This window comes from Quercus lobata, chromosome 10, assembly GCF_001633185.2.
Source record: "Quercus lobata isolate SW786 chromosome 10, ValleyOak3.0 Primary Assembly, whole genome shotgun sequence".
Classification (NCBI taxonomy): domain Eukaryota; kingdom Viridiplantae; phylum Streptophyta; class Magnoliopsida; order Fagales; family Fagaceae; genus Quercus; species Quercus lobata.
This window is the reverse complement of record NC_044913.1, coordinates 43,877,973-43,950,061: the sequence shown is the minus strand read 5'-3', so window position 1 is coordinate 43,950,061 and position 72,089 is coordinate 43,877,973. Positions and strand designations below refer to the sequence as shown.

Genomic DNA, 72,089 nt, shown 5'->3' with positions numbered 1-72,089 from the left:
TTGATACTGACACATATCAGCCTTCCTATTCACAAAGAATACTTCGCTAGTATGCAAATTAGATCCCTACCTTAATACTTGTATGAGTTCCCCATTTTCAACTGGCACTTGAGAATAGACAGAAATTCTTTTTTCAATTGCCTGATCATGCAAAAAAGAATATTACAGCACAAAATCAGTTACTACCAGCCAACAAAAAGTTAAGGCCTGCCTCAATTAATACAGAATGGAAATAGTAGTGTACATATCAACTGCATACTGAAGCTTGTCTATGTGTGACGCACTTTGCAGAAAGTTGGAAATTGGGGTCTTAATCTTAACCATACTTTGACATTCATTATCCTTAAATCCCTTCTAACTGCCACTAGGAGGAGGCAACACTCCTTGATGGGTTAAGTCCCAAATATAAAATGCAAAGGTGCAACTTTAAAAAGGTATTACTCCACTTCTTGCTGTATGATTATGCAAAATAGCTGTGACAAAAGATTTAGGTTTTGATGCTAATAAGTAATACTTCATCCCCCATCCTATTCTTACAGGAGGAGGAGGTGCTAGTTAAACTAGATCACATCAGGTGATGATCCAAAACTTGTGGATGAGATCCCCTCAGAAACAACTTGAGATGTCTTTTCAAAATGTTAGAAATAACACTCCTCAGTTGTTGCTTGCATATATATAATATAAGTTCCTTGAGAAGACATCTCAAGTTGGCAGTATATTCCTGCAGAGGTGGCAAATCTTCATAAAACATTCTTCCAAAAGGGCTTATTGTCCATGGCCAACAAGTTGTAAGTTGGTCCATCTTGAACAAGTTTTCAAAAGCGAACAGAAAATTTTAATAGAAAAGAAAAATGTTTTTCCATAAAATAAATAACCATTAGTACATGCTCCAAAACCCCATTTGTTCAAGCATGTGCCTTCTCCAATAAAGTTTGCAAATCACCCATACACCATTCCTCAATCTAGAGTCAAAACGGTCCGAACTTATTAAGAAAAAATATATATCTATAGTCCAATTGTTTGTTAGAAATGAGCACAGACAAACAATGAAAACAACAATGGACAGTAAATAAATAAGCTCTACATCAACAGGACCACAACCACGGCCACTAATAACAAGCATAGCACCTCAGAGGAAATAAACAAGCTTTCAGTATCTTCTAGAGAAGCTAAAAAGTGATTAGAATTGATATTATAGTAAAAAAAGTTGAAGACTAACTCTGACAGCAAACCAACCTGTATCATTGGATACTTCTTTTCTTCACGATTTAAGAACATTCCTGAGCTAGTCCTTACACTACTTTTAATTCCCTGAAAATAGGACAACATACTTCAGCCATTACAAGTTAAGAAAATAAAAACTAAATAGAGTTTTGAAAGGAAAGCAAATGTGTAATGTTTTATAAAGAGAGTATAATTTATGCAAATAAAGAGAAAAATCAAGAGCTCTTTGTTTGATTGTAAATGGATGATGACAGGGAATTTGGTTGTCATGGAGATAACTGAACCAAAGTGCTAATTTTGGGAAATGGTGGAACCAACAACAACCATGGATCCTAAGCAACCAAACCAAAACTGATGCTAGTTATTGGTTAGAAATGGTTTGGTTACCTCTGCTTCAAACTTCTATAATTTTTCCAACCCTTTATCTAACACCAAACAAAGGCCTAAATAAGCGGAAAGAAAGATGAGAAACAAAGCATAGGCAGCACAAAAAACAATGTGATGCCAAAAACTAAAGCCCTACAAGAGGGACCTCCCTCTCTTGCTCCACTGCCTGAATATGATCATGACCAATGATTGCCATTCAGAACATGAAAACTGCAAAAATCACCACAAACTAAAACATCAAATTTTCTTTCAGCCATAGTGAGCCTTTGTAATCAGAGGGGCTATGGAGATTCATCACAAAGCAGTGTGCCATCTAAGCAGATCTTGGCTAGATACCGGTGATTGCTATAGATATCTCAAAGGGTCAGTGAGGCTTGAGCTGGGAGTCTGAAATGCTAAAGTTCACCTTACCTCATTAAACCCTAACTCTAGCTCTTCCTAAACCCTACCATAACTTACTGCCATGGTTAAATCCTGCAACATTTTATCCTATTTTCCAGCAACAAAAATCCATCAAGTTTCCATCTTATCCAACCCAATCAATCTTTCTGCCTTTAGCCTCACTTCTTTCCCAACTTTTGGTCACCTATATCTCTCAAGAAACCATTTATGGCACTCTTGTAAGGGGGATTGGGTTGAATAAGATGTGATGGATACCAGATAGGAGTAATAGGTTTATGGTTACTGTTTATTACCGTCTTTTAGTTGGCCCTAGTGATCAATTTTTCCCTTGGAAGAGCATATGGAAGCAAAAGATTCCTTCTAGAGTGGCTTTCTTTGTTTGGACCACTGCCTTGGGAAAAAGTCTGACGATTGACAATTTAAGGAAAAAAAAGTTTGTATTATGGATTGGTGTTACATGTGCAAGTTTAATGGTGAATCTGTTGACCATCTCTTCCTTTATTGTCCGGTTGCTACAAATCTGTGGGCTATGGTTTTGGGTTATTTGGAGTAAGTTGGGTGATGCCAAAGTCTGTTGTTGAGCTTCTTGCTTGCTGACAAGGTCAGTTTAGTCACCATCATAATGGACATATATGGATAGCTGCTCTCCATTGTTTGATGTGGTGTATCTAGAGGCAAAAAAATAGTAGTTGCTATGAAGATAATGAGAGTTCTCTGCCTGATCTCAGGTTATTCTTTTTTAGAACCTTATTGGACTGGTAGTCAGTATGGAGAAACCAATCCTTATCTTCAACTCTTGATTTACTTGATTTATGTAATTTATTTATTTGATTTGTATACCCCATGTATACTCCTGTGTACTTGGCTGTCTCTTTTCTGATATCAATAAATCTTAATTACTTATCAAATATATATATATATATATATCTCAAGAAACTAGCCAAAAATTCCCTTGTTTCTGTCATATGTCAGATTTAGTATCAGATTCTTTTGCCCTACATTCACATCAAAACTGGAAGGTTTAACAAAGTCCTTAAAAAGAAGAATCTAAATAAAATTAATATTAGAAAAAAGCATGAGAAAAAAATTATAATAAGATGAATTCATGCAACAGACAATCTACTACATTTTTGACAAAGAGATAAGAGTATTACTTAATGTAAAGAACAAGAAAAATTATAGAGGGAAAAGAAAAGCCATTTTGCCTACCTTCCCAGTTGCTGTATCCACTACAGTTGAAATTTCAAGTCGGGGGAGGGCCATTGCTCTAAGGTAGTCGCATTCCTGTAAAAACCAACAACTTCACTTGAAACACTATTTTGTAGCTTCATCTGCAAAAGACTATTTTTTAACTCTGCAAGAATTAAGCAGATAAGCTTCAACTTCCACCAAATTTTGAAATTCAACCTTTTGGCAAAAATGACATTGGTGCACTCAGCCCTTGCTGGGTTGAGAGGAATCATCCTGTATGGGGAAGATTCTACCACAACTTATGCTGATAAACATTTATTTTTCAAGTTTTAAAAAACAAATTTTGCATAAGCCTAGACCGGAAGGTACCAAGGAGTAACATGTAATCAAGTATTACATAACATGGAACTTAGATTGTAACAATGCTGGCTACAACATTTAAAAGCATATGAAATAGAAGAAGTCTTTACATGATCTACATTTTACACTAATTTCTTTTTTTAGTTTGAATTTATTTTTAACAAAAATTAAATCCTAGTTGTAGTTCTTGCAGCTATATATAATATAAGATACTGGTTACAGACACCAGGGAAGTAGAATCTGTTATTTTTATTATTATTACTATTATTATGATTGGTAAGTCACACATGCACGAAATGGACATTGAACCAATAACCTCACCCTCCATCTTACTCTTACACAAGGAAGGCGTGCCATTTGAGCTCTGCTCATTGGTGGAAGTATTATCAACTCAGTAATAAAAAATGCCATGCCATGAGCGTGAGGATAATATCATAAACTACGGAGTTTACAAACTTTGGCATTTGTACCTATCATATTTTTTAAATTCTTGGATTATGGAAGATACATATAGTCTTCAGCTCTACAGATTCAATAAATAAAAATTCAGCGCTAGATTTTATGTTTCTCAAAACCACCTGAGCTTCCCCAAACCCGAGCCTTCATTGAATATATAATGAGCCAGGGTTATCATGCCAACATGAGAAGGTATTATAAAATAGCACACACACTTACCTCCATGCTCAGAAAATTATGAAGTACAATGATTCGAGGTGACCAGCTGATTATTTCAGGTTTGACCTAGATTTAAGAGAGACAGAGAGAGAGAGTGAGAGCCTTGAGCATAAAAATTGACCCAAAAAAACTTCATAAGGAAATATAACAATTGTTTCTAGAAGAAAAAAAATTCAAGTATATGTAGAAAAAAGATTTCACATTAAAACCAAATATATTCCAGTTAAACAAAAAATGAGAGAAAGGCTATTTAACATTTATATCCATGAGAGAGAGAGTACACCTGTTATGCACTACTCATTGCCTATGCATCACAGTAATTTAAGAGAAATTCAAAGTTTTGGACAACATCCAATAAACCACCAATACCCTTTATAATTTTCCCGACCCCACTGCACAGCGTGTTCTAAATAACACAACCAAAAAATAAATAAAGAAACAAAGAACAAATGAAAAAAATAAAAGTAAATAACCAAACATAAACACAAAGTCATAAAATGAATAACCACAATACTAGTAAATAACACATATATTACTTGTCCTAATCAGAAGATACAAAATTACCCCACTACAAGCACAGGTAAGTAGATTTTGACCAAATTCACCTATACAAGTCCAAACCATTTTAAGTATAAGCGTGTGTGTGTGTGTGTGTGTGTGTGTGTGTGTGTGTGTGTACTAAATGTAATATTTCTCTAGAATGGAGTGTGACCATGATATATAGGCAGGGTTTCCATCTTGATCCATTAAATACTGTTATGAATATGTATTAGTGTGAGGGGCAAAATTTTAATATTGTAGCTACCCACCTATAAATAATATGTATGTGTGTTAGGTAATTAATTAACCCCAAACATACTCCCCTATACTTAACATGGTATCAAAACATGTGATCTTGAGTTCAAACCCTATTGTTACCTCCAATTTAAAATTAAAAACTTGACATGTTGGGCCATGCTTATTGAAGAAGAATTCAAGGCCACACGTGGGGGAAGTGTTAGAAAATAATGGCAAGTGATCAAATTCACCATTTCCTATCCACTTAAACTTTTAGGACAAGTGGTAATTTATCATAGCTCAAAGCATAAGTTACAACATATGTTGGAGGTTACTCAAGCATTGCTATTCCATATGAGTGTCCCCAAACCATATTGGAGTGATGCAATACTAATAGCCTGCTACCTCATCAATCGTATGCCTTCCACTGTTCTTGAGGATCAGATTCCTGATAAAGTATTGCCCCCTGAAAAACCGTTGTTTCATTTACTGCCTTAAAATTTTAGGTGTATTTAAATGTCTATTTGTGTCCAACTTATTTGGCTAGCATTTAGCTTTTATGTACAGCTTTTAAAACCTCATATTTTCTCATTTTTTTCAAAGTATACTTTAGCACACTTTGAACAAAAAGCTAAATAAGTTGATGTCAAATGCACGCTTACTATGTTCACATCTAGGTCTGGGGATGATAAAACTTGATCCCAAATCAATCAAATGTGTAGTCCTAGGGTATTCTTGTACTCAAAAGGGGTATAAGAGTTATTAAACTACCATTCACCATCACTTTGTGACCTTCCTTAAGTCTACCCCTTATTTTTCTTCCTCTTCATAAAGTGTGGATAGTCCTTTTTTTTCCCCACATACCTTCTTTTTCTCCTCCAGTAACTTCTATTGAGAGACCACTACAGGTTTATCCATGTCGGTGTCTGCCTCCCACTAAGACTCCTCCCCAGTTTTCGAGATTCACTTCTTGATCCTGAATCTCTTCCTATTGTTTTGCACAAACGTAAGCACACACTTGTACTTCTCATCCAATTTTTCAATTTGTATCATATGCACATTTATCTCCATTTTTATGTGCCTTTACCTCTTTTGAGTCTTCTACCATCATTTCTAAGACAATTTGGGAAATGTCTATTCAAGATTTAAGGTTAGTTATGGAAGAAGAGCTGTCAGCATTGTGAAAATGATATTTGCAATGTCAATGGGTATATACTATGTTGTAGACTATTTAGAGATATTCTCTCCAATTGCTAAGTTTCTTCTGTGCACCTTTTGATAAATTGGTACTAATCTTGGTTGGTTATTAGTTAAGCTATATGTCAAAACTGTATTTCTCTATGGTATTTATGAGAGGAGATCTTATATGGAGCAACCATCAAAGTCTTTGGCTAAAGGGAAGTATGGAAAGGTGTGTAGACTAAGGAAAACTATATAGGAGTATTCATCCACCGTCACCACAGCACCCATATATCTCTTCCTCCATCTCAAATCTGTACAAACTCAGTCAAAGTCAGCCCAGATCTCTCTTCATTCAAATCTCTCAACCTAGATTTCTCTTCCTCAATGTTTGGGTTTGAAATCTCAGATCGAAGGTGAGAACTCCCAAATCTGAAATCTCCATCCTTGAAGGTGAGAGCTCCCAGATCTGAAATCTCAGATAGCAAATCTTCTCTCTCTCTCTCTCTTTGATTTGGTGTTGGTGTTGCTAGTCATATTTTAGGGTTTGATCTATGTAGATTGTTTAGTTTGAAACTTTGAATGGTTGCTCCAGATCTGGATTGTGGTGGATTTGACGGTGCTCAATGGCAACCGACCACCACACTGATGAAAAGCTGCTCCGACATACCGGAAAGCCGATCCCAATGGTGCTGGTGGCAGTTCACTTATCTCAGATTCCAACAAGGCCGGTGCTGCTCAAAAAGCTCTGAAAACCAGCCGTACCAACCAATGAACAGCGAACACCCATTATCACCTTCTCGAGGAATGTGACTATATTTTGCGACAATCAATCAGCAATTCACATTACGCCTAATCCTGTGTTTCATGAGTAGACAAAGCATACATTGGTGGATTGTCATCTTTTTTGAGAAAGAAGAGAAAGTGATGTAATTGTTAATCCATATATCTCTAGAGAAGCTCAAGTCATTGATATGTTTACTAAACCCTTTTGCAAGAATTGTTTGTGTTTGTTATTTAACAAATGGGGACTATATGATATATAAGTTATATGTACCAACTTGTGGAGGAGTATTATGAATGCATATTAGTGTGAGGAGCAAAATTATAATATTGTATTACCACTTATAAATAATATATGAATATGTATGCGAATTAACCCAAAACACAATTCCCAATCATCAAGTATTCATCAAAATTGGGAGAATTTCCTTATGGGGTATGTCTTTGGAGAAGGGTTATTGACACTGAGTATGGAAGTATATGAGAGGTTGGTGTTCCAACAGTGAGAAAAAGTATGCATCAAAATTTTCAAAATGTAAATCATTAAGAATAAAATGTGTTTGTTCACCTTTACCCTGCCACCCTCAGGTGGGCAGGTGAGACAGAGGGTTGAGATATAGTGACCTTAAATTAAACATAATATTAGATAACAAAATCGTGAACATACATATCCAAGACGTAAAATTCTTGCGTCTTTGTCATTATTCCAATCGGGAATACCTGAAAATTGATAAATGGTAAAAATAATAGATCAGAGAGAAAGTACTCCTAAACTCCACTAATTCTATGGCAGCAAAAATTTTAAAAAGTAAAAAAAAAAGATCACTATTTCACAAAATGATGCTATATCAAGCTTCTTGTTAAAAACAGTTAAATATGTAATCGCAAAAATATAATTACTAATTTAAGGGGGACCTTAAAAAAAACCCATGTTGACCATAATACTGATAAATCATTGCAACAGCGTTTCAAAGTTCAGTGAATGATTCAAACTCTGAATACATAAACATGGGTCCATGCTTTGAAAGTTAAAAACAAGTAACTTGTAGCATGGGTCCACTTTATGGTTGGCAGAATACAGTGGAATAGAGTTTTCTTATGCAAAATCAACTTTGGGAGAAAACATAATAATAGTTAGGAAGAAAACTGACCTCTGGGAAGCTGAAGATAGCCATCATTCTCGTTTCCCTGCAATCTTCTAGATGATGGAAACTCTGCACCCATAAAGAATGGTGCTTTTAAATTTCATTCGTTAAATTAATGATAAAACAAAATATAACTTAGCAAGCATATATATGAGCACCAAAACATTTTTTAAAGTATGAACAATGTCAATCCACAATATAAATCTTGTAGATAGAAGAATATCATAATGCTGACACTAAGTTCCTTAACAAATGTTTTCTAAATTTGACTGACATGCTCTAATGAGTTTATTGATGAAACAACACTTGTTAAATTTCATTTGTTACTACCGTATTATTGACATCAATCAATTTCAAAACCACAAACTTCTACCATAAAATGGTTCCTCACTTCCCTGAAGTAAAGAGATCAGAAAAATAATTAGTCTGCAGATATCATCAAATCTTCTGCAAATTTCAGCAACTCTGACTCTTCCTTCCACTAAAGTTTCTAAGTTCTTCTCTTCCAATCACCCGTCCTGCCTGAATGAAGTTAATTGACCCTCCTACTCCTAAAATTTTCAGAAGATACCATCTTCCAAAATATGCCCCAAACGTGTTCATTCACTTCATGAAAAGGTCATTAAAGTAATTCAAAAGTTAAAATTTCACCACAAACCCTAATACCTGGTAACTGCCAGCAAAACTAAAGTATATGTTTCAAGCACAGCACCAACGTACATTGGGTGTCAACTCTTCATTTTAGTATATAATTTTAGAATAAAAACCAAATGTTACACAGCAACTTAAGAGTCAAAAGATACAGAAGGAAATGAAAACAAATACAGCAGACAAGAATAAGATATTCAATTCCCATATATATAATATCTAAACACTTAATATAAGCAAGACATGCAAGAAAAGGCAAAGCAATATAAGAGCTCTCAATATTCAGTCAGAATTTAAAGCAGTTGAGATGAAAAGTCCAAGAAATGTACCATAGGAGGCTTCCAACCTTCGTATAAATGCTAATTGAAACAAAGCACCTGCGATTCCCAAACAACAATGCAGCATTAGTGTTATACTAAAAACTAGCTTTCTATATTAAGCATTGGATGCACTTCAATGTACAACATTGTGATTTTAGTGATGTAATCACGTTTTGAATCCAAGGAAAGCAAGAAAGAAAGAAAGTACAAAATACTTGATCTCTTTAGGAAAAGTAAGAAACAAACAATAATATAATAATATAATCTACTCTCAGTATGAAATTTTCCACTAGACCTGAAACCCATGAAACTCATGAAAATCCCTAATTTAAAAAGTTACTGCACGAAACCCTAAGTTCTCCTAAGTATCCCTCATCAACCATCATTTACATTTGGTATCAAAGCACCAATTCGACATTATGTGATCTTGAAATTAACATCTTCTTTCTAGAACAAGTAAGCGGTAAAATAATTAAATCAACCAGGTAAGCATGCATCCACAATTGCACGAATCAAGTTATTTTTTCTTTGATAGTTACAATGGGGGGAGGAATTTGAACCCTGGACATGTCTATTGGAAACACTAGAAGGTGTCAGTTGAGTTTCAAGGCTCTTGGCTCAAATCAAGAGTTTTTTTAAACAACATCACCAAAGGAACCCATCTACCATATGATTTGTATCTACCACAAACTGTCCACCTACACATGTACAACCCTAAAATTTGTGTGCTTGTTTGGTACATCTCATTTTTCAGCTTTTTAAAAATGGGATTGTTTGAAAAGGCTGTACCAAAAAAATGTGAAATATGAAAAAGCTGTCAACGCATTACCAAACAGGCACTTAACACTTTAAATTCTCAAGGTAAAATTATTATTAAATACTCAAGGAAAAGATCTGGAAACCAACACAAAGAGAACAAAGACTGAATTTTTATTGATACAAGACTTTCAATTTTCATTTTACAACTTTGGGACCAATCTTAAAAGGCTTCAAAGAACTTAATTTCAAAGCAAAAACACTCTTATACACATCTAAATAACATCCTATCACATAAAGACTATGTTTTGACTAAAATATACTTCGAATCAATAAAAAAATCATGTTCAAAAAAAAAAAAAAAAATCCCACCAATGAACATAATACAAAAGGCAAACCCTGTATCTCTCAAATGATTAATGGACCCCCCCAAAAACCCAGATGTGGGACTTTTTTTTTTTTTTTTTTTTGCAAGAAATATAAGCCACGTTTGGTTCCAACTCAGCCAAGCAAAAACATGTAATATAATTGAAGCTAAAAAACAAATATAAAATAAAATAAAATAACAAACAAACAAAAGAAAAATTAGATGAAAATTAGATCCAAAATAGTACTCACTCACTGAATTACTTAAAAAAAATAATAATAATAAAGTGGCAGATGGGTATATTGGATAAAGATGGAAAATGAATGAACCAGAAGATTTGAAGTAGTACAGTGAAGAAGAGAAAATGAAACATAGCATGAAAATTATAGAGTAGTATTAGAATCATTTTATGTATATATAAGTAGATAGTGAAGAATAATAAAAGAAAAGAATTGAAATTTAGTACCTATAATCATTCCAACAGTAACGAGTGTTAACAGCCCAAAAACGATCTTCATCGCACCCCCACCCATGTCTTTCTTTCTTTTGCTATCTTTCTTTGGTCTTCTGTTCTTTTTTTTTTGTAGGTGGAAGAGACAAATATATTGTTTGGACTTTGGACTTCAAAGAGAGAGAGAGAGAGTGAAACGGCTACGGTGGGGAACCGAGAATTTACGTTTGGAGAAACAGAAGGAAAGCACTTTGAACGCCCACTGTTTTTTGTTGCATGTTTTTCCATTTTTTTTTTTTAATTTTATATTTATTTACTTACTTATTTTTTGGGATAAGTATTTTAATTTACTTACCTTTCTTTGTTTTTTGAGCGGTGGTTGGATAATTTTACAACAATTTCACCACAAAATTTAAGTGATAAGTTGCATAGTAATTTTCCTTTTTTTTTTTTCTTGAAGAAGTTGTATAGTGGTTTTCATCTAAAACCATTGAGAGTGTGACACAACTTTTTAATATAAAAATATTGTGTCTAAAGTTCTATTTTTGTTATTTTTCCTTTTATGTTTTGATTTTATTTCTTTAGATAGAAAAAATGCACTTTGAATGGTAGGCCTATTTGGTAAGGTAACTCAAATAATAGTTTTTAGTGTTTAAACACTAAAAATTGTGGGCCAAAAAAAAAATATTGCGTTTGGTAAGAAATTTTTTTTAGAAGTGTTTGAATTACGTTTCTCATTTTAAGGTGTTTAAACACTGAATTTAGAAAATTCTTCTTACCAGTTTTTAATTTTCAAATAATATTGTTCAATAACATCTTTGTAAATAAGTAAAAAACAATAAGTCCCACAGATTAGACTACATGACATTACTATTAAAAAAAAACACACACACACACATACCAAACACACAATTATGTTTTTTCACTTTTAAAAAGATATTATTAGAAATATAGTACCAAACACATTTTTTACGTTATAAGTACTTTAAATACTGCTTTTACAATACTTTTTAAACCATAATTTTCACTTCATTTTAAATAACAATAATATATTATAAGTACTTTAAATACGTTTTCTCTATAAAAAAAAAGTACTTTAAAGACGTGTTTTTCACGTTTTTAATTTATTTTTATTTACTTACTTATTTATTGGATAAGTATTTTATTTACGTACTTAGCTTTCTTTGTCATTTGATTCTTTAAAAAAAAAAAAAAAAAATCTCTCTTTGTTATTTGAGCAATGATATAATAGTTTTATAATAATTATTTAAATAAATTTTAAGTAATAAATTGTTGGTGATTCTTATTTGAATCTACCATACTATTTTTTTTTTTACCTATAATTAACAGTTTGTAACTTAAGTTTTATTGTAAAAATATTTTGATTTTTTTTAAGACAGAAAGAAACTTTTTTTAAACGCCCAATGTTTTTGTTGCACGTTTTTTACTTTTCTATCTTTTTTAATTTATATTTATATTTATATAGACTAATTACTTACCGTTCTTTATTTTTTCTCCTTTAAAAAAAAAAAAAACAAACTTTCTTTGTTTTTTTTTTTTTTTCTTTTATATTTTGACTCGGAAATTTCTCAAACTAGTAGGCCCGGTTGACTACGCCGTCTACGCGTGAATGTGTGCGAAGTGTGAACACGCTGACGGCTATTTAGGTTTTTCACTTCTACCTGGGTCTTTGTCTTTTTTAACAATTAAAAATATATAAAATAAAAAGAAGTCAGAGCTTTGGAAAAATTATATTTTAAGATAAATTAAAATTTATTTCTTCAAAAATAATAAATTAAATTATGAGATTTTAAAAAGTTTTTTTAAGGGTTAAGAAGTCATAAATTAAATTTTATAGTTTTAAAAGGAGCAAATTAATAATTTGAGGTGCATGTATACTGTATTTAGAGTAGAGGAGAATGTATGTTGTATTTAGAGTAGAATTAATACGAGTTGTGGTTTAGTGTTTAACTAGTATATAAACATGTGCATATGTACCAATATAATTAAATTAAATTATAATTATATGGTTCAAATTATATATATATATATATATATTTTTTTTTTAGAATAGATTCAAATTATACATAGTATTAGATTATACATTTTTTAAATCATACATTTTTAAAATATATAATGGTTTCTTATTATTTCATATATATATATAATTTAGAATTAATTGGATTTAGACTCTTCGGTTTTTGCATCCAATAATTAACTTGCCACAAAAATTAAAAATTAGATGGACACTTAGCGCAAAATTGGACTCTAATTGAAATCCAGTTTAGAATTTAATTAGATTTGAATTCATTGTTCTTTACCCTCAATAATTCACTTTGCACAAAATTAGATGGGACACGTAACCCTAAATTGAGAATCCAATTGAAATCTAATTGGATTTTCTCTGATCTTTGGTTTTAAATATATATATATATATATGAGTAATGTTATATGTCTGATTCACAATATTTCCACAACAAATTTTATATGGTAGGTTGTTACAATTTTAATTTGAGTTTATCCTTGAAATTACTTTTTTGTCAATCAATAACAACTAGTAACAATTTGTCCCTTAAGATTTCTTGTGAAAATGTTACTGAGTAATGCTATAGCCAAAACTATTTTACAATACTTTTACAAACTGTTGATGTGGCTAATTTTTTATTGGTTTTCATCTACACCTACCATTAATATTACTTTTTCATTATCAATAATCACTCATCACATCAACAGTTTGTAAAAAAATTTATATCTGTAACTTCCTCAATGTTATTTCTCTTAACTTATTACTTTTTTAAATCTCATGTCATGTTTAATTTAATACCTTTAACGGTAACGTTTAATTTTTTTTACTTTTTTTTTTTTTTTTGAAATTTAGTTACAATAGAAGCGGAGGTATCTAAAACGGTCACGTTTAATTATTCTAAGGCACTTTTGTCAATTTACAAAATGCTGAGAAGAGTCAGTATTCTATTTTTCAATAAGAAACCCTGATCATTGCATTCATTACACACTTTTGAGAATTGAGATATACTTTTTCATGTTCATGTGTTTTTTCCCTGAATGAAAGAATTTCTTAAAAAAAACAAAACAAAAAACACACAACCTATAAAGCAAAGATACCACTGCATATACAAGGATTAGCCAAAATGAGACTCTTCGCATTTCCTTCAAAAGATAACACGGGACAAGGACATATTGCAAGCTAGCTTCAGAAATTGCTAGAAGTAAAGCTTCTATTTCGGACCATAACCCAGATAAATAAATTTAGTAAATAAACGAATTTAATGAATAAAATTGCTTGATATAAATTTAGTGACACATGATTTTATAAAATTTGGAGATTTTGCTCAAGCAAACCCACTTAGATTTTTTTTTTTTTTTGGTAAAAACCCACTTAGATATTATGGATTTGAAATAATATCTTAAACTTTTTTATATAGAAAAAAAAAAATTTACACCTAGTTAATTATTTCAAATCCACATATATTCCTTCAAAAAAAAAATCCATATATATTATTATATTATAAAATTGAATTCCAAACCAAAGATGCATAGAAGGATGGCATGTGTCTTTTTATTAATACAATAATGATATATATCAAAACTCCTCAATTCCTTGATCCTAGCCAAAAGGCCAAAAAAAGTATTTTTTTTTAAAAATCTGCCATTCCTTTTCATTGCCATTTGAGTTATTACCTATTAGGTTTGTAAGGACACGATTCCTGCGCGGCCCAGTGACATTTTCGGGTTCACGCGGGAGAGATCCCTCACAATACGATTTGTAGAGAGTGGGCTTGAAAAGCTTGGGCTTGGTCACGGGGGGATGGTCCGGTCTGGATTTCAGAAAGATCCCTGTGGAAAATGGACTGGGCCTAAACGTTTATAGCCCCGCCATACTGCCACCTCTGAGAATGGGATCCTCGGACTTGATCCGAGGACCCTTGTGGTCCTTTCCGGCTGTCCAACGGAGGACTTTCTCTATTCTGTGCATGGATCGTTCCGGCGATCTTCCTCATGAAGTCTCCTTTTTTCCTCCTCCTTGCTAGATTCACTTACTTCTCCTTTTATACTAGTGTGCGTTCGATGTCCTTCGTCCACGTGTAGGGTCAGTCTTTACAAATACTGACATTGGTCCCATCAGTCTAATCCCGGAATTGTTGGGGATGACTTGATAAAGCTGTAGAGTACGGTTCTGCCAGGCATTGGGCCTTATCCAGAAGGGTATTTAGGGTAATCGCCCCAAGGTATTTTGGATTTCCTTACGAATTTATCCCTTTATTCTGGGCGGATTATGGGCCTGCCGAGGACTAGACTGTCCTCGGCTGCCTCCCAAAAATTGGTCCGTGCTCGGCGTCATGGAGCTTGGGCCACAGTTCTCCTCGGATTGGGCCCTCGGACTTTCTAAGGGCAAATGGGCCTGGTCCACGAATTGCTGGGCCCCACAATAGCCCCTCAAAACCCTTCTATCCGAATTCCGGATTGGAAAGGAGGGTTTTGGCAAACCCGGGCCCTTAATATGGCCCATTTAGCTTGATCCCGCATTTATGTGAGCGGTTTCTCAGGAAGTCAGGCGGTTTTTGAGGGATTCCTTTTAATCCGCTCGGAATCTGCTCCTTCCGCTTGGATGTCCCAGACGCGCCCTTAATGAATTCCCCTTAATGAGGCTCATTTATATCCAGCGGCTCATTTGATAAGGTGGAGAAGTGGAACGGACGCCTCTTTTTTCTTCAGATTCTTTGGGAAGGTTGAATGCATTTAATGCCATCCGTTCTGCTCTTCCTATAAGAAGGCAAGCAGGAGGCCATCACTTTCGTACTAACTCCCTTCTATTCTTCTGAGATCGCACCAAATGATGAAGAAATCATGCCCCTCCTCTAGACACCATATTCTGATAAAGCTTGAAATGGCTCGATCAGGGCAAGGGTGGCGCAGACTTAAGATCTGTCTCGCCTCTCTTTCAGCCAAAATCCGAAGCAGGGACTCGTCGTGTCGAACTCCCGGCGCGACTGAGTCGAGAACAACCAAGACCAGCACCACCCGGCTCCTCATGAGCATACCTAATATGGCACCAACGTGTTAGGAGTCAGGGCTGAGGCAGGGGCTAAGTGCTTCTGCTTCTCCCTCTTTTGCTCCTTGGTGCCCTCCTCCGCTTTCCTCTTATAGTCTTCCCAGCACCAGTTCCGTCATGGTGCCTTCCCTTTTCCCTCTTTTGCTCCTTTTCTTTCTTTTCGTCCCTTCTCTCTTCTTCTCCTCCTTCTTTACTCATGTCCTCCATCTTCCTCCTTCATCTCCTCCATCTTCTTCATTGATTTCTTCCTTACTATTTCCTTCTCCTTCAATTCTTCTTCCTTCTCCTTCATCCTTTTCCGAAGAAGGTTCTTGTCATGATATGAGCAATGTTGAGGCAGAGACTGAAGAGACCTTGAAGATGAGTTTTAGAAGAAGCCTGACTATTTACTTCTCTGTACTGCGAGTCGTTGCTTCAGCAGTTCTCCTTTTGTATAGGCTTGTTTGAGCCCTTTTTCGTACATTGTAATAATCTCTTATATTAATAAAAGTGTTTATTATTTCATTTTGCATATTCCGTTTATGTTTTTGTATATTGGTAAATGCTGCTCGGCTCAATGAGAAAGTATCTAAACCGATGACAACTAAGACCAAAATACTTGATAATAAAATGATGTTGCCCTAACTCTAATATAAGTGTTTGGCCCAATAAGGCCGACCAGTGAAAAGTAATGATTACCCATGCTGGCCGAGGAGAGAACTGGAGGCTTGATGCCGTGTTTGGGTCCGAGGACCATACAAGGCCTTGATTCTATACAAAACTCGTAATAATAATAATTTTTATACTCGGTTTCCCCATAGGCTTGAGTCCGAGGACCATGCAAGGCCTTGGTTCAGTCCATGACTTGTAATAATAATAATTTTTATACTTGGTTTCCCCATAGGCTTGAGTCCGAGGACCATGCAAGGCCTTGGTTCAGTCCATGACTTGTAATAATAATAATTTTTATACTTGGTTTCCCCATAGGCTTGAGTCCGAGGACCATGCAAGGCCTTGGTTCAGTCCATGACTTGTAATAATAATAATTTTTATACTTGGTTTCCCCATAGGCTTGAGTCCGAGGACCATGCAAGGCCTTGGTTCAGTCCATGACTTGTAATAATAATAATTTTTATACTTGGTTTCCCCATAGGCTTGAGTCCGAGGACCATGCAAGGCCTTGGTTCAGTCCATAACTTGTAATAATAATAATTTTTATACTTGGTTTCCCCATAGGCTTGAGTCCGAGGACCATGCAAGGCCTTGGTTCAGTCCATGACTTGTAATAATAATAATTTTTATACTTGGTTTCCCCATAGGCTTGAGTCCGAGGACCATGCAAGGCCTTGGTTCAGTCCATAACTTGTAATAATAATAATTTTTATACTTGGTTTCCCCATAGGCTTGAGTCCGAGGACCATGCAAAGCCTTGGTTTCTGTTTTATTCCCTCTCCTTAGGTATCCCGTACGCGGCCGGGCAGGAGGTTGTCCTCGGCATTAGTTATTACCCGGCGTGGGCCGTAGTCCGTGGGTCATCATGTAGCAAGGGCATGGGCCGCGAATTTACTAGGCCCACGGATCATGAGACATTTCCATAATCTTTGGCCACGCGGTACTTCTGGGTGTCCCGATGTTCGAGGTGCACCTCGACGAGGCTCCTTTAGTCTTGTCGTTGCAGAGGTTTGTTGGAAGTCGAGCTGGAGACGTTTTGTCTGTAGCGTTCCTCGGGAAGCTGCGCTAATTAAATGCCACCACCCTATCTCCTCAAATAAATAAGAGAGCAAGTTTCTTTGCCTAGGCACCAGCTCCTTAGTCTCCTCCTTCAGCTTCCTCCCGCAGCAAGTCATGTTTGAGACGAGGGTCGGGGAAGAAAAACTCTCTCCGCCGCAAAGGCGCCACGTTCTCCTCAAGCTCAGAAGAGTGATATACGGGCAACGAAGGCATAGATTCAAAGAAATATTCCCTTATGACAGAGGGGAGAGGGTGTTTCCCACGCTTTTAGTCAAAATCCGAAGCAGGTGCTGGTCATGCCAGATTTTTGGTATGTCCGAAGAAGGAATTTCCACCATCAGCACTGTCTACCTTGCAGCCGGCAAATTTCTGCGGGGGCTTCCCAACTTTCGGCTCCCTGCATCTTCTTTGTAGATGGTGTTAGCCTGAGGTCAGGTTCTTTTGCTGCCTGAGTTTCGGGCACGTGAAAGCGTTGAGGATGAAACGAGGTCTTGAGGCAGTAGCCAACCTCTCCTCTGTGCTACCTGCATCCTCCCCACTGTGGCGTGAGGCTCAAGTTGGGCTCCTTTGCTGCCGGAGCTATGGGCATGCGAAAGCATGGGGGAAGGGACAAGGCCTCGAAGCAGTAGCCTACGTCTCGTCTGTGCTACCTCCTCGGCCTTCTCTTGCTTCCTTGTGACTTTCCTTTCTATCATGTAGCAAGTTTTATCACAAGTTGATTTCAGCTTTTTGTTGTATGCTGTACTGTTTCTTTGTTTTAATAAGAAAGGAAATTTTGCCTACTTATTTTGAATACTACTCTTTTTGCAACATTATTTTGTGGAAGGGTGTGCTCCCTGTGTCTGTTTCTTCAATGATACTTAGAGCAGGAAGTTTTGAAACATAATCCAATCAGTTCTAATGTACCAACACTACCAAACCTTACGGCGATAACTCATAGCAGGTTTAACTCAGGAAACTAGCAAAAATAACAATTGAATATTCTGTGATAAGTATGAGAGTACCGTCCAAGGAGTTGACGGAGGGTAAAGAACTCAAATTGTTTCTCAGGTGACGTATTGCCCTATGTCGCATCGATTCCCTTGGTGCTGCAGATCTAAGAGCAGACTTGCGAATCCCCGCAGTTTGGGAACTGACCCAATGGCGAGTGGGGAGCTTTCCTCAGATGAATCCAAATCCTATGTAATGTAGTTTTTCCTTACGAGTAGTTGGTTTTATCATAGGTTTGAGTTCGAGGACCATACAAGACCTTGGTTCCGTCCGAAACTTGTGATGTTTATCTCTTGTACTTGGTTTCCCCATAGGTTTGAGTCCGAGGACCATGCAAGACCTTGGTTCTGTCCAAAACTTACGAGATTTATTATTTTTTTTTTTGTGTTTGGTTTCCCCACAGGCTTGAGTCCGTGGACCATGCAAGGCCTTGGTTCTGTCCAAAACTTTTGGTTTTCATCTCTTGTACTTGGGTTTCCCCATAGGTTTGAGTCCGAGGACCATGCAAGACCTTGGTTCTGTCCAAAACTTACGAGATTTATTTTTTTTGTGTTTGGTTTCCCCACAGGCTTGAGTCCGTGGACCATGCAAGGCCTTGGTTCTGTCCAAAACTTTTGATTTTCATCTCTTGTACTTGGTTTCCCCATAGGTTTGAGTCCGAGGACCATGCAAGACCTTGGTTCTGTCCAAAACTTACGAGATTTATTTTTTTTTTGTTTTTTTTTTTTTTTTTTTTTTTTTTTTTTTTTTTTTTTTTTTTTTTTTTTTTTTTTTTTTTTTTTTTTTTTTTTTTTTTTGGTTTGTTTCCCCACAGGCTTGGGCCGTGGGACCATGCAAGGCCTGCTGGTTCTGTCCAAAACTTTTGGTTTTCATCTTTACTTGGTTTTCCCCATAGGTTTGATGTCCGGGACCATATGCAAGACCTTGGTTTCTGTCCAAAACTTACGAGATTATTTTTTTTTGTGTTTGGTTTCCCCACAGGCTTGAGTCCGTGGACCATGCAAGGCCTTGGTTCTATCCAAAACTTTTGATTTTCATCTCTTGTACTTGGTTTCCCCATAGGTTTGAGTCCGAGGACCATGCAAGACCTTGGTTCTGTCCAAAACTTACGAGATTTATTTTTTTTGTGTTTGGTTTCCCCACAGGCTTGAGTCCGTGGACCATGCAAGGCCTTGGTTCTGTCCAAAACTTTTGATTTTCATCTCTTGTACTTGGTTTCCCCATAGGTTTGAGTCCGAGGACCATGCAAGACCTTGGTTCTGTCCAAAACTTTCGAGATTTATTTTTTGTGTTTGGTTTCCCCACAGGCTGAGTCGCTGGACCACAAGGCCTTGTTCGTCCAAACTTTTGATTTTATTCTCTTGAGCTTGGTTCCCCATGGTGAGTCCGAGGACCATGCAAGACCTTGGTTCTGTCCAAAACTTTCGAGATTTATTTTTTTTGTGTTTTGGTTTCCCCACAAGGCTTGAGTCCGTGACCAATGCAAGGCCTTGGTTTCTGTAAAACTTTTTGATTTTCACTCTTGTACTTGGTTTCCCATAGGTTGAAGTCGAGGACCATGCAAGACCTGGTTCTGTCCAAACTTTTGTTTTCATCTCTTGTGAACTTTGTTCCCCATAGGTTTGGTCCGAGGACCATGCAGACCTTGGTTTCTGTCCAAAACTTTACGAATTATATTATTTTTTGTGTTTGGTTTCCCCACAGGCTTGAGTCCGTGGACCATGCAAGGCCTTGGTTCTGTCCAAAACTTTTGATTTTCATCTCTTGTACTTGGTTTCCCCATAGGTTTGAGTCCGAGGACCATGCAAGACCTTGGTTCTGTCCAAAACTTACGAGATTTATTTTTTTTGTGTTTGGTTTCCCCACAGGCTTGAGTCCGTGGACCATGCAAGGCCTTGGTTCTGTCCAAAACTTTTGATTTTCATCTCTTGTACTTGGTTTCCCCATAGGTTTGAGTCCGAGGACCATGCAAGACCTTGGTTCTGTCCAAAACTTACGAGATATATATATTTTTTTTTGTGTTTGGTTTGTTTTTCGGATGTAAGCCCCTAGATCAGGGCGGGGAGAGCCGGCTTGAGGCCAAGAGCCCCTAGGGCTGCCTACGCCATGGGCGCTGCAAGGAGTAGCCCCTAGCAGAAGTTTATGTCGGAACAACAGCTGCACGTCAAAGGAGACGGAGGAAGCTCCGTGGATTTTTGCTTAGTAGAGAGTTGACTCCACCGCCACCTGCGCCAAGCGCGCATGCTTTCCCACAGACGGCGCCAATTGTAAGGACACGATTCCTGCGCGGCCCAGTGACATTTTCGGGTTCACGCGGGAGAGATCCCTCACAATACGATTTGTAGAGAGTGGGCTTGAAAAGCTTGGGCTTGGTCACGGGGGGATGGTCCGGTCTGGATTTCAGAAAGATCCCTGTGGAAAATGGACTGGGCCTAAACGTTTATAGCCCCGCCATACTGCCACCTCTGAGAATGGGATCCTCGGACTTGATCCGAGGACCCTTGTGGTCCTTTCCGGCTGTCCAACGGAGAACTTTCTCTATTCTGTGCATGAATCGTTCCGGCGATCTTCCTCATGAAGTCTCCTTTTTTCCTCCTCCCCTGCTAGATTCACTTACTTCTCCTTTTATACTAGTGTGCGTTCGATGTCCTTCGTCCACGTGTAGGGTCAGTCTTTACAAATACTGACATTGGTCCCATCAGTCTAATCCCGGAATTGTTGGGGATGACTTGGTAAAGCTGTAGAGTACGGTTCTGCCAGGCATTGGGCCTTATCCAGAAGGGTATTTAGGGTAATCGCCCCAAGGTATTTTGGATTTCCTTACGAATTTATCCCTTTATTCTGGGCGGATTATGGGCCTGCCGAGAACTAGACTGTCCTCGGCTGCCTCCCAAAAATTGGTCCGTGCTCGGCGTCATGGAGCTTGGGCCACAGTTCTCCTCGGATTGGGCCCTCGGACTTTCTAAGGGCAAATGGGCCTGGTCCACGAATTGCTGGGCCCCACAAGGTTATCTTAGTTATATTTCCTATTAATTTCCATGACATGGACAATTGTTGATGCCCATTTTTTTGACAAAGATCCCAACAGTAGAAGAAACCCAACAATATAGGGAAGGTGAGAAGGGGAAAATGGTAAAGGAATGAGGAAGCAAGCCTAGCAGGCTGAAATGGTAGGATTGATGGCTAGTAGGCCCACAAGAATAAAAAAGAGGTAAAGAAGTAAATGGGCCGAGGAAGCCCAAAGAATGAAGTAGTAAGCCCATGGGAATAAAAAGAGGTAAAGAAGAGGTAAATGGGCGGAGGAAGTCTGGGAAATGAATTAGTAAACTCAATGGGTCGGCTTAAAGGCCAATAAACCCGAAAAGTAATAAGAGGTAAGGATATGGTAATTGGGTCGAGGAAGCCCAAAGGATCTAGAAAAAAGCCCATGGGAATAAAAGAGGTAAAGATAAAGTAAACGGGCCAAGGAAGCCCGAGGAATGAAATAATGAAATGGGCTGGCACAACAAGAATGTTGGCTAACAAAGCCCAAAATAGGTAAAGATGTGAAAAGTGGGCCTAGAAAGCCCTGAGCAAAAGATTGAAGAAGACGTGGACTGGCACGGCAGGAACATCAGCTTGCAAGTCCACAAGGTAACAAGAAGTAAAAGGAAAGGAAAAGCTATAGCGAGTACGATGAAGTGATATGGCATGATCAATAGCCAAAAGGTCCCAGACATAGAAAAGGAAAACATGGGCTCAGCAGGAAGATGAGGCCCAAGCAACGCCTAGTCCAAGAAGGGATAAAAGGCAAGGAATATGAGCCCAAAAGCCTACATATCCTTCACGCCACAAAAGATAAACACCAACCAGTACGTACAGCAGAATCAAACAAACACGAAGGCAGCAATAATGGTGTGAAGGCCAGAAAGAAACAAAATTCAGACGGAGTGGAGCATACACAAAAGGTCAAGGCACCACTTACTTGTACCCAACCAATACATGGGAGGTGGACCATAGGTCAAGGTTTTCAGAGGGTGTGGTTTAGCGGTAGGGAGAAAGGGGGGGTCTATTTTGGGGTTCTCGCTCAAACTTCTTTGGAGAGAGATGTCCTGCTGAGATAACATCTCACCCAAAAGAGGTAAATATGGGCTGAGACCACTTGATGCATGCCATAGAAGTAGGTAATGAAGAGACTTAATCCTTATCTAGATGACGGAAGTGAAAAACAGAGATATGTAAGAAACAAGACAAGCAATTTTATCTGAGAATAGAGAGTGGTACAACCAACACATTTAGAGCAATGGTAGTGGCTAAGCAGCCGGCAAGCTAGTAGGTAGTTTTGGAAGGACGCCCATAAGGAGCCAAAATAGTTGGGTAAAAATGGCAAATCCCACCACGGCAGAGGGAATTAAAAGGGGTAACTTTGAATAGTGAAAGGGGGACAAGAGATAGAAGGAAGAAGAGGTAGAAAAAGAAAGAATAGAGAAAAAAGAAAAGAATATACAGAAAACCAGAGAAACATAAGTGGTAGGAATAGAGGCATGCATCAATAAACTACCTTTTTTCTCTCCCTCTTAACAGACCCATTCTCTGAGAGATTGAGGATGGAAGCTTAAACCATTTTGGCCCTTTTTCCAAAGTGTATAACTTCAATGGCAAAAGCCTTCCTTGAGGTTACTCATGTTGGGGATTGGTTCCCTTCTTGGACTCGCTTTTGCTGAGAAGCTAAGCCTACTTTTCTGGCAAACAAGTTTTCTTTTGTTATTTATGCTTATTGGGTGATTAGTTTACCGTTTAGTTATTAAATTGTCTGCTGTAGCGTTATTTCCATTTTTTGTATTATTCGGCTATAACCTTATTAAGCTATCTTCCTTCTCAACGTTAGTCTCATTTGTTTCGTTTAGTATTACAGTTATTTTGTCATACTATATGCCTGCTATAACATCTGTAACATTTGTTCTTGCTGTGGGCATGCCATACACTCAGTCTGCGATGCCTCTGCTAGAACACATCTATATTGGGACAGCTCGACTTGTGCACAAGCTAGCCTAAAGTGTAGCCCATTTAGGCCAGCCCCAACTCTCTTACCTCAGACCCACGGGCCGTAGTACAGCAAGAGGGATGGAAGCCCAATAACACAAAAAGGCCCACCACAATAGTATATTATTGGGTAAATTGCAAAGTACACCCCTGAAATTTGGGGTTGTTTAGATTTTACATCCTATAGTTTGAAAAATTAGATGTTACACTTTGAAGTTTGGTTCCGTTAGCAAAACCCCACCCTCCGTTAGTTTGAGCTATTAAGTGACACGTTAGTGTGCTGACATGTTTATTTTATTTTATTTTTTATGCCAAATTAACTCTACTTTTTTTTCCCCAAATCAGCTCTACAAAACGATGTGGTTTTAAAGCAAAAAGCACTATGAACCCACCCGAATTCCAAGTTTTATGACGACACCATTTTGGAAGCAACTCAATTCCTAAATCACTCAACTCAAAACGAAGAAACCCACAAACCCTTACCTGCTGAAGGACCCAACGAACCCATGCAACTCAAAACCCAAGCCAGCCCTCAGCTCACCGTGAACCCACCCAGCTCGACCAAATCGGGTCTAAGACGAAGGCGGCGGCGGCAACAAAGAATCTAGATCTACCACGATAGTCTTCTATTTGTTCACTCTTTACTATGCTAGTTAATCTCTTGAAAAATCTCTACTCCACCTTGTTTGACCAATTCCCTAAAGGAACCACCTCTCGATACCTCAGAGCCGAAGGAGACAAGATTATCGATGAGGTCTAGGAAGAGACCATTGCCACTGACAATCACAACAAGGCGGAGGAGATTAACAACAACAACAACAACAACAACAAAAATAGAAATAATACGGTGGAGGAGATGAATTTGTAGGACTTCTTAATGAAGGCTGAGGCGGTGAGGGAGGAGGATGTGATACTAGGTGACAGGCGAGACTAGGATGTGAAACTAGCTGGAGGATTTCTTGACGAAGGTAGAAAACATGTCAGCACACCAATGTGTCACTTAACAGCTTAAGCTAATGGAGGGTGAGGTTTCGCTAATAGAACCAAACTTCAAGGTGTAAAATTCAATTTCTCAAACTTTGGGGTACAAAATCCAAGCAACTTCAAATTTCAGGGGTGTACTTTGCAATTTACCCTATTATATTTGGATAAAACTTTGGTATAATACTTAAGTGTGTTTCTTTAGGTTCCTCTCTTAAGATTCAACCATGTGGCTTTTTTCTCATAGGATGGAAGTGTATTTTAGTTAAGTACAGCTACATGACTGAATCTTAAGAAGAGGAATATAAGAAACAATACCTAAGAATTGTACCTAAGTTTTGCCCATTATATTTTTATCTCCTTATCTAAAAATAACTAGTCATATATTTTGGTAGTCTAATTTATAAATTAAAATAAAACTGACTTGTCAAATTTAGTTTAGCAAATTAAGGATCATGGAAATAAGTAGAAAACGAATATCTTTGATAATCCAAGTTAAAATAATACAAATTTAAAAAGGGGCACAAAACATGTCAAATTTTGTTTTGCATGTTGATGATCTTTTTAATTTTTTTTATACAAGATAGAAATTTTACTCTAACTTAATCTAAATGTATATGTGTGTGAAACTCCCTCTTAGAGACTTGAACCTTAACCCTTACCCCCAAGGTTTTCAGACCCGGGCCGTTCATTGAACCGTAAAAGGAAGAGGTTCAAGGTTTTTGAGGTCGAACCGAGGTCGAACCGGGGTCGAACCGTGATGATGTCATAATTAATTTAATAATTATTTTAAATATATATAAAAACATTAAATTAATAAAAAGATAGAAAAATTAACTAAAATAGTCCAAAACAAATATAGATAGTATTTTTTATAACATAACTTTCATAATACAAATAAAAATTATTAAATTCTAAAAAAAGATAAATAGCTATTGAGTTTCTAAATTATTTTTAAGTCATAACAAAGCACACTTTAGTACCAAATAATTTTTATTTTATGAAACCCAATAAAATAGTTAAGCAACAAACTAATTTACTTGCTCCTGGCCAAGCCCATTTGACTGGATCATTTTTTTTTCCCAAGCCCATTTGAGTAGTCACTTTTCACCATTTATTATGAATTAAAAAAAAAAAAATCAAAAGCTGGTTCTGAAGAATGAAGATGTCCATGTATTTAAAAATGGTTAAAGTATAAACAAATAACAAAATCCAAAAAAATTGTTTTACTGTCCCAAAAAAAAAAAACAAAACCCAAGAAGTGCTTGACAGTTAGCAAGCATTTATGTGAGGAGTTGACACGCACAAAAGTCTCCAGAAATGTGAAGAAGTCTACAACATTTTTAACAATAATTTCACAACAAAATTTATATAAAAAATTGTTATTAGTTCTAATTTAAACTCACTATTGAAATTATTTTTTTACTCACCAATATTAACTAATAACAATTTATACTTAAAATTTATTGTGAAATATTATGAAAATATTGTAGTAACATTTAATTATAATTTTCTATTTATTATTATTATTATTCCCTCTTTCCTTGCATCCGTACGTTTCTTTTCTTTTCTTTTTATTTTTTTCTCTTGATTTATCTCCTCCACACACGTTTCCCATCCCCACTCCTCTCATCTTTCTTTTTATTTTTCTAGACTCTTCCTTCTCCACACATAGTGTCCTTTGCTTTTATTTTTCTTTCTTTATCTCTATCTCTCTGTTTCTCATTCTCTTTCTCTCATACTCTCACACTGTCACACACACGTTACCGGCGGAGAACAAAGCTAGAATTTAAAGCTTGCTTCACCCAAGAGAAGAGTTTCTAAAGAGAGGGAGCTGTGTGATGTGCTCTGAAGAGAGAAGAAGAAGAAACATAAAGAGTAAAGACATGTTGTGTTTCTTTGGAGATGGCAGTGGCAGACATGATGTACTTTTTTTTTTCTTTTGAGAGGGAGTTGTGTTTCTTTTTCTTCTTCTTTCTTTCTTTCTTTCTCTCTTTCTTTTTTTTTTTTTTTTTTTTTTTTTTTTTTTTTTTTTTCAAATTCAAAGGGAACCGTGAGAAACGGTCTGATCACGGTTCTGAGAACCGTGCGGTTAAACCGCGGTTTGAACGGTTACCTGCTTTTTTGGCATAGAACGGTTCTTGAGCATAAAAGAACCGTTATTGTGAGAGGTTCACGGTTTTTCCAGTCGGACCGTACGGTCCGGTCCGGGTTTCAAAACCATGCTTACCCCCACACCCCACAAACACTTATACTTGTGGAGTGACCATCGCGCCAAGGGTGTGCGGTGATGCATGTTGATGATCACTAATTCTATATGTTGTGCTGACTATTTTGCGAGATTTTGTTATAGATGAAGTAAACACTTGTGCTGACGAAGAAAAAGTGTTATCATTAGGGAGTGGCAGAGCCACTTCTTGACTTTTCAAAAATCCTTCCTCTCTCTTATATTTTTATTTTAAAAAATAATAATTTTGTACATAGATTTCAATAATTGTTCCCCTAGATTTTTACTAAAAACATGTAATGCATTTATTTATTGTTGACTAATGCATTTTTTTTGTTCCCTCTAATTACTCTTATGTCATACGTAACTCATTAAATCAAAGTGTATTTATTGTATGTCATACATAATTTAATTATGTTTTATTTTTATAAAATTGACTTGAATAGTTTTAGATATAACAAAGACTTACCTTTTTCTTTTTTCTTTTTTTGCTAAGATGTAAACACTTACTTTATGTAAGAAAATATCATATGTTAAATCAAAATTAAAAAAAAAAAAAAACTTCATATATAGTTTTATATATATATATATATATATGAGATGAGTTCATGTTACACCTGCTATAACTTGATAAGAGTTGCATGTTTTTTTAAGGGTAAATTGCAAATTACAATCCTAAAGTTTGAGGGTGATTAGATTTTATATCCTAAAGTTTCAGAATTTGAATTTTACTTCCTGAAGTTTGGGGTATTTGGATTTTACACCCTAACGTTTCAGAATTTGGATTTTACCTTCTAAAGTTTGGGAGTGTTGAGATTTTATACCCTAAAATTCTGAAAATTTAAGATGTAAAATCCAAATACCCCAAAATTTTAGGCAATAAATTCCAAATACTCTTAAAATATAGGGGGTAAAATCCAAATTCTAAAATGTCATTGTATAAAATCCATACACCACCGAACTTTAGAGGATAAAATCCAAATTTTGAAATTTCAAGGTGTAAAATCCAATCATCCCTAAAACTTAGGGGTGTAATTTGCTTATCCCTTTTTTTAATTATTGATTTTAATTAGATCTAATGGTTAATAACGCACAAGCTACCATGTTATCAACATTCTAAAAATCAATAATGTGAATGCATTTAAAGTAATTAAATTCTCTCATTCAAAAGTGATAACATTTAATGACGCATTTAATAACTTTAAAGAAGAAGAAGAAGAAGAAGAAGATGGGTTAGGTGGAGAGAGAATGACTTATGAGTAATGTTATAGACACAAACTGTTTTACAAAATATTGATGTGGCCAACTTTTTTTTGGTTTTCATTTAGGCCCATCATTAATATCACATTTTCATTTACCAATAATCACTCACTACATTAGCAGTTTGTAAATTTTTTGTAAAACAGTTTGTATCTCTAGCATTATTCATGACTTATTATTCTTGAATGAGAGAATTTAATGAGTTTAAATGTGTTCACATTATTAATATTTAGAATGTTGATGACATGGTAGCTTGTGTGCTATTAATTGAAATCAATGGTTAAAAAAGGTGTAACTCTTGTTAAGTTACAATAGGTGTAACTTGAACCCATTTATATATATATATATATATATATATATATATAAGCACACACACTAGTCGCTAACCCATGCGATACATGAGAATAGCTACTGAATGAGTTTTTTTTATTTTAAAAAAAGCATTATTTTTTAGTAGGAGTAGTAGGCAAAAACACATGAAATTGAAGAACAAATTGATATTGAAAGAAATAGCACAAAGTTTTATTAGTTAGGTAGAAGAAAGGTTTCTGGTGGCTTCTTCATTTGTGCTTTATCTTTTAAAAAGCAGCAGCTGCTCTGTAGCAAGTTTGGTCACCAAGTAGCACTTTAGCTTCAAGCAACTTGTGTTTTAAGTGACTTTAAATACATTATTTTCAATAATGTTATACTATATATATATATATAAATTTTTTTTTTAAGCATTAGTAGTAGAATAAGAGACGAGAGAAATATATTAATCCAAACTCTGTGTTCGGCTTTAAACTTTTCTTTTAACTTATTTTGGGTTGGTAAATAGTTAAATTTATTTTGGTAAGAAACTATATAAACAAAGATCAAATTTAAATATGTCACATGGGCAAGGGAGTCAATCTCGTACCAGAGGCTTACCGGTTTGACTAGTGGAACAATAAATTTTGGCACCGATCAATACCGGTGTACCGTTTTGAGTTTATCGCTATTATATATATATATATATATATATATATAATAAATATAAAAGTTTACCACAAAACATTACCTTAATTCAGAATAAATTGTCCATGGTTTTAGATTTTAGCATCAACAAAAAGAAAGAAAACACGATATAAAAAACAAAAAGCTTAATTGTTCATTGCATAATAAGAAAACAAATAATACTAATAAGTTAATGCAAGTAAGTTACCATTTTGCCCTTACAAAAATTCAAAAATTACAAAACTAAAAAAAAAAAAAAAAGCTTTTTTTTTTTTTTTTTTTTTTTTTTTTTCTCTGTACTGGCCGATACACCCGGTACCAGCTGGTATGCTGGGTACTAGCTGGTACACCTAAAATCGGCCGATGAGCCCGATATTTAAATCAGTACGAAACATTGGCATTTTGATACCGGTACAATATCAACCACCTTGCACATGGGCCTTATGAGATAAATAAGTCATAATAATGTAGTCAAAGCAATATCTTATATAAAGCAACTTGATAGAAAGCAAGTTACTGACGTACTACGAAATTCAAATCCCATTTTAAACCACAATTCTTTGATACAGCATACACGAAACCAAAGACAAAAGTAAATTGAGTTTCTTCATTCTTTTCTCAAGAATGAACGTGGAAAAAAAGTGCAAAAAACTATAAGTTAATTTGGAGATGCAAAATATATGATAATGACTTCGTCATATTTAAAATGACATTTTTTGTTGTTGTCATTATGCTAGTTTTTAATATTGTGAACCTATGTGTTTTTTATTTTTTAGGAAAAAATTATTTATAATGAATAGCTTATCTTCATGCGTCCTTTAATGAAACAAAAGGTCATTTGTTAAGGACTCTAATCTCATTGGAAACACTAACTAAATTGGAAACCCTTTTTTTTTTTTTTTTTTAAAGATTCCTCACTCTAATGTAGTGATAAACATCTTCTGCAGTGCTACCATCCACTATTTATCGAAGGAAAAACAATGCATTGTACATGATGTCTCCTCAATTAGAGATATTATATTGTTGTTGTAGTAGTAGTAGTAGTAGTAGTAGTAGTAGTAGTAGTAGTTGTTGTTGTTGTTGTTGTTGTAGTTTTTGTTGTAATTATTATTATTATAAAAATGAAACAATGAATTGATATTAAATTTTTCTTACTATTAAATGCTGCAATTATTAATCTTTTTCTCACCCTCTCTCCCTGTCTTTACAATGAACCTTTGGTTTTTACAATTTTTCCAGAGTTTTAATGCCATGTTCTTTTCCTCTCTCTTACTGGACTCACATTTTTTAGATTTGCCAATGAAACTTCCAAATTGGGCAACACCAAGAAACATAGTACACACACTGTCAGTACATGGAGTCTGTAAACAGAAAGTAACTAAGAAAGTTAAAGTAGTTCTAGCCCTATCGATTTAGGTTTATGATGGGTATAATTTGTAAATTTCTTTTAAAGGAGTTGTTCCTTACTTCAAAAATTAGAATCAATTGAATTTTTTTATTAGTTAATTTGTCTTGTTCAAGTTCTACTTTAGTGGTAATTATAGAGTTGTACGAGGCTATGTAAAATGAGGAAGACATTTGAGAAAATGTATCTAACCTTGAAAGTGAAATCTTGTTTCTGAGCTTTTTTTAGCAAATAGGAGAAAAATTTTATGGATAAATTATTTCAAAATTATGCATAGGAAATAAAGTTCAGAGAGAGGTAGAGAAGAGCAAATAAATATGAAAGTAATGTTGTTTTAATTATTAGTTTTTTTATGAGAAAGAACAAGAGACAGAATGCTGCGTCTCTAGTTTAGTTTGTGTTGTATGTATAGGTATATACAAGATAGGTTGTAATATATATATATATATATATATATATATATCAAAATGTGTCTATTGAAAGGTCATAACCCTTTATATTGGATATATATTAAAGGTGTCTATTGGACGAAAATGTGTCTATGGACCAAAATTGTGCTTATTGACTGAAAAAATGTGCATATTAAATGAAAATGTGTCTATTGAAAGGTCATAATCTTTTGGATATAAATAGTGGTTCATATTCATTTGGTAACTTCTTTTCTTTCATCTTTCTTAGAAACACAAGAAACATGTGGTTCTTCTCCAAAATTTCTATTCGTAGAACTCAATAAACTTAGTTGTATCTTGGGAACGAATTTGTAGTAACTCTTTAGCAACTCTTGTATGAGGGCAAATCTATATATGTAATAATAGGCAAAACTTAGAGAAAGTTTAATTAGAATTTGAAATTAGAATTTAATCTTGCATCATGTGTCTAAATTTATCCACTTAAGTTTGTGTCGTATGTCTACTTAATTTTTTTTTTTTTTTTTAATCTTTGTACCAAGTGAGTTTATGAGTGCAAAATACTAAGAATTTAATATTAATGAACTATAAAATTAAAAAAAAAAAAAAAATCAATCATATATACTCAATAAAAATCACCACATAGTACTGAATGAAAAGGTTCAGAATCAAGCCACACCAACAGTAGCAACAATAATACTGAATGATTTCTTTAAATGCCTTCCTGATGATTTTATCTCAGATTTCTTATGGTCTTCCTTACTCCTTACAGATGATTTTCTTCTCAATGACAGTTTTTTGTTTTAATATATACATAGCAAAATGAAAAGGCACAGTTGTTCGGTGTTTTTAAATGTATACGTGACATAAATTTATGTAGCCATGTAGCGCAATAAAGAGTGGTCAACAAAAAGTCAAAACGTTTCACTTTTATATTATACACACCCGTGCATCATTTTTTTAGATCATAAATTTCTATAAGATCTAACAGTTAAAAAAAAATTAACTGTCTATTTCATCATTAAACATTTCTTGTTTGCCATACCATCTAAATTCATTCAAAGGAGAGAAGATTATTCAGAGAGAGAAGATTATTTAATATTTATTACAATATCTTTAACTTGTTTAGAGAGACTTATCCAAAAAAAAAAAAAAAAACTTGTTTAGAGAGAGAGAGAGAGAGAGAGAGAGAGAGAGACTAAGGATAAGATTTTGATAGTTTCTTCTTCTAAAAAACTACGTTAAAAGCATTCACATCAACCTACTCAAATATTTAGCTAAAATAACCCAAAAAACTTCATTTTTTCTAGTTTAGCTATCTATGTTTTTTTATAAATATACATCGGCCTCAATACTCTATGTTTCACCTCTCTCTAAACACATTAAAGATTTTATCAAATTCTAGTATTTTTATAATAAAAAAAGAAAAGAAAAAAACTTTAAAGATGTGCCCTTTAATGAGGAGGAATTTGGAAAGCAATAAATAAGGAGAGAAAACAAAAGTAATAACATTTAATAATGCATTTTTTAACCGTTAGATCTCTTTGAAATCTAAGGTCCAAATAAGGTATAGCTCTTTTGAGGTTACATCAGGTATAACTTGAACTCATTTCATATATATATTAGTTCCTTGAAAAAAAATTTATGACTCTACCACTGATCTACACATTCAACACTTTTGTGATATTCTTTCTTAAAAAAAAAAAAAAAAAAAAAAATCACTTTTGTGATATTCTTTTTCATGTGTTTTTTCCCTGAATGAAAGAATTTCTTAAAAAAAAACAAAAAACACAACCTATAAAGCAAAGATACCAAATATACAAGGATTAGCCAAAATGAGACTCTTCGAAAGATAACATGGGACAAGGACATATCGCAAGCTTGCTTCAGAATTGCTAGAAGCAAAGCCTCTGTTTCGGACCAAAACGCAGATAAATAAATTTAATAAATCAATGAATTTAACGAATATAAAATTGCTTGATATAAATTTAGTATCACATGATTTTATAAAATTTGGAGATTTTGCTCAAACAAACAACATCTCCATCTGATTCTCTATATTTTTGTACTATTTAAAAAGTAAATAGTAACTTTTACATTTTGTCTACTTACTTTTTCAAATATATTTTCCAACAAACTCCCTACCTTTTTTCTATCCTATTTAAAGTAATCATTTTTATTTATTTTTATGTACTTGTTTCAACTTTTTTTTTACTTGAGAGAGAGATGGGGATGAATATTTTATTCAATAAATTCTTTTGCTAATGAACAGAAGCACTCTAGATGAGAGTGGCTATTCATTAGCAAAACACTTTTTGAACTTTGGACAGACTATTGAAGTTGTGTTTTTAGATTTTACTCTCTAAAATAGAGAAGATTTTGGTTTTAACTCATCAATTAAAGATGCTCATAAATGTTATGTGTACGGCACCGGGCCTCTAGAGCCATTTGGGCCTTAGATCCAAGTTGTACGGTATGTCCCGCGGTTCCTGACACCCATGTCAGAAACTGGGCTTAAGGCCCACTAGGGCCATGGGAGCAAATCCTGCAGTATCATGTCTGGCCCAAAACCTATTGGGCCGGTCGTTGAAATATGTACTTGTCAGTTTGTGGCCGGGAAGTTGCTCGGCGCGTCCCATCTCCTATGCGCATGAGTGCTCGGGAAGGCCCTATCCTGGATGCTCGGTGACTCCTTGGCAAATTCCACCGCCGAACATCACCCCTTCCTTGAAGTAGGAACCAGTTCTAATGCCACTCACACCACACTCCCAACTAAACATCCACTTAGCGATAACAATATTGGACCTCCATTCCCACTAGCCTTGAGAGTAATCATGATTTTCCCACTAATTTTGGACTATAAATAGATGAGGCTAAGGAAAGGAAATGGTTGTGGAAAGTCTGAAAGGAGAGTCTCGAATCTAGATTAGAAGCTACAAAGAGTGAAAGGAAAGCAATCTAGAGGTTGTAGAAATATTGCTGGGTTTCTAAGTTAGAATCACCCAAAGTAGGAAATCCAAAGCCCACATTATAAGTATATTGTGAGCCCAAGAGCAAGACAGGTCTATTAAGCTCGTTTAAGGTGCGCACATTATGGATTTGAAATAATATCTTACACTTTTTATTTTTTTTTGAGAAAAGAAATAATATCTCACACCTAGTTATTTCAAATCCACATATATTATTATATTATAAAATTGAATTCCAAACCAAAGATGCATAGAAGGATGGCATGTGTCTTTTTGTTAATATAATAATGACATATGTCAAAACTCCTCGATTCCATGATCTTAGCCAAAATGCCAAAAAAAGTGGGCTAGTAGATGCTCTCTTCTTCCTTTGTTTGGTTGGCATTATAAGAAAGAAAAGAAGAGAAAAGAAAAGGATAGAGCATCTATTGGGCCCACTTTTTCTCATCTACCCAAATTGGGCAAAAATGAGAAGATAGACAAGTAACATAGCCTACAATTTTGGGAGGCCCACTTCTAATGGCTTCTAAAATTTCAATTTTGTCCATCATTAAAACAAACCTTTTAATTTTTATTTGGGGTATTTAGATAAAAACATGTCTAAATTAAATATATTCTTTTATTTTCTTTTCTCTTCCCCCACTCTTTCCAAAAATGTAAAAATGAAGCATATTCTTTTTTCATTTCTTTTCCTATCTTTTCCCTCTCTCCCTCCTCTTCTTTTCTCTTCCCCTCCTTTACAACCAAACACATTGAAAGTGTTACTCCTGTTTTTGCACTTTCCATTTATATCAAATTTCATTTTACTACCTGTTTATCTCTTTCTACCTTGAAAACTTCACCAAGGCTTCCTCAAGAAGTTTTGGTTCTCACCCAGCCACTTATCTCTCTTTCCTTGTTCAAACATAACTGAGTTCTCTTTCTATTTCTATTTCTTCCTCACCTTCAAGCCTTTAATCTCATTTCAAGGCTGTTACAGAATGTAAAATTTATGTGTGTCAGTGTGTGTGTTTTGTTAATGATTTATTGATTGGATAAAGTTTAGCTACAAAATTGGTTAAAACTACAACTTTACTCAATAATCTAACCATTGAATTGCATGTTCTTTACGCTTTTAATACACATGTCAAATTTTGTGTCAATAAGATATTATTTGTTATATGATCTATAAGCTTATATTTTATGTATAGTTTTAAATTACAAAAACTTGTAATTTAAACAATTTATTGATAACATAGTTATTGATCTTTAATTTTCTAGAAATTTTAGCAAGTATGGAGAATATAAGAAGAAGATGTAATCCAATGGTATATTTATCAAAATTCACCTTTAATAAAAAGATTTGAGTATGATTGTAACCTAAAATTATAATTAATTTTGTAACTAAACTTTACCCTGATTTGACAAAATTTAGCTAGTGGTGAAGGTCATTTTCTTTTGAAAATGGAACAAACTATTGAGAAGATATACTCATAAGTTGTAAATGGTTGAATACCAGTAATGGTAGAAGAATTATTTTATGATTAGTGCATTATCCTTTTTTCTTTATTAAGTTGATTTATTTTTATTGAAAAAAACATTAAAACTTTGATAAGGAACTTAGCTTTGGATCTTGAGGCTTCATGTTGAGCTCGAGTTTGAGCTTAAGTTTGGCTTGACTAACGAATCAAGCCAAGTCAAGCCAAGCTCAAGTTTTTAGACTTCCTAATAAGTTCAAGCTTGAACACAAATTTTAGGCTTGATTCGAGCTTGAGCCAAGCTTTAACACTTTACTTCTATTGTCTAGCTGAGCTCAAACATGCGTTACTCGGTAATGTTCAGCTTGGTTACAGCTCATTGAGTGAGTTTGGCATTCTGAAGTTTCTGGTAGATTATTTACTAAAGGTGAGACAAAAGGATTTGTTCCCCTCACATAAAACTCTTTCCACATTCCACATTTCCACTTAAGAAATAGAAGAGAATCAAAACAACGTTATTGAAGTGATAAATATCTTAATTCGCATTATTTGATCTCATTCTACAGCCCTAAATGGTAATAAGAGTGTTAACTCCGAATAAATAAATAAGACGGCTAAACTGTGGCAGCACACGATGCTACTCACACATAACGTTGCCAAAAGTAGAAATACAAAACTGTTTCTTTGCTCTGTGACAATAGGAAAAATAAAGCAAGAATAGCTCGCAAAGTTGCTACCAAGAATGAGGATAAAACAGCATCAAGTCATGCTTATCTACTCTCCGACTGTCAGCCCAAAACCAAATTTGTAGTCTTTCTTCCTGTGATCTAGCTGCAAGACATAAATTTACAAAACGAGTAAATAAGCATATATCTATAATCTGTGCAACAGATCATGGATATGCATCCATCTTGAAGACTACTATATTGTAGATCCCCAACATGAGTACGTTTGCATGATACACACAAGGAAAATGCATTAACTAACAATTGATCCTCACCTCCGCAGAAAGAATAAAATTTAGACCCATATTCAATCGCTCTTCCAGAAAAGCAGACGCACAGCCATTGGAATCAATCTTCCCTCTAAGGCGGCACTGTAAGAAACATAAAAATTAGTCCAGCTCAGATTGTTGAGTTAAAGGCACATAATCAAGCTTGTCATCACAGACGACACAATAAATTTGTCACAAGAATCACAACTATAAGAAATAAGAAATAATAAAAATGCCACCAGTAATGAGAATTATATATGAAAAACTAAATTTGCTTTAAGTGGAGTTAGGATGTTGTTTGTGACAAAAACCATGGTGAGGAGTTTTTTCTCAAAGATTGCAGCAGAAGTATCAGCTAGTCTAGATACATGCATCAGCCGGGATCAAACCAAACTTTCTATATGTTTTGCCACCTCCCTATGCCCAGATCAGATTTACATTACTGACCCTACTCCTTATTTTTATCACCCACCACCGTCTTATATTTTTGTTATTGAGGTTCAACGTTCTTAACATAATTCATGCATAAAAGTTAAAACCACTCCTTATCAAAAAAAATTTAAAAAAGTTAAAACCACTTTGGTCTTTATTGACTATTAATTGTTATTTTAAAACCACTCTGGTTTTTATTGACTATTAATTGTTATTATATCTTACCCACCCAAATTCGCATCAACTTGGTCTGTTTCATACTCCAAGATGCACACCAATTGAAACATTGATTTCTTTTCACAAACCCTAACAGGCAACAAGAAAATGAGAATCAATTAAAAACTTGTATAGACCTCAGTTTTATAGGGGGACCAAATTTAACTCATCATTCCTGCCTATAGCTATTGAGTTCATCCTTGTATAAAATGGATTGGGTCTAGCTGAATAAAATACAAATAGTTAAGGTGCCTTAGTAGTTAATTTTAGGGTCCACCTATCCAAGCATTTAACTTAATGACCACATCTACTAAAAGCCTATTAAGCCTATCAAAAGACAGCTGAATTTTTCCATGACTTGCAGCATGGTCTAGTAACAGTTGTACAACACCTGATTACGGTAAGAAGAGACAACATATCCCATGAGACTCTCACCTCAATTAGGTGCAATTTTGTGAGGGGACTTCAGACTTGTCTAACCTTTCCTATGGGCTAGGACTAGCGTTAAAGTACCAAGAAAAAGGGTAGCTACTATAATGTAAAAGATGAAATCTATTATTGGCACTTTCACATCAAAATGGTAATAATATATTCATGCTTAATAACCAAAAATACATTGAATACAAAACCAAAAAGCAACATATACAATGGCAGGCAAATTATGTCAGCACCAGGATACCAGAGAATACACAAGAGCAGAAGTTACCTGTCTAAGGATGTAATCATAACCGAAACTGGCTGTGGCTTCTTTTGACATGTAGTTGTACATTAAGTCTGAAGCTAGAGAAACCTAAAAGGAAGGGAACTGTATAAGAAAATAAACTTGAAAATGATCATAACATATTCTTATACTGCTAAATTTACTCACCTTCTCAGATATCTTCTGAACATAGCTCAGAGCAACCAATCCTGTACTTGCAACTTGCCCAGTGGCAACCTGCAGAAAAATTGGTAAATGCAACTACAGTAAGAATCACATACCATCAAAATTTTAAAAACAAATAAGTTACTTATCCCTGCCCCCAAAGAGAACGAAATGCATTTGTTTCTCCACAAACACGAACCCATTAAAAAAAAGAAAAACTTCTGTTTTACAAACTCCATATAGTTCCAGAAAAATTTATTGACATGGGACAGATTTCATAAATCTATGTGCGTTGTTATAAGCTTCAGGGTTTAAAGGTTACAGATTTGAAGCATATTGGTGATATTTAGGGTTTTTATTTTCAGTTCAAAAGGTAGACATTAAAAGTATCCAGAGGAGTTATTCCTTGAAGCAAACAAATTGCAAGAACTTTTCTGACAGCAACAAGATTTAACATCTCTAAGGTTATTTCAAGGATTTATTTGGTGGCTTATGGAAGGAAGGGTTTAGGATAGAAGGATTGAAAGAAGAAAGAAGAATCTTGGAAGCTAAAACAGAGTAGTGAAAAGTATGTGAACAGTAACAAGAGGAATAGATGAAGGAAAAAAGGAATCCGGAGAAAGAACAGCTCACATAAGGGCACACATTCCATAAACCAAAACACTCAAGTTCTCATATCAAAATTTTTAACTTTTTGAAAAATGGCACACATAAATAGATGCCATATTCTTGACTTTTTCCAAAAGGACTAAGACTTCAAACACCAACTCCTAATTCATCTAAAAAAAAAAACCTTTGTACCATGGAATGAAGACAAAAAAGATCTATACTACATAATCTTCTTTCTGGACCAAAAAGTCTTCTTTGAGAGGGATGCACAGCATTAGTATTTGATCTTAAAGATAGTATTTCCTTTCTATCCATGCAATAGATGTCACAGGATTTATACTCTTATGTATCACTGCATGCACTATGGAATAGGTTACAAGCAAAAGTTTTGACCATTCAGCAATTGAGTTGGGCCAACATGTGAATAACAGGAGCAATCCCTACAAATGGGGGTTTAATATACATGGACGAGTTTTTAGAAAATAAATTTTATTTCTTAACACATATGTTAATCAATTCATACCATGCATGAATGAATTTTCCATACCAGCATGAGTAAAGGAAGAAGCTCGACATAAAAAAATGTATATCTCATAGAACCATACAGGGTCTCAGAATCCACAATAAAAAAATGATCACCATCCCTTTGATTATCTTAATTATGCATAGCAACAAGGTAGATCCAAAATGCATATCTCAGATACTTAATCAATTTCCATAGCTCTTTACTTTACAGTTGTCAATTTTGACAATGCATTGAAAAGAGAAAGGAAAGACACAGAGAGAGAGAGAGAGAGAGAGAGAGAGGGAGGGAGAAGCTTTGACCATAGGAACAACAAATAGGACAAGCACTTAGAATTGGAGAAAAGAACAGCCAAGTATCCATAAATAGCAGACTAAGTAAATTACTATAAATTCACTAAAAATCCATATTTTCTTAAGACATGATTTAATCACTTTCCATAGCTCTTTACTTTGCAGTTGTCAATTTTGACAATGCATTGAAAAGAGAAAGGAAAGACACACACACACACACACACACACACACACACACACACACACAGAGAATGCGAGAGAGAGAGAGAGAGAGAGAAGCTTTGACCATAGGAACAACAAAAAGACAAACACTTAGAAATGGAGAAAAGAACAGCCAAGTATCCATAAATAGCAGACTAAGTAAATTAATATGAATTCACTAAAAATCCATATTTTCTTAAGACGTGATCTTGTGATAAAGAATGAATTGAAGACAGCATACCATCTTATCTGTGTTGTATCGAGCAGCATAACCAATACCAGACTTCCGATGCTGACCAGCCCAAAACACTTCACCACCAAAAGACAAATTGGGGGTCACACTCTGAAAAACATAAAGTTATTTCAGTAAAAGACCATTAAATGGTATTTGCTACACCAAACTATAAAAAGGAAAACACAAAAAAAAAAATCCAAGAAATTAACCAATTGGCAAGATGATAAAACAGCTTATCAAAAAATGGCAACATATAATTTAAATATTTCCAGTTTGGTGAGGACGAGGAACGATCTTTCGAATGGATCATAACTAGTGAATTATATACATTTTTTGGATTGCTCGTTGTCTGCAGTACACAATTTTTTCTGCGACAATTTTATTTCCAGCCAATGTTTCCACAAACAAGCAGATTACATCAAGAACTCTATACTATTTGCCACCCATATGAAAATTATCACCGATTTATTATCACATATCCATGAGCAGCTTCATAGTATTAAATTTAAAATATTAATCACAATCCATCATAATAAGTGTAAAAAAGGAATGGCTTGGTTCCAGTATCTTATACCTGTATATAATTTGCTCCAAGTAAGGCACCATTTCCCAGCTGAAACTGGGACCTGTAGTCTTTGCCCTGCACAAAGTACATCGTTCAACAAATTAGAGATACCAAAATGTCAATCCAAGCATTACTATTTTAGGAGAGCTTTGGAAAGACCCAACCCAAAGATGTCAAAGAAAGGGCAAAATGAAAAAAATTGCAGAAGGTCAATGGACGTATCACTTTTTTTTTTTACTTTGGGCTTGGTAAGTCACAAATGCAACCTAGGTCTCAAACCCAGGCCCTCATCTCTACCCCTTTCTCATAGGTAAAGAAAGTGTCATTAGAGCTAGAGCTCATTGGCAATATTACTTCTGTTGCACTTGCTCACAAGAGTTGAACCTATCCAGTATCCACCCACTCCTTTGCCATGTAAGCGAACACCCAAAAGAAAGATTCCTACTTAATTTTTGAAATAAAGGTTCTCCATCAGACATTAATCATGTTTTTCATCCACTTTTTTTTTTTCCTCTATTAGATTAAAATCCTGGGATAAAAAAGGGGGAATAACCCCCTACCCTCCAACAAACCCAGGCATGCGTGGTTTTGATCCTAGGTCTCTACTACAATTCCAAGACACTTTGCCAACTAGACTATAAAAACAACTTCCAGCCCTTATTACTTAGAGAGAGAGAGAGAGAGAGAGAGAGAGAGCCCAATGTTGCTGAACAATGGATAGTGGTTACAAGAATATTATCTGAAGATAGGGTCCACTTCACATTTTGATACAGAAATTTCTTCCTTATTAGCATGTGAACAAGAATCTGATGGAATCCACAGCCATCAAATGATTTCCAGATTTCTGACTCTCCCGAGGTAAAGAAAAAACTAGTTATCTCAATTCATAATCTGAATAATTGACAAGAACATCATACTCATATGTTCTTTAACAAAATAATATTTTAACTATAGATAAAGAAAATGTGCATCTGTCACAACTTGCGACCTTAATGAAACTTTTCTTAAATGACAGATTTCATTAACAATAAAGTGTCAGCCACTAAGTACTTATGCAGGTACTCAGAAATATCCCCTAGATTAGGTGCCTCTGCAGCCTAGAACACTCTGATCGCATATCGGAAAAAACTAACAATTATGTAAATGCACCAACATCATCACTAAAAGCACAATGAGAAAATATAAACATATTTACAAGTGAGGAATAAGAGAAGCTTCACCTTGTAATCAAAATAGGCCATTCCATGTGACATATGCGGCTCATTTGTAAGCTGGAAAAGCACAAGTAAATATAATCAACTGCCTTAGACATGATAAGGCAAAATGCTAGCAAAAAAGGGAAAAACTCCATTATCATTCATCAAGGGATGTTAATATATGCGTATTTACCTGAGCATTACCCTTGAAAGAAAGATTGTCGGTTAAATCACACTTCACTCTTGCATTGAGCCTCCCATCAGTCATTATTCTCCCAAAAAGCATCAGCTACACAAAAGCAATTCACACCAACAGCGAAGTTTTCAATTCTAATTCATCATTGGATTTTTATTTTATTTTTTTAAAACTCCTTCAACCAGAGGTCACTTACCTTTGGGTCTATAAAGTTGGCACCAAATTCATAGTGAGCAGTAGGGATTTTAATCGTTTCAGAAGATTGTGAAGGAATCTCCATTGGTCCCATGAACACGCTGACCGATTGTGAACAACAAATAATTACTATCAAAATTGACACCGATAAAAAAAAGGCACAGAAAATTGAAAACCCAAGAAACAAATGCCAAAATACATTGTTGGTACCTAAAATTTAGCACGATTGATTTTAGTCCCCAAAATTTAAAGCAATCACTTTTAGTCCTAACAAACTTTTTAGTCTCTAATGAAGAACAATCACTTAAAGTATGCTAGAGAATAAAAGTAACCAATATAAAATTTTGAGACTAAAATCGCTCCTGGGCTAAAAGTTTAGGGACTACAGAGTATTGTACCCAGACAATGAGAGAGGGGCAAAGCTACCTGTGGCTGAGTGAGAACCTCTGATTGAGTCCTTTGGTAAAATCAAAGCGCATCCCTTCAAATAGTTCTGGCTTTAAAGACACTGCCAAAACAAAATACACAGATTCAATACAAAAATTAGAAGCAAAAAAAAAGAAGAAGCCCATTTAACAGTTTTAGCAATTACATATTCTGATCCTATAGATTAGCAGAACACAAAAGAAAATCCACCTAAAATCATCAATTGGGTCCAAATTCACGTGTAACAAAAATAAATCTTACCCACTCAAAATCAAAAGCATGGAAAAACGAACAAAAATTGGAAAGAGTGAAAGTAGAAAAGAACAAGAAGAGAGACAAACTGAAAGCTTCACGGTGGATCTCCTCATAGGGAATAGGACAAGGGAGGTTGAAGTAATCGACTTTTTCGTTCTCTTTCTTCATCTGTGGCAGCGTAGTGGTACTACTGGTTGGAGGGGCAGTGGCAGTGGCAGTTGCCATTGTTGTAACTCAATGAGTTATTTTGATCTCACAGAGAGAGAGAGAGAGAGAGAGAGAGGTCTGTGGGTAAAGTGTAAAAGACTAAACCCCAGACAGAGTTGAGAGAGAGGATCTAAAACTAAAACCCTAGGGGCTTGTTCGTTGTTATTAAGGTTGTTGTTGTTGTCCTTCTTGGGCTCTAACTCGGAAAAGTTTAAGTCAAACCCCGGTTCCAAATTTTGCCTTTGGATGCTAATGCTAGTCAGTTTCGTGGTTGCCACTCGGTTTGTTTGGCGAATAAGCAGCTTAAATTTTAGATTTGGGACTGTTAAACGAGTCATGCATAAGTATAACTGTTTAGCGCGTGCTTAGAGGGTTTTATATATAAATATATATATATATATATATATATTTTTTTTTTTTATGTAAAAGTTTAATGATTTGTAACAATTTTATTTTTGAAAACAATAATTTGTAACAATTATAATTTGAAATTACTAAATTTTTTATTAAATATTTTTTTTTTTTTGTGTTTTTTTTTACACAATTTGATACTTATCCAAATTGCACAGTTTGTGTTCTAAATTTAGTTTGTGTTTTACTGTAATAGTAATTGTGGGGCCCAAATGATTTATGGGCCAGGCCCATCTACCCGGGGAGAATCCAAAGGCCTAAACCAAGGAGGGCTATGGCCCAAGCTCGACAAGATAGTCTATGGATACCGCCGAGTGCAGTTCAGTCCTCGACAGACCCAAAGTCCCCCCAGAAAGAGGGGTAAAAACGGTATAGGACTGAAACTCGGAAGAAAGATCTAAAATATCCAGGGAAAGCTGCCCTTACTGCCATTCAATACTCTTAACCTGACATAGCCGCATTCTTTGGCTTTTACAACCACCCTCAACGACTTTGGGTATGGGCTGATGGGACAAATATCAGCCTTGGAAATGTTGACCCTATACGTGGACGAAGGACAGTGAACACAGGCGGGTATAAAAGGAAAAATCAGTAACCTAGAGAGGAGGCTGGGAAAAATGGCCAAAAGCCAGAGCCTCCCAGCCCACCTCCAGGAGAAAGACTCCATGGGTGAAGATAACCTAGACACGCACAATTACCACGAAAAACTCATCACCTGGTGACTAAGGCCTAGCCTTCTAAACCCACGCTCTACAAATGATATTGTTTGGGCCTTTTTATGTACGAACCCAACACCGCTACGGTTCGTTACGAATCGTGTCCTTACAATTGGCGCCGTCTGTGGGGAAGGCTTGTGTGTTGGCATAGGCGGTGGGTCGAGAGAGTTCCCTTATCATCTCTGACAACTGGTTGTAGAGTTTTAGAGTAAAGTTCCGCTAGGGGCTATGCTTCTTGGCTAGGGGCTACGCTTTGTAGCATTAATCGCACGGATAATTCAAGGGGCTTGGCCGGGGAGCTAACTCCCCTAAAGCCAAGGTCCAGTGCCAAAGGAAAACTAGGTTTTGGACAGAACCAAGGCATTGCATGGTCCTCGGACTCAAGCCTCTGGGGAAACCAACTACCTAGATGAGGAAAACTAGGTTTTGGACAGAACCAAGGCATTGCATAGTCCTCGGACTCAAGCCTCTGGGGAAACCAACTACTTGGATGAGGAAAACTAGGTTTTGGACAGAACCAAGGCATTGCATGGTCCACGGACTCAAGCCTCTGGGGAAACCAACTACCTAGATGAGGAAAACTAGGTTTTGGACAGAAAGGCATTGCATAGGACTCAAGCCTCTGGGAAACCAACACTAGAACCAAGGCATTGAGGACTCAAGCCTGGGGAAACCAACTACCTGGATGAGGTTTGGACAGAAAAGGCATTGCATAGTCCTCGGACTCAAGCTCTGGGGAAACCAACTAGATGAGGAAAACAAGAACCAAGCATTGCATAGTCCTCGGACTCAAGCCTCTGGGGAAACCAACTACCTGGATGAGGAAAACTAGGTTTTGGACAGAACCAAGGCATTGCATAGTCCTCGGACTCAAGCCTCTGGGGAAACCAACTACCTGGATGAGGAAAACTAGGTTTTGGACAGAACCAAGGCATTGCATGGTCCACGGACTCAAGCCTCTGGGGAAACCAACTACTTGGAAAAGGAAATCTTACAAGTTTTGGACAGAACCAGGCCTTGCATGGTCCTCGGACCAAGCCTATGGGGAAACCAACTATTTAAAAAAAAAAAAAACTATGGCACATAAACCTCAAAATCCATCCGAAGAGAACTCCTCGTTAACAGTTGGGTTAATCCCTTAATTGCACGGATTCCCCGGTCTACCTTCGGATCCCCAGTACCAAAGGGGTTGATGCGATACGGTGCAATATATTACCCAAAAGCACAATCAAAGTCCCTCGCTACTCGGCTACCCTCTCGAACGAATTATTTAGAGTTTATCGTTCTCGGACATTGGTCTAGCATGCATCGCGCAGCACTCAGCGGTTATCCCGGTTAGTTCCAAGAGTTTAATTTATTGAGGATTACCCTTGTTATACTTGATAATATTTGTGAGTTTAAACCAGTAGGAATCTGTGTTAAGGCATTTTTCTGCCCGGAATATCATTAAGGGCAAGCTTACATTTAATATTCATGCACCAAGTAGTTGTTGCAGAGAAGAAAAGTATGTATAAAGAAATAAACACATCTTTTATTAAGACAAAGGAACAGTACAGTGTACAATGAAAAGCTGAAACAAGCTTACATTAAAGCTAACTACGTAAGTAAAGAAAAATACAAGAGAATGAAGATAAAGCCGAGGAGGTAGCACAGAGGAGAGGTTGGCTACTGCTTCGAGACCTTATTCCTCCTCAATGCTTTTGCACGCCCATAACTCAGGCAGCAAAAGAACCCAACTTGAGCCTCACACCGCTGAAGGAAGGGTGCAGGGAACCGGAAGTTGAGGAGCCTTCACCAAAAATTTGCCTGCAACAAGGCAGAGGCGCTGATGGCGGAGAATCTTTCTTCTGACACACCAAAATTCTGGCATGAACAGAACCTGCTTCGGATTTTGACTAAAAGGGGGAGAAACACCCTTTCCCCTCTGTCGAAACGGAATGTTCCCTTGAATTTACGCCTCCTTTGCCCGTACCTCACTACTTTGAGTCTCAGGAGGACACGGCGCCTCCGTGGCGGAGAGAGTTCCTTTTCCCCAACCCTCGCCTCAAACATGATATACTAAGAGAGGAAACTGAAGGATTTGCGCGCAGGTAAGGCAACTTTCTCTCCTATTTATTTAAAAAGATAAGGTGGTGGCATTTAATTCACGCAGCGTCCCAAGGAACGCTACAGACAAAATGTCTCCGGCTCGATTTCCCACGCCATCTGCAACCATGAGATTAAAGGAGTCTCGTGAAGGCGCACCTCGAACACTGGGACACCAAAAAGTACCGCGTGACCAAAGACTACGGAAATACCTCTTAATTTGTGGGCCCAGTAAACTCGCGGCCCAGGCCCGTTCTGCATGGGGGCCCAGGGACAGAACCAAGGCCTTGCATAGTCCTCGGACTCAAGCCTATGGGGAAACCAAGTACAAAAAAGAAAAATTACAAGTTTTGGACAGAACCAAGGCCTTGCATGGTCCTCGGACCCAAGCCTATGGGGAAACCAAGTACAAAAAAGAAAAATTACAAGTTTTGAACAGAACCAAGGCCTTGCATGGTCCTCGGACCTAAGCCTATGGGGAAACCAAGTACAAAAAAAGAAAAATTACAAGTTTTGGACAGAACCAAGGCCTTGCATGGTCCTCGGATCCAAGCCTATGGGGAAACCAAGTACAAAAAAGAAAAATTACAAGTTTTGGACAGAACCAAGGCCTTGCATGGTCCTCGGACTCAAGCTTATGGGGAAACCAAGTAAAAAAAAAAAGAGAGAAAGAAAAATTACAAGTTTTATAACTGCTCGGATGGGAAAAGTCCCCGGCTCAGATACTGTAAAATGTTAAGGCCAATAAAAGTGTTAAGATGATGGTGGGGCACTCCACTATTCGGTAGCCTAAGGGGGTTGTTCATTTTTGCGGGTGATATGTCTTCGAACGATTACTTCCTACACCGCATAGAGCATCCAGTTCTAATCTCGGCATTGTTTCGGGCAATTACCGTTATTCATAGGTACGCATTGCTAGTTCAAGCAATTCTGTTAAAGTTGTGGTGACTTCTTTTATTAGCAAGCATTTTGGCCTTAGTTGTCATCGATTCAAATGCTATATTATTATGCTGAGCAGCGTTTGCAAATTTGTAAAAACATAGAGACAGAGCATGCGAAGTAAAATAACGACAATTTTTATTAATATGAAAAATTATTACAACGTACAAAGAGGGGCTCAAACAAGCCTATACAAAAGGTGAGCTGCCGAAGCAACACTAACATTCGCAGTACAGATAAGTAAACAGCCAGGTGTCTTTTAAACTCGTCTTCAGAAGTCTCTCCAATTTCTGCCTCAGTATTGCTCATATCGAAAGAAGAACCTTCTTTGGAAAAAGATGAAGGAGAAGGAAGAAGAATTTGAAGGAGAAGGAAGAAGAAGATGGAGGAGATGAATAAAGAAGATGGAGGACATGAGTAAAGAAGGAGGAGAAGAAGAGAGAAGAGATGAAAAGAAAGAAAAATGAGCAAAAGAGGGAGAAAGAAAAGCACCAGGATGGAACTGGTGCTGGGAAGACTAAGAAAGGGAGGCAAAAGGAGGTGCCAGTGAACGAAGAGAGGAAGAAGCAGGGGCACTTAGTCCCTGCCTCGATCCTGACTCCCAACACACTGGAGCCATATTAGGTATGCTCATGAGAGCGCGGTTGATACTGATGATGGGTGTTCTCGACTCAGTCACGCCGAAAGTTTGACGTGACGAATTCCTGCTTCGGATTTTGGCTAAAAGGAAGGTAAGACAAATCTTAAGCCTCCGCCATCCTTGCCCTGACCGAACCATTTCGAGCTTTATTAGAACATGACGCTTTGAGGAGGGGTATGGTTTCTTCATCATTTGTTATGGTGAATGTACTGTGATTTAGTGTATAACTACTGAGTTAAGTAAACGCTAAGGGAGGCAAAAGGTTTCAAATCTCAGAAAAATAAAAGGGTCTCTGCACGAAAGTAATAGCTTCCTACTTGTCTTCTTATAGGAAGGGCAAAACGGAAGGCATTGAATTCGTTAAGGTTTCCAAAAGAATCTGAAAACGAAGATGTGTCCGTTCCATTTCTCCGTCTCGTCAGACGAATCGTCGAATGTAAATGAGTCTCGTAAAGGGAAGTCATTAAAAGCGTGTTTTGAATAATCAAACGACGAGAACGCGTCAGGAGTAAAATCAAAAAACGCCTCGTAGATCAGTATATTTCTTGGACAGACGGAAAACCATCTGCATTAATGAAGGGCCGAATTAAAGGAGCCATCATAAAAGCTCGGTATTATCAAAACCCCCTTTCCAACCAAGAGGTTGGACAGCCGGGTTTTGAGGGACTATTGTGGGGCTCAAATGATTTATGGGCCAGACCCATCTATCCGGGGAGAATCCAAAGGCCCAAGCCAAGGAGGGCTATGGCCCAAGCTCGACAAGATAGCCTATGGATACCGCCGAGGGCAGTTTAGTCCTCGGCAGACCCAAAGTCCCCCTAGAAAGAGGGGTAAAAATGGTATAGGACTGAAACTCGGAAGAAAGATCTAAAATATCTAGAGAAAGCTGCCCTTACTGCCATTCAATACTCTTAACCTGACATAGCCGCATTCTTTGGCTTTTACAACCACCCCCAATGACTTTGGGTATGGGCTGATGGGACAAATATCAGCCTTGGAAATGTTGACCCTATACGTGGACGAAAGACAGTGAACACAGGCGGGTATAAAAGGAAAAATCAGTAACCTAGAGAGGAGGCTGGGAAAAATGGCCAAAAGCCAGAGCCTCCCAGCCCACCTCCAGGAGAAAGTCTCCATGGGTGAAGATAACCTAGACACGCACGATTACCACGAAAAACCCATCACCTGGTGACTAAGGCCTAGCCTTCTAAACTCACGCTCTACAAATGATATTGTTTGGGCCTTTTTACGTACGAACCCAACACCGCTACGGTTCGTTACGAATCGTGTCCTTACAGTAATCAAAGAAAAAAGCACCTTACTATTGTAATAAATAAAAAAAGCAATGATTAAGTTTTAACCCACAAACGCGTATTAAAAAAAAGAAAAAGATAACCATAAGAAAATAAAGAAATGAAGAAGACCTAAAGTTCAAATAATTAGAAGGCTGGTGATTTCTTTATAAAAACAAAATTGAAAAGAGTAATGTACATTGACACACATGTTATACTGGAACAATTAGAACTGCACTTTGATACTTATCCTAATTGCACAGTTTGTGTTCTACGTTTAGTCTATGTTCTACTGTAATAGTAATCAAAGAAAAATAAAGAAAAGAAGAAGACACAAAGTCCAAATAATTAGAAGGCTATTGAGTTATTTATAAAAACAAAATTGAAAAGAGTAATGTACATTAACACACATGTTATATTGAACAATTAGAACTGCACTTTTGTTTTTGTAAGTAAAGTTTTCTCTCTTTTGGATTTTGAATTTAGAAAAGATGATGATGATAGTATAGAGAAAAAGAAGATAGAACTGAGAGGAATTGAGGAAAAATAAATTGAGTAACTGATGTGACAATTGTCCCATTTTGTAGGCAATGTTTTACATGGGAGTTAGATATTTTTTTAGCATGTTATCCTTAAGTTTTCTCTCTACTTTTTAGTATTTTTTTTCTTCAAAATCAAAACAAAGAGATTTGAGGGGTAAAAAAAAAACCAAATGTGAGATGAGATTATGGAGCATGGGTTACCGGGTATTAAAAAAAGTTAAGTTTATTTTTTTATGCAAAAAAAAAGAAAAAAAAAGAGAGTTAAGTCTTGATAAAGGAAAAAAGAAAACAGAAAGAAGAAAGAAAAGTGAAAATGTGGAGTAATGCTTAGTTTGAAAATCAACTGAACCTAAACGTGAGGAGTAATGCTTAGTTTGAAAATCAACTGAACCTAAACATGAGAGTTAAGCGTTGCCTATTTTGTAGGCAAAGTTATATGTGAAAGTTAAAGATGTATTTTTACTATGTTATCCTTAAGATTTATCTCTACTTAAATTTAGGATGTAAGAGTATTTTGGAACCAAAAAAACAGTGACGACTCTAGGAATTTTGTGTAGGGGGGTCATTTTTTAATAAAAAAGAACTTGAATATATCAAGTTTCCGACAAAAAATAAAAAAATAAAAAAATAATACATGAAGTTTTACAATTTTTTTCTACAAGTATTCAAACTTTGAATTATTATATGATAGTTTATTTTAAGTATCTATTGCCAATGTGGGTAGCTATGAGCCTATAATTATTTTATTTTGTTAAGTTTATCTAACATTTTTATTTTTATGCAGTTTTTATTATCTATTTGTTACTGTTTTTATAAAAATATTTTAAACCAAATGACTAAACTAAACTTATTGGCTTTGTAGTAATTATTGACACATACAACCACACTCATTCATACATAAAATTATACACTAGTGTCTACTTAACCAATCAAACGCTGGGACAACCACTAACTTTATGTTTTTTTTTTCTTGAATTTTACTAACTTTATAACAAAAAGTTATTATAATATGATAACAATATACACACATGTAACAAACCATATCTATTTCCTAATTATTAAATTATATATATTTATATTATAATATACACACAAACATCCACACACATCATAATTCACACAAATAATATTATAACAAAAAGTAATACACACAATTAATATTAGACACACTCACACACATAATATAAATTTATAAAAAATAGTGACAATTACAATTCACAAACTTACTTTTTATTCTTAGAGTTGGAAATACTTGTAATAAGGGTCGGTGTGTAAAATTTAAGTCAGGGTGTGCAAATATATTTTAAGAAAAAATATTATAGTATTAAACTAACAAAAAAAATATTATTTATATATAATTTTTTTTTTTTGGAAGTCAGGGGGTTTGAACCCTCTAAGAATAGTTTAGAGCCGCCCATGCAAAAAAATGTTTAGTCCAAACAGGGAAAGTTCTTTAAATATTAGTATAAATAATACGCCCATAGTTGAACATGAACCTCTATTTAATTATATATTTATATATTTATGTAAACTTGAGGTTTTTTATTTTGTTGAGAACTTACACTTTTCTACCTTAAATTACACAAAAGTTTACCCTTTGCCCCATAAGCTATGAAAAAGCACAACCAACCCCCTAAAATCAAAATTTTGTATCACTAAGCCCTTGTTGTTAGTTTGGTGTTTACTTTGATATAAATTTATAGGCATGTGCACAACACATGACATTTGATGAGCTGGACACCAATAACTAAAATGAAAAGACTATTTACCCCTCTCCCTCTCTGTGAGAAGACCCAAAACAAGTCTCTAATTTTTCTCTAAATCTTTTTTGCCAGATAGATAAGAAGATGAACAAAAATTCAAAAACCCAGATCACCAAAATAGGGAGAATAGATCAAACAACAAAATCAGATCAAACACTGGGATTAACATGTTTGAAACAACACACTAACCTAAGCCTTATTTGCCAATCCCAATTCCAATTCCAACTGATTACCTACCTTAGGCCCGATCTCAAGAGAGAAAACTTTACTAATGAACTCATCATCAACGTTCTTGGCTTACTGGGAAACAAGTACACAATACTTATTAATTATTCCCTTTGACTACTACTTTTGAAAATAATGTGTACTCATAAGTAATAATCCTCTTATATAGGGATGAGTCCCACATTTAAGGGGTCTACCTTTATGTAAAAATGTGGTTACACTAAACCGATGAATTCTCTCCTAAACAACACTTTTTTAAAAGTTGAAATGAATTTTTGATTAATCAATGGGTGGAATGTGAATGTGAATGTGAATTTGTCGATTTTGATTCGTATATCAATTCAAAACCAACCAATAATTCATGAACCAATAAAATTTTATAAAATTTCAACTTTCTATTTTAGTGTGACTAAATCAAAGAATATTTTAAGTTACACAGAAAATAATTTTAAAATATTTTGAAATCTTTATAATTGAATTTTAATTAGATTATTACTCTTTTATTAAAAAACAAAGGCTTTGATAATAAAATTTGTTTTGAAGTAAATTGTGTTAACAATTTTGAGGTTATATCAAATATTCTTTTCATTCCTAAAATATAGTCCAAGTTCTATTTTCATCCTTAAATTTTTAAAATTTTTATATAATTAAGTCCTAAAAATTTAAGATGTTGTGTGCCTAGCTATAGGAAGCCCCTTGTTTCATTTTGGTTGTAACTTCTCTTTTGTACCTTCACTAATTATTCACAAGTGCTTGAAATTAAATTCAGAAATCTCTTTATATATTTTATGCTTTTTTGTCCAATCCAAATGTATTTTGCTCTTAAATATAATTGGTATGTCGTATACCTTGAAGATGTGCCAATAATGCACAATACAACTAGAATTGTTATATTTAAGACATAATAATATAATATGATCCAAACTATAATGGTAGGCTCATGCACTTTTAAAATAAGCAAATTAATATTGGGATAGTTTATTAAAAAAAAAATTGTTTTAGTTTATGGTTAGCCTAGGGTTAGTTTAGGGTTCTCTAGTATATAAATCTTAAATTATAATTACTAACTTGTAACTCCATGCATATGCATAGATACACTTAAAAATATACAATAAGATGCATAATATAATTCCTATATATAATTTAAATACAATTAATAGCCATTTTTATATTTTGTTAACTCTTTAAAAAATTTTGTAAGGATATTATTAGGTATAAAATATAAATTGTCCATTTAAAAAAAAAATTTATTGTAAAGCACAATTTTATTTTTTTACGATTCATTTATTCTAGATTCTTTGGTTTTTGTACTTAATAGCTCACTTGGATGAATATTTATGATATGGTTCCAAAATTGATTTTAAAATTAAGAAATAAAACTCTTTAAGAATAAATAATTTAAAACACATGGCACAAAATTGAAACTCTAATTTGGAATTCTAATTTGAGTTTCTCTCAGCTTCACCTATTATTATATATATAAATTATATCACAAGAGCTTAATATAACACAAGATGTTGTCATCAATGACTTTCCACCATGGACATGGGTGAATATTAGAACAAACCACATAAACTTTTGTGTTTGCTCTTTCTTTCATGATTACACTCATCACTCAATCACACAACAACTTTAACGTTATATAGAGTTGTATTAGGAGCAATGGTTATTATGGTTGAAATAAAAATTAATTAAACTTTAAAGTTCTAAGAAAATCAGATGGAGAGAGAAACTCAAGAACGCTCTAGAGAAGAAGAGGCGGAGTTGAAGCGCAGTACAAAAAAAGTTAAAGATTCACACCCCTCCTTCGGTGATGGATCCTTCAAAGATAAGCTCCTCGGGGACTTGCCTGGTGCGTACGCACAGGCTTTTCGTTTCAACCCTCTTGAGGAGGATGAGACCTTTTCTGATGATGAACTGGATGATCTAACTGAGGGTGTTGCAGCTGTGCGCTTTTCGGGTGACGATAAAGCCCGTCTTAAAGGTAGATGGGCTTTCGCTCTTATCATTAAACCCTTTGGTAGGAATGTGGGTTTTCATTTCCTGCAAAATAAGATACTAGCTTTATGGAAACCAGTGGGCCATATGGAATGCATTGACCTTGAATTTGGTTTCTACTTGATCAGGTTTGGCTTAGTTGAGGACTATGACAAAGTCCTAAGGAGGGACCTTGGTTTATTGTTAGCCAGTTCTTGTTTATCAGAGGTTGGGAACCATACTTTAAACCATCCACTACCAAATGCTCATCTGTTGCAGTATGGGTGAGATTCCCGAAATTACCGATTGAATTTTTCAAACTGATGGCTCTCAAGGAAATTGGACAAGCCATTGGCCCTGTGCTTAGGATAGACACACACATTGCCTCTAAGTCATGAGGCCGATTTGCTCGCATCTGTGTCCAGGTTAATCTCGATAAACCTTTGATCAAAACCATCATGATTGGTAAATTTGTCCAACCGGTCATCTATGAAGGTTTAAACACTCTCTGGTTTGCTTGTGGCAGAGTTGGTCACAAAAGGGAAGCCTGCCCATTTTTGGTGCATGAAGGGGTGCATATGGACTCACCGGAGATGAACACCTCTACACCATCCCCCACTCGCGATGCTACATCAGAGACCTACGGTCCTTGGACCTTGGTTTCTAGAAGAAAGGACAAGTATCCTAAATCCCGTGCCCACCCCGAGCCCAAAGACTAGCCCCTAGCCTGCAAAAAGGTGATTCGAAATCCGTTCCCTCATCTCGGTCACCATCACGTGGGCCTAGGGATGCCAAAAGAAAGAACCCGGTTGTGCATTGTGACACTACTTCTCACCCCAGGCCTTCACATCCTTCCTGTGAGATGGGACATGACTTTGCTGTGCCAGGTCACACATCCCCTAAACAACCTCTACCGCCCATTGTTTTCTCGTTTGGTGAACCCCACTCCCCAAAAAACTCACAAAACCCCAATATTTCTTCTTCCCCTAAACACATGCCCAACCCTAAACTTAACCAGAACAAACATGGCCAAAGCAACCAGCTCAAAGGGAAAGGAAAAGTCAATGGTGAACCCAGAAACACAGGAATGGGGAATCTTTTACAAAGGGAAGATCATAGTCATCTCAAGCGTCACAATCACCGAGATTAAAGCAACCCCAACTCACATCATGGGCTGGTTCGAGGAAGAACTGATGAAGGCTTGGAGCCACATATTTCCGCTCACTCCGGAGAGCCGAAGGAATGGCTATCTCCCTTTCTTGGACTCAGCTTAGTTCAACTGGCACAACCCTTGGTGGAACTTCCTAATAGACAGGCCATTAAGAAAGGAGAGTCAGATCCTGGGTTGAAGAGGGCTTCCCTTAAGATCAAGGGAGCTAATCTTGGGAGACTTAGGCCAACCAGACACTCTCTTGGAGAGGAGAATGTTTGTGGACAGACCTATAATAATCAACATAATGGGCGACGGAAGGAAGATTATTCAAGTCTTTGCCCCGATCCAAACTTTTCAGTTTGGTAGTCAGCCAATGGGAATGCATGATGGGAGTGATGAAACACATTTTGGTGCTCAGGCAGGGAGAGGGGTTCACGAAGACTCTTCTGAAGGAAATGGGATGGACCATGATGGACCAGATGAGGACTCTTCCTCCAATTGATGTGCCCCGACCCGAATCTCCATTTATCTATGAATATTATATTATGGAATTGCAGGGGTGCATTAAACCCCAACTTCCATCAGTTGGTGGATAATATCATTAGTTGCCACTCACCCTCAATGATGATCATAACTGAAACTCGAGTTGGTGGAAATAGGGCAAAAGAGATTACTGACGGGCTTTCTTTCGATGGAGCGGCCCATGCTGATACTGTGGGTTATACTAGAGGGATTTGGGTACTTTGGTACACCGAAATCATGGATGTCACCATTCTTGCATCTACAGAATAGGAGATACATGCAGTCATTAAGGTACATTCTTTAAACCTGTCTTGGCTCATTACTGCTATTTATGCAAGCCCTAGATATAGGGAAAGACATATCTTGTGGGATAACCTAAACCAAGTTGCTACCCTTCACAATCTGCCTTGGCTAGTGTTAGGAGACTTTAATGAAATCCTCTTGAGTGAGGATAAGCTTGGAGGGAGACCTATTAATATGTATAGAGCTATGGTGTTTTAGCAATGCCTAAATTCCTGTAATCTTCTGGACTTGGGTTTCTAGGGATCTAGGTTCACCTGGGTTAATAAGAGAGACTTTCTTGCCTTCATCCAAGAACGAATTGATCGTTGTTTTGCTAACTCTATTTGGAGAACTATGTTCCCTGAGGCCTCTGTTTATCATCTTACCAGGTTGCACTCTGACCACTACCTTATACTTCTTAGCCTCAACCCAAGTAATGGGAACCATACTAATAGACCTTTTAGATTCCAACCTATGTGGCTATCTCACCCCCTCTTCAAAAAACTTGTCTAGTATAATTGGAATGATTCCCTGTCTCTACAAGCCAATAACTTAGCCTTCACTAATGCAGCCAGGGTGTGGAACAAAGAAGTTTTTGGCAATGTTTTTCATAAAAAGAGCAGACTGGAAGCTCGAATCAAAGGCACTCAGCATGCTCTAGCTAGCAACCCTAACCAATTCCTTATAAATCTGGGAAGGACTTTGTTAGAGGAATACAACCTTATCCTTCAACAAGAACATGATCTTTGGGCCACCAAATCGAGATACAATTGGGCTATTCTTGGCGATAGAAATACTTCCTTTTTTCATAACTCTACCATTGTTAGAAGGAAAAGAAATAGGATAGAAAAAATCATAGATAGCTCGGGTAATTGGGTGCATGAGGCGAATGAGGTTGCAGATGTTGTTAGAAAAGGTTTTCTAAAGCTGTTCTGTATTGAGAAAAATAGTGCACTCAGAAACCTTTGGGTGATACCCAGCTGGTCCAATGTCCTGTCTGAGGAAGCCTTGGACTCCCTCAACCACCCCATCTCTCTTGAGGAAATTAGGGATGCCCTATGGTCCATTAAGCCTTTCAAAGCTCTTGGACTGGATGGTTTCCACGCAGGCTTTTATCAAAACTCCTAGTCCATTGTTCGTGAGTTTGTTGAAAAGGTGGTGTTTGAGGCTTTTCAGACTAGCTCCATCCCTGATTATCTTAACCAAACCCTTCTGGTCCTAATACCTAAATGCCAGGGTCCTGAATCCATTAATCATTTCTGTCCTATAAGTCTTTGCAACACTTCATACAAAATTATATCCAAACTCATTATCCAAAGACTTAGATCCTTTCTAGATCAAATTATCTCTCCCCTCCAATCTGCCTTTGTTCTTGGGAGACGGGGTATGGACAACATGATCATTGTTCAAGAGTTAATCCACACCCTCAACTTAAAGAAAGGAAAATCTGGTTTCATGGCAGTTAAGATTGACTTAGAAAAAGCCTACGATAGGCTAGATTGGAACTTCATAAGAGATATGCTCAACCTGTTTAAATTTCCCCCCCGCTTGATAAAGCTTATCTTAAGTTGTGTTTCGACAACATCCATCTCCGTTCTGTTCAATGGAGGTAAGTTGGATCCGTTTCTGCCTTCGAGGGGTATTAGACAGGGAGGCCCCCTTTCCCCTATATATTTTCATCCTTTGTATGGAAATGCTAAGTTTCTTCATTCATGACAAATGTTCTAACAATCTGTGGGACCCCCTAAAGGTAGCTTGTGGCGGACCTGCCTTCTCTCATTTGTGTTATGCTGATGATTTAGTTCTTTTAGCCAAAGCTGGCCTCAAAAATAGCCAAAGCATCAAAGATGTGTTAGAGTCATTTTGCGAGCTATCTGGTCTTAAAGTTAACTTGTTAAAATCCAAAATATTCTTCTCTCCCAATGTTTCCCAGTTTTCCCAAGATTCTATTTGTGAAACCATTGGTTTTGAAGCTACCTCAAACTTAGGGAAGCATTTAGGGTTTCCCCTAAAACAATCGGGTTCCACGAGGCATGACTTTGACTTCATCATTGATAAGGTGAAAAGTAAGTTGGCTAGATGGAAGTCCAACCTACTCTTAATGGCTGGGAGATGTGTCCTCACTAACTTTGTTATCTCGGCCCTCCCTGCCTATATTATGCAAGGCACAATCCTTCCTGCCAGAATTCACAATGCTCTTGATAAAATTAATAGAAACTTTATTTGGGGATCTATAGAGGTTAAAAGGAAAATTCACCTTGTTAGTTGGGATAAGGTGACTAGCCATAAAGATGAGGGAGGCTTAGGAATTAAAGCTGCTAAACAGAAAAATCTGTCTTTTACAACCAAGTTATGTTGGAGATTCAAAAATTGTAAAGGGGAGTTGTGGGCTAAAACTCTCAAAAGGAAATACTTGAATAGAAATCACCCTCGCAAGCATGGGTTCTCTAGAACTTGGTCGGCCATCAGCAAAAGCGAGGAATTATGCACCAAAGGATCTCACTGGATTATTGGTAGAAATGGACCACCTTTGGCCCTCTCAGGCAGTTGATACAGGGTCCCCTCACTCTTGCTGAAGAAAATCTCATGGTAAAGAACACCATAGTTGATGGTCAATGAGACTGCTCCCAAATATCCTTTGTAATTCCTGATAATTGGTTGTTGACATTGAAAGCCATTCCCCTTAGAAAAGCCTCAGTTGGCAAGGACATTCTCTGCTAGGATGGGAAAGCCAAAGGCCTTTTTGATTCTAAACATGCCTATAATCTGGCTTTTGGAGAGGTAGGTCCTACTTTCTCCTATGATGGCAAATGGATTTGGAAGCTCAAATGTTACCCAAAGATCACTGAAAACCCCTCATGCATTCATTGCTCTCGGGTGGAAGACATTTCTCATTTCCTTAGGGATTGTCATGTGGCCAAAAGTTTCTGGATTGAGGCATGGATTCCTGCTAATGACCCTGAATTTTTCTCTTCTCCCTGTAATAGATGGCTTAAATCTAATGCCCTCAACAGTAGCACCATTCCTAATAAATCCTTTACCTGGGACACCTTTTTCCTTTTTGGTATTTGGAATCTATGGTTACAAAGAAATAGATGCAACTTTCAACATTCTAATCTCAAACCTTCTCTGATGAGTGATGTTGAAATCCTTGCATCTGAGTTCTCTTGTCTTGTCATTCCCCAAGTGCCTATCCTAAAAAAACATTTAATTCAGGTTAGATGGAAACTCCCAAGCCCAGGATGGTTTAAATTAAATACGGATGGTTCGGCATTGGGCTGCCCAGGTTTTGCGGGTGGGGGTGGACTCATTCATGATGATCATGGCAGATGGGTGAAGGGATTCCTCAGAAGAATCGGCAAGGTTAGTAACCTTGAAGCCGAGCTGTGGGCCATCCGGGATGGTCTCATTCTTTGCAACCAGCTACTAATCCAAGAGTTACTTATAGAACTTGATGCTAAAGCTGTTATAAGCCTTTTAACTTGCAATACAGAGTCCTTTGCTCAATATGCTCCTCTTATTGATGATTGCAAGAACCTGTTGCACCGGCACCCTTTGTGGAAGATCCAGCACTGTTACAGGGAATCTAATGCCTGCGCCGACGCTCTGGCCATGTTGTTACGTGGCTTTTAATTTGGTCAAAGGAGTTGACCAAGTCCTAGAACTAATAGGACTATGTGTTTGCCAACTTTGTGATATGCTCTCATTATTTACCCTAGCCGACTTATACTTTGTATAAGTATATTTGTTATGCGGCAATTGTTGAAGTTAGTGAGAAAACGCAGCTTCATATTATTTAAGAGTTCTAAGCCGTGCTTTGTTTTGAGAGAGAAATTTAGGTTTTCTCTAGTCATGTGCTTCTGGTGATTAAAAGCTCTTTTGGGTGTATTTGGGGTTTGGGTTTTGTGAGAGTGTTTTGGTACCATCTTGTAATCTCTTTCTTTTGTTAGTGAAACTTTCTCCTCGACACCGCCTGTGGATGTAGGCCAAAAGCCGAATCACCTAAATCTTTGTGTTCTCGTGTGATTGTTTCTTTTGTCATTCTATTTCTATTTTCCATAAACCCATTGTTATTTGGATACGCACACAACAAATAGATATTCATGCTTCTGCTATTCTCAACAAATTGGTATTAAAGCTTCCACTTTTACAACAGGCCAAGAAGGCAGTCTTTAGTCAACATGATTTTTGTATATTAGACACTCCGCCTGTGGAGATGTCCCAATTGTTGATGCAAGACCTCTCTGGTCTATTTTGTAACCGGGTTTGTAACTATACAGCCCCTGTGGCTGTTGTTTAGCTTTTAATATATTCCATGTTTACCAAAAAAAAAGTTCTTCGTGGTGAATAAAATTTTTGTATTGAATTACATGTTGTATAGTAATTAAATTAGACTCTAATACTAATATCTGATTCAAAAGGAATTTCCTACATCAAAATATTCATTTTAGATTGCTATTTCTTGTGAAATCATTGTATTAAAAGCAGTAAAGTCTCTTATTTTTGGTGGTGGCATAGAATGATCGTATAAGTGCCAAGGTTTTTCATCTATTTCTTCTTAAAATAATACTAATTTATTCATAATGGAGAAAGAAGGGAAGAGCAACTATGAAGAAATTGTGTGGGTTGATTATCTTATCGTTCTTGGAAAAGGCAACCACTAAAAAAATATATAACTCCAAAAATTGGAATAACATTTGATTTAAAGAATTACGTAAATCCATATTAGAATAATATGTATGTTGGGTATGTTAAATTCAATACCCGTAAAGATTGGCTGAACAAAAGTAAGATAGATTATATCCTGCAAATATTGTTATAAAGCTGGTTTAAAGAAGGAAGTTGAATGTGAGGGAAAGATATCTAGAAAGGATTTAAGAGTTGGTTGTGAAGCCTACATGGTTATGTTTTTTCAACAAAATTGCAAATATTGTGTTACTTTTTTTGAAATCCAAACACAATCATGAAGTTGTAACTCCATGGAGTAGACGTAAATTTCCATTGCAAAGGAACATATTGGTTGCCAGTAAAATTAGCAAATCACTCTAAGAGTATTTACAATCTAAACAAATGATTGTTTGGTGATGTAGTTTATTTTGATTCTATGTACTGAACCAATAAAAATCATCATTGGCACCTATAATTGGAGCGAATAATCATAGATAGACAGCGGTCTTTGGTGTTGCATTATTGTGTGAAGAAACTGCTAAATCTTATTCCTGATTATTTCTAACATTAATACAAGCTAGGTGTGGAAAGAAGCTAGTTACAATTTTTACTAACCAAGATGCTAAAGCAAATGCATAAGCGTTACTAGAATCTTATCATCGTTTATGTCAATTGCATTTATTTCAAAATGCTTTCAAACATCTTAACAATATTTTTAGAAGTTCAAGTTCATTTGTTGAAGAGTTTAAAAGTTACATGCATGATCATGAGTATGAGGATGATTTTATTCAAGCATGGGAATCAATGTTGGATAAACATGATCTCTGACAAAATCGGTGGTTGAAAGGAATTTTTGAAGTTAGATATATATATATATATATATATATATATATATATATTTCTAAATACCTAGGACTACATCCTTTTTTTGATGGTTTCCACTTGATTTTATAGAGGAATGTGGATTTTCATATTTCTCTCACATTCCTCTATCTTGGAGTTTTTGAACTCATGTATTACCTCTTGGGATCTTGAATAAAAAAGTGGATCTAAAATTCAGGAAATTGGAGTTTCAATTCTAAGCATAAGTGGATTGTCACTAAAATTTAGGCCCTAGGACTGCCAATTGACACTCCCACTTAGGGTCAAAGTGTCAATCGGCACTTTGACTCGAAGGGCCTGTGTTGGTTTCATGGAGCTAGATTATGTGTTCGATTTGAATTGTGACCCAATCCGACTTGGAAGCATGATAATTAAAAAAAAGAAATGATATGTCCACAACATTTTCACAACATTTTTACAACAAATTTTAAGTGGCAGGTTGTTACTGGTTATTATTGCCGAGGCAAAAAAGTAATTTTAGTATTAATTTCAAATTTGAACTAATAATAACTAACCACCTATGATTTGTTGTGAAAATGTTGTAAAACTATTGTGGACGTAGCACCTCTCTAATTATAACTGAGATTTTATGTGAGGCATAGTCCATGGAGTAAAGGCTTGGGCTAATAGGTCTAAGCCCACTTCGGTCCTGTTACTTGGGGTATTTATTTGTTACCTCAAATTAGAGTTTGTTGTATTGAAAATTGTATTTTTCTCCCTGATATAGTAAAAATCACAGCAACTCTATGGACATAGGCACATATTGTTGAACTACATAAATCTTTGTGTCATGTGATTGTTCTTGGTGCATATATATTTGTTTTCTCTGTTTTTCCTTTCTCTTAGTTTCATGAATTAGGTTAAATTCCTAACATGAATTAGATTAAGAAATATAATTGAATGAAGAAATTTAAGTACATTTGAAAGGTTATGGTGCCTTCCATTGGCAAAGACTTAACCACTTGATCTTCAATTGGACTTTCATTATTGCAGTTACGTAATACACTAGAAGCTTTGAATCCATCTAATTATGGGTTCTACAATAGTATTTCTCAAGCACTTTCATTGAAGTAAGCCGAAGTCACGCAGAAACTTTCCACCAAAATATTAAGTTATTAACAACCCCTTGAAATAAAGATACATCCAAGTTTAGTTTTTGTTTTGAGAAACACATCCAAGTTGAATATACGTAGAGATGGTGTGTTCAATAAGTTGAGAGCTTTATCTTTTGTGGACAGAGTACAGGTTTAGTACATATATAAGCGTAACGTTATCTCATTGAACTGGTCTAATTTGGTGAACATTTAAGGCGCGTGATAGTGGTTAAAGAATAATTTGGATATCAAAAAGAAAATTGGTACTAGTCGAAGACTTAATGCATCATTCACATATGGAAAATCAGACCTATTCAAAGTGTCTAATCTATAAATAGATATGCTTTCCATTCAACATTTTTCATCCCTAACCCGAATCCCGAAGCAAAAATATATAGAACAGAAGATCGTGTAAGCCTGAAATATGAGTAAAGCTTACCTTGTAACTGTTGCCCTCTTCGCCTTGGCATTCTCTCTTGCCTCTGCCTCTGACCCCGCTCCTCTGCAGGACTTCTGTGTTGCACTAAAGGACTACTCCGACAAGTCAGCTCGTACAAACTCTTCTTTTTTCCTTTTTCAAGTTTCTGCATTATTTTTGTCATGTAAAGAATCTACACTAACTAGAATATAAATATGGATGAAATAATATTAGCTACTTGGCCTTATTATTTTCTGCATTGAAGTTTTAAGCATTCTTTTTAATGTGTCCATAACAAATATTCCTTTATGCAGTATTTGTTAATGGAAAGTTCTGCAAGGATCCAAAGCTTGTCACAGCTGATGATTTCTACTTTCGTGGATTGAACATTCCTGGGAACACATATAATAAAGTTGGGTCAAATGTCACTAATGTGAATGTGGACACATTTCCTGGCCTCAATACCCTTGGCATATCCCTTGCTCGAATCGACTTTGCACCATATGGACAAAATCCTCCCCACACTCACCCTCGCGGCACTGAAATCCTAGTAGTCTTGGAGGGTACTCTCTTCGTTGGTTTTGTAACATCCAACACCGATAATCGCCTCTTCACCAAAACCCTAAACAAAGGAGATGTTTTTGTCTTTCCAGTCGGTCTCATTCACTTTCAAGTCAATGTGGGAAAAACCAATGCAATTGCCATTTCTGGTTTAAGCAGCCAAAATGCAGGCGCAATCACAATAGCAAATGCTGTTTTTGGATCCAATCCTCCCATTAATCTTGATGTTCTGACCAAGGCCTTCCAACTCGACAAGAAAGTGGTTGAATATCTTCAGAAAGAATTCTAAATTTTCAATTAGAAAAAGTAATTGTCAGTGCTATGAAGCACTAGATATATGGCTCTGTTTATCTCATTGCAATCATAACTAGATTAAAATAAAACAATTGTTTATGTAACTCTTTTTTGGAGGATTTGTAATAAAGAAAATGTTGGCATTTTGTTAAGCACATCCTTTTTCATTTTTCTTTTAATCCATGCATGCATGTCTTATGGCAACTATATATTTATAATAAAAAAAAAAATGCACATTTAATTAAAATAGGGCTAGTTAAGGTTTACTGAAGCTCAAGTACATGTTAAGTTAGAAAACAAAAAACGTGTTTCATTTAAGAAATCATTTTTCCGCCCACATGTCGTATTCCAATCAGCTTAGTCCTTTCTTGTTTATGTGCTTCATCCCAAGCTTACTTACAAAATCAGCGAGTGAGATAATTTCTACTTATTCATTGATTAAAATGATGATGTACTTACATCAACAAGCATAATTACACACATGAAGAAATCAAGACCAAGAAACCCAATCAAACACCCTCACTTTGATAAATTTAGTCAAAATACCTCAAACATGAGAGTTTTTAACAAAAACTTAAGTGTAAGGTTAGGCTAAAAAATAATTAAACTGTTTGATCATAAAGATTTTTGCACCAAGGTGAAGACATGTCAATTACCTTCTAAAGAATAAGAGGATCCGCTAAATTTGACCTAAAATGAGAAAGATATCACACAAATGAGAAAACTCTCCAACACCGAAACTCAAACCACATTGAGGTTTTAATCGAAACCAAGCCAAACAATCTTTGAATCACACAAGCAATATATTGTTGGAAAGGTTGTGTGAGATAAAGACTACCCAAACCAAACCATGTTCAAATTTCAATAGGTGGGTGTCCTAAGCTTTGCAAAGATGTACGGTTTGACCACTTCTGAGATCGAGAAGACCTCTATGCAAACACAAGTAATTTCACTACGATAAACTAGAAAAGTTTACGACATACAAATTTCTAGGAGGCGTAACTTTCGCTATTACCTATGATTTATGCTATCTCTACCCACTTATAATTCGTTCATGTGGTGAGTTGTGAGTGGTAAATATGTGATGTTGGGTTCATGTGAGGACATACTTCTACCACTCACAACTCGCTACGTAGATGAGCTGCGGTACAAGTTGTGTCATTTTATATGGTCTTAGCATTACTTCATGATCATATTAACCAATGTCGGAATCTATCAAAATAACGATAAATTATGGGTTTTTTATAATTATTTTCCAACCAAAATATTAAAATTTCAAAATTTCTTTTAAAACGTGGAAATTTTGTCAAAATTCTGCTAAATTTGGTTTTTTGATTACCCACCTAAAAACATCAAATTTTCAAAATGCATAATTTCAGTTAAAATTTTACCCAAATTTTGGTTATTTCATTTTCAATTGAAAAATTTTGGATTTTCAAATTATTTCCAAAATGCAAAAATTCTGTTGAAATTGTACGTGTGCTCTAATTTAGCAAATTAAATTTCTAAATAAGAAATTCAAAATCAATAAAATTTTCATAAATTCAAGTTGATATATACCCACTAGTATTTGATAGCCTTGGTTCTGTAAATTTCGTAAAAGAAAATTAAAAAAGAAAAGAAGCAGAGGCTTGATAGAGGGATAAACCAGAGATGAAGTCAGACATATTCCTTTGTTTGTAAGGGATAATCCTCTTACATACGGAAGATCATGTATGGCTTCGTTTCAATTGTCAAGCCTCTTCTAGAGCTTGGTTCTTTCCTCTTAGTTTCTCAAGCATTAAGGATAATACATGAATGATGTATCATTGATGAGAAAAATTACGTTAAGTCTTAATAGTCCATAATGACGTTGCAAGATAAAATTAAGCATTATCCACAATTCCTTAAAGAAAACACTTATCCATTATAAACCAAAAGATTTTATTTTTCAAGTAGTCACGTACAAAATGCATTAGAGTTTTTATTCTTATTTTTATTTTTTTGAGGTCAAATGCTTTAGATTTTATGACTAGTCTCAAATCCGAACGATACGGTGGAAAATTTCAAATAATTTTTTTTTGTTCAGCAAAAAATGAGAATAGTAGTTGAGACTTTAAATAATTAATAGTAATTAATAGTCCCAAATCCATCTCAAAATAATGTGATTACATTCTAATATATAATATATATTTAGTAAGGAAGTCTATATCTTATTTTTTCTAATTGTTATTTATTTATTTTTTTTGCAATAAAACATATTGCACTTACTTTCAATTATTATATATGGCAAGATATTATGTAATACATTATAATATATTGAGATATGCATCAAAACACAAAAAAAGGAAAATATATAATTTTTATTAGAAAATGAAAATGAAAATGAATCTTGATTATTTGACATGAAAACTAACATTATTTCCCATTTTTGTAGAAGTTAATGAGAATTTTATACAAACTTTGTTTCCATTTTATCACATAAAAACTATTGAACAAAGTTATAATAATTTATATTTTGATCATCACTAAACTTATATATGAGAACCAACTATTACAAAAATTTTTCTCCCCAAAACATATATTGATTTCTTTTTTTCCTTTCCACACAATTTAAAAAATGTGAAAAACTAAGGAAACTAAATGTGTAGTAAAGCTTAGACAACCAATAAATAGCATAAAAGGGGCATGGGAAAGCAAACATATTAATTATAGAATTGTTTATACATGTCCAAATTTGTTTTTATATACCATGGAATCACTTCATTATGTTGAGCTTTTGATAATTATATACATTTAAAACGTTTGTTCTCTAAAAAATTTATGTGGTAGCTCTAAAACTATATCTTATTTGATCTATTCTAGGTATTTAGCTTTAGCACAAATTACAACATATAAACCAATAATCATGAAAAAAGAACCTAGCAAGATGAAGCCAAACACAAATTTTAAATTTTAACAAATCAACCAAGAAAATAGTTGAAGAAGAAAACAAAAGAAAATTTTGAAGAGCGGACTTGTTTGTGGTGCAACAAGCCTTTTATATATATATATATATATATATATATTAAAACCCCTCAAATCCAATTCATATTGTGGTGTATATGTTAAACACGTCCTAGTAAGAAAGAAGAGAGAAAGATTTTGAATTATAAATTATCATTTGTCAACAATCAATGCAATAAAGTATAAATTAGACTTAAAGAATAATGCATCTCTAATTGTAGAATTACCAAGGAAAGCATCCAAGTAGATGAATTATAAAGTCACACTTGCTAAAAAGTGTGACCTATGTGAAAGTAAACAAAAATAAGTGATCAAAAAGTAAAATAATTTAAGAGAATTTGATTAGTAATACCAGCATTATCACCCAAAACAACTACTTACAAAAAAAGAAAAAAAGAAAAAGAAAAAAGAAGACAACTCAACAATCATTTATCACTTATTGTCCTAAAGATGTTCCTAAGAAAAAAAAATTTACGCTAGTAATTTCATATGTATTCGTAGTTTTGGTTTTCTGAGCAAAGCTATCAAAATCGTTTTACTAATTCAAAAGATTCTTGCTATTATCTTGGCAATACTTCTCAATCTTCATATATTAATCTTCTCCATTTTAATCAATTTAAGAAATTTTAGAGCTTTGTAAAAAGCTAATCAATTTAAGAAATTCTAGAACTAGTAAAAAGCTTATGTAGATGAATATAAGAAAAAGTAGAAAAGAAATATGCATTAGGCATAGTCTTTGTGCAAATATTGCTACCACAATTGAGTGAATGCTTCACTAGTTGCTTGAGAGATTATGTAGAGTCAACCTATAATGTGTTTGAGTTTTTTAGGGCTTTGAAAGGTTACTGGATGACAAGCGCTACAATAAGTTAGAACCTATTATGACATGAACCCACGCCTACCAGTTTTGAAAGTGAAAGTGCTTCTTTAATTGAAGAAATGAGGGCATTTTACTCATCTAAAATCTTTAATTTACTTAACAAGAGTATAAGAAGTCTTTGGATATGGTTGTTAATGCATGCTATGACATATCACCATTCGGCCTTGAAAGACTGCAATCTTCACTAGAAAAACCAAATTTGGCCATGGAAGGCCACGATCTTCACCCAAAAAGACTATCGGGCATAAAAGTTGAGCAAAGGTCTCTCGGGCCAACTTTCTACTGATGTCTCCAGCATTGACACACAGAGCAGTTAGGTAGTGGATTTCTTTCTTCTTTTTTTTTTTTTAAAGGTGTAGAGTATAGGTTTTTCACTCTTCTCTCTAGATCTGGCCGTGGCCACAATCTTCATCAATGATGGTCACTTCTCCCCCTCTCTCACTATCAATCGTTACACACCATCGTCAATGCACCACACCAAACTGGTAGATGGAGGGGCGCGTTGGCTAGTTGAATAGCCCAACTTGTACAACCAATGGCAGGTTCTTGTTTTTATCTATTAAAATATATTCTCACACAATAACTTAAACTCATTGTAACATAACACATTTAACATAAAGTAAGGCGTTGACCGTACTATTGTCAAGCACAGATAAACAAGCAGACATGGATAACTACTGGAGTGGAGGGTGGGTGACAAGAATAGGAAAAGAGAGAAGAAACAAGTGAATAATTCATTTTACTAACTAATTTTTATATAGATAAGCTACATGGTGCTCTATATTTCTGCTACTTGTCCGGGGGGGGGGGGGGGGTGTGGTTGTTTGGTCAAAAATTAAAAGGATACAAGCCTCACATTTGACTCAATTTGTACATAATCATCCCTCAAGAACTCTTTATCCCCTTAAATTCATTGCCACTTGGTAATGGACCATAGAGACAAATAGGCAGATCACCTTCGAGTAGTCATTGGTGAAAATAGTTCTTGTACAGGTCCCAAAATTCATCTCTGCCGAATAAGAAGCACGAGTTGTGGATTAGGGCATAGCTTTTGAGAAAATATACTTCCTTAATATTGGACCAAAAGAAGAATAAAGTAGAATGTTGATTTTTAAAGACATTTTAGTGTACTTTTCAAATGCAATTTTCAGGGATCAAACAAACCTTATTAAGGAGACCTCGATGGAGTATCCAATTAGAAAAATTGAAATATAGAGAACCGTTGCAACAATTAAAAAAGATAGTGGAATAAAAGCATAATGCCAAGTATATAAATATTATATATATATATATATATATTTCTAAGTACTTAAGACTACATCCTTTTTCTAATGGGTTCCTCTTGATTTTAAAGAGGAATGTGGATTTTCAAATTTCTCTCACATCCTTCTATTTTGAAGTTTTTGAACTTGTGTGTTACCTCTTGGGAGCTTGATTTGAAAAGTGGAGCTAAAATTCAAAAAATAGGAGTTTCCAAGCATAAGTGGATTGTCACTTTAATTTAGGCCCTAAGACTACCAATTGACACTCCCACATACAGTTAAAGTGTTAGTCGACGCTTTGACTTGAAGGGCCTATTTTGTTTTGTGGAACTTAAACTATGTGTTTGATCTGAATTGTGACCCAACATAACTTCGATGTGTGATGGTTATATATGAGATTTTTTTATGAGGCATAGTCAATGGAGTAGAGGCTTGGGCTAATAGGTCTAAGCCCATTTTGGTCCTATTGCTTGGGGTATTTATTTGTTGCTGATAGGCCAAAAACATATTGACCCCTTGTGATTAATCAATTGATTAATTAGCTAAGTTTATCAATTAATCAAATTAACATGCAAAACGCGTGGTAGCAAAAACAAATCACCAATTAAACTAAGTGCAGCAGTAATTAAATTGACACAGTGATTTGTTTACGAATGGGGAAAACCAACACGACAAAAAACCCTACCGGGTGATTTTAAGGTCACCTTTCTTGAGAATCTACTATTTTCAAAAGAAGAGGTTACAAGTAAAAGATTTCCAGTACCTTATACCAACTTACAGTTGAACCTTTACCCTAATACCCAATTGGACTTGTTCTGTAGTGACAACCTCTCCTTTGTAATGCACGGCTCTTAGTACGTGATTAACCAATTGCGCAGATTCCAGTACGTGACTTTAATCACCAACTAGAGAAGGTTGTTGGCTGTAAAGTTCTTCAGTTTATCACATGATGAAGATCGAGAAGATGCTTGGTCACAAAACCCTCCGGTGTACAAACACAGCAACTTCTTCACAGTAGGGCAAATTCTGTCTTCGGTCACAATTTGCTTGAACAAATTTTGTTCAACACTTGTGCAACTTGTTCTCCCTTTGACAGCCCTTAAAATAATCTTTTTATATGTCTAAAGTTGTGAGAAAAGAAAGCCCAAACACATAATCACAGATTAGGGTCAAAATAGATCTGAAACTTTGTTTTTCATAAAACTCGACAGATAGCTATTTGTCGAGCTGTTGTCGAGCCACGGGACTGGAACAGCTCTTAAAGCTCGATAGATGGTAACTGTCGAGTTAGTTGTCGAGCTTTAATTATAAACACTTTCTCAGATTGAATCTTGGACAGACTTGCATGACTTTAACACTTGGTCTTAAAATAAGGTTTTTTGAAGTATTAAACACATCCTAGATCTACCAAAATACAAGTAAAGTGCATTTTGTCAAATGATTAGTCAATTACATAAAATAGTGACATATGTTCCTAACATACGAAACACATATGTCCTAACAATCTCCCTCTTTGGCAATCCGTGACAAAACCACAACAAACAAAAAAATATATGAGAGACATCATAAATCACTCAACTCATACTCACTTGTTGAATACAATAAAATCTATCCTAATACAAACTCTTGAAAAATTTTGCAAGAAGAGAGTTTATGGCAAGTAGACTTTGACAACTTGTATTTCTGAAACACTTTAAACAAAACTCATCAAGGCATCTTTGTGTGAAACAGAAATAATAGATTGCATACAAGTAATAAGAAGCATGTGCATAAAGAGAGAAAAGAAACAACATATGTAAGGGTAGGTGAAAGAAACATATATCAACATATAAAGAAAATAAGTACAATGTATGTCAATAATGGTCACAAGACCCATGTACAAGATATAAATGTATCTAAAAAGGAGAACAGAAAAAGATACAAATAATCCTCACACATCCCTCAAATATTAACACTTCCCCTAACAAAATGGTCCTATACTAACTCTCCCCTTATGTATGACTACTCTTATATCCAAAACTACTCATTTTTTTTGTCACGAGTGACAAAGGGTAAGAGCGTCAAGTAGATATCTCATTTATACTGGAAGAGCTAGCATCTCCATCATCATCATCCTCAGAAGCAGTAGCATCATCATCATGACCGCTTGCCATCGTGCAATACGGCCAACACGAATGTTCATCTGATACAACTCAGTAGAAAGTGTATCAAGGCGAGCATCCATGCATTGAAGCTGCGTCTTGATGTCTCCGAGAGTCACATCGCTCGTAGAAAAGGAGGGAGCGGATGTGGATGGAACCGAACAGGTGGGAGGAGCTGTTGACCTAGACTGCCTCGACCTAAATTGCGCCTCACTCCATTTAATGGTAGCGGCGTCTATGGCACACATGTAAGTAAAGTGGTCGGACGCTGGAAAGGGAATAGAAAAATGGCGTAAGATCCTCGTGATAACGAAAGGAAAGATGAGCTTATCACAGGATGCCATATCCCTATAGACATTTATGATAGAAAGAATAAAGTGAGAAGAAAAATCTATAGTAAGATGCTCAAGAAGAGACAACAAAAATTGAGCACGAGGCTTTGTGATAGAGTTATAGTGAGATAGAGGGTGAAGAACAAAAGTCATGACCATGTTAAAAAACCGAGGGCCTTTTGCAAAGCCCAAACAGTAAGTGAACTGACGCTCATCCCACTCAGAAGGGCACTCACAAAAAGCAAAAATGAGCTCGCCTTTAGACACTGTCCTAAGATGATCACAACCAGGGTCGTTAGGAAACTCTACCCTAGGGACACGGAGCACATCCGCAACAATCTATGGTGTGACAGCAATGCGCATACCTCGAACGCGAGTGATGAAATGAGGTACTGAAAAATCAAATCCATGCATGTTGGAGTAAAACTCCTAGATTAGCACGGATAGACATGTGATTGGGACATCACACAGTGACTCCCAACCCCGACTATGAATGACAGTGGGTAGGTTAGTGTCGGCGAAGTTTGCTAGGATGACTTGGCGTTCAGAATGAATGCCTCGTCAAGAAAAGTTCTTTGAGAAGGCCTTTTGGGCATCCTCATCATAGAACTGAATAGATGAAGGAGTAGGATCAGACGAAGTGGATGCCCCGAAACGAAGAGGGTTCCGGGATGAAGTAGACTTGCGTTTGGGTGCCATAGACATATATTAATGCAAACGGAAGAGAGAGGGAGAGAGAGAGAGAGACAATCAAAAAAGTCCCAAAAACAATTTAAATATATCAAGATATATTGAAGAGAAAGAACGTATGCATGGGAATGCATGAACATGTGACATGCAATATAAAAAGCATTATGGGCTTAGCCTAATCCAATCCTACCAGCACACAATTAGTTGCACATATTTAAATGCACGATAATACTGTTATAATACTCATGTGATGTAATGCATGAGGTTTAAAGATCATTTAAACAAAGACCCATCCTAAAATTTTAACAAAAGCTCAACAATTTTGAAAAACCCAAATTTTTTTCAAAAACCCCAAAACCTAGGTCTAAATGCATGAACAATGAGAGAAAAAGAGATCATACCAATTGATTTGAAGCAAGGAAAGGCCGAAAGTCATGTGGGTTTGAAGGTTTTGAGAGAGAAGTGAGTGATTGGAAGGTGAGGAGACGAGTCTGTCGAGAGAGAATCAAGAAAAGTGAGAAAGAAATCGCGAACAACGCTTAAATAGGAACCTCATAAAGCTCGATCGATCGGGATGTGTTGAGGAGGTGTCGAGGTTTAAACGCGTGTCCAGCTATCGAGCCATCCATTGAGGTTCTATCGAGGAACAATTCAACAGAAAAGTTTATAAAGAAGCTCGATCAATCCACCTAGCTGTTGAGGAGCTATCGAGGACCCAGAAAGTTTGTCGATCAATCCACCTAGTTGTTGAGAGGTGTCGAGATTGCGATAAAAAACAGCTAAAAAGC

General features: G+C 35.8%; 3 protein-coding genes across 4 annotated transcripts in view; 1 reads left to right on the top strand and 2 right to left on the bottom strand.

Annotated features, from left to right (window-relative positions):
* The window catches only part of LOC115964081 (prolyl 4-hydroxylase 1), a 12,986-nt gene extending 2,056 nt beyond the window's left edge, over positions 1-10,930 (bottom strand). The window contains exons 1-8 of one of the 2 annotated variants that reach the window (XM_031083389.1): positions 10,681-10,930; positions 9,101-9,148; positions 8,130-8,192; positions 7,646-7,698; positions 4,240-4,305; positions 3,223-3,297; positions 1,237-1,311; positions 71-141 (exon numbers count right to left, since the gene is read on the bottom strand). In XM_031083389.1, coding sequence (XP_030939249.1) covers positions 71-141; positions 1,237-1,311; positions 3,223-3,297; positions 4,240-4,305; positions 7,646-7,698; positions 8,130-8,192; positions 9,101-9,148; positions 10,681-10,747 — 518 coding nt within the window. In that variant the 5' untranslated portion in view covers positions 10,748-10,930. Of the gene's footprint in view, positions 1-70; positions 142-1,236; positions 1,312-3,222; positions 3,298-4,239; positions 4,306-7,645; positions 7,699-8,129; positions 8,193-9,100; positions 9,149-10,219; positions 10,245-10,680 lie in introns of those variants that run through there. The other variant, XM_031083390.1, reaches the window with a different exon arrangement.
* A 24,709-nt stretch (positions 10,931-35,639) lies between these two features.
* LOC115964161 (mitochondrial import receptor subunit TOM40-1-like) lies at positions 35,640-42,811 on the bottom strand. The gene is made up of 11 exons (XM_031083509.1): positions 42,427-42,811; positions 42,086-42,167; positions 41,661-41,760; positions 41,462-41,557; positions 41,293-41,343; positions 40,082-40,147; positions 39,514-39,615; positions 37,650-37,718; positions 37,488-37,571; positions 36,140-36,235; positions 35,640-35,970 (listed from the first exon to the last, which is right to left on the bottom strand). Exons 1-11 carry the CDS (start codon positions 42,563-42,565, stop codon positions 35,914-35,916), a joined length of 942 nt encoding a protein of 313 aa, XP_030939369.1. The 5' UTR covers positions 42,566-42,811; the 3' UTR covers positions 35,640-35,913.
* A 19,311-nt stretch (positions 42,812-62,122) lies between these two features.
* Positions 62,123-63,146, top strand: LOC115964160 (germin-like protein subfamily 1 member 20). Its single transcript, XM_031083508.1, has 2 exons — positions 62,123-62,289; positions 62,471-63,146. Exons 1-2 carry the CDS (start codon positions 62,163-62,165, stop codon positions 63,004-63,006), a joined length of 663 nt encoding a protein of 220 aa, XP_030939368.1. The 5' UTR covers positions 62,123-62,162; the 3' UTR covers positions 63,007-63,146.
* Positions 63,147-72,089: the final 8,943 nt, after the last annotated feature.

Bases quoted from the DNA above. Each gene is read 5' to 3' on its own strand.
- LOC115964161 (XM_031083509.1), bottom strand. From the start codon at position 42,565: ATGGCAACTGCCACTGCCACTGCCCCTCCAACCAGTAGTACCACTACG. The intron at 41,761-42,085 runs GTAGCTTTGCCC...ACAATCGGTCAG, and splicing joins AGGTTCTCACTCAGCCACAG to CGTGTTCATGGGACCAATGG. The intron at 37,572-37,649 runs GTGAGTAAATTT...CCTTCCTTTTAG, and splicing joins TTCAGAAGATATCTGAGAAG to GTTTCTCTAGCTTCAGACTT.
- LOC115964160 (XM_031083508.1), top strand. From the start codon at position 62,163: ATGAGTAAAGCTTACCTTGTAACTGTTGCCCTCTTCGCCTTGGCATTC. The intron at 62,290-62,470 runs GTACAAACTCTT...TCCTTTATGCAG, and splicing joins CTACTCCGACAAGTCAGCTC to TATTTGTTAATGGAAAGTTC.